Consider the following 72,089-nt stretch of genomic DNA (forward strand, 5'->3'; position numbering starts at 1 on the left):
GCCTCCGAGGGCATCCAATTTTCTGTGGCCTCCTTGGCAGTTGGGATATAGTCCTTGTTGCTCGTATTAATAGTTTGTGGTGAAGGTCTGGGAGTCTTCATGGTTGGGATCCAAGCTTCCTCCTTACCATACTCCTCTCTGGAGTGCCCCCCTAGAAGCAGTGTATCTTGATCTTGAACATTTAGGACCACTCATTGATTTGAGGTTTTTCTGCTAAAAATAACTTCTGTATTAAAAGTGCATATGTACACAAACACATAGGAAGACAAATGCATACTTTCATGAAATTGCATCTTAAGATTCCATTGAATCTATTTATTAGACTTCTACATTATTTAACACTAATAGTATTAGACTCTAATAGTGAGCACAAATTCTTCTTCATCTTTTTACTCAAACCCAAACACTGTGTAAATCCTCCGTGTCACACTGTAAAAACAGGTAATTCCTAATTATGTCCATTCTGGTGCAAGTTTAGGCTAGTTTTTAAAAAATGAAGAAAATGATGCAAAGATGAGGAACTCAGTATGTTTTAAAATTTTCAATTTATTTGAAAAGCAATTAGAGAGAGAGAGAGACAGAGACCTCGTATCCGCTGATTGAGACCCCAAATGCCCACAACAGCCAAGGCTAGGCAGGAACTCAACCCAGGTCTCCCATCTGGCTGACACAAAGTCAAGTATTTGAGCCACCACCTGCTGTCTCAGTGTAAGCATTATCAGGTAGCTTGACTGGAGAACGGAGATCCAAATCAGGCACCGCCATATGAGACAAAGCATTTTAACCACCATGTCACAACATCAACTCCTGAAGTTCTAGAATGCAGAGGTAGACTTCAAACTACTCTATAATATTACCTTAGGTTTATTAAATACTATCTTACACTGTAATTTTGATAAAGGGATAGTTCTTAAAATATTTGTTTATTTAGAAAGGCACATTTCATAGAGAAAAGGAGAGAAATTTTTTCATCCACTGGTTCACTCCCCAAATGGATGCAACTGCCAGAACTGAGCTGATGTGAAACCAGGAACCAGGAGCTTCCTCCAGATCTCCCACAGGGGTGCAGAAATTTAAGAACATGAACCATCCTCTGCTCCTCCCAGGCCATAAGAACAGAGTTGGATCAGAAGTGGAATAGCCAGAGCATGAAGCAGCACCCATATAGGATGTCAATGCCACAGAGCCTATGATCAGCCTGCTGTGTGGCCACTGGTCCCCAAAGAGTACATTTTTATATCTAGTTACCAATAACTATGGAAGGTGAATAGTTCAGTTTGCTGAACCATGTTATCAATATCTAAATACAGTCAGTAGATCAAAACATGGCATATACTGCAAATGTGATTGTGTGTATATGTATTTTAATCAGCCATGATGGCAAAAGAGGACATTATTCAAATGCTGGCAAGGATGTACATGGTTCCCAATTTTATGATAGTGTGAAAATGATACACATTTATTAGAAACCATTCATCTATTTTTTTAATTTGGATCTTTCCTAAAGCTACTAATATAAAATCTTATCCTCTGGTGAGGCTGAGTGGTTCCCAGTCAGCCTCATAACCACGAGGAGCAGCAACCTGTACTCTATAATGTTATGTGTTGCCAAGTTACAGTGTCTAGTAGATTAGGGAGGCCCACTGCATTCTCATCTTACACTGTTTTTAACTTAGCATGAATTTAGCTGGTGTAATACTACAGCAAGTAGAGGTGTGTCTGTATTTGCTACACACATACATGCACACACACATGTATACACACACATATATATATATGCTTACTTCTGGGGTAGCTTATAGAAGAATTTATCACAAAAATAGACAAAATTTATATTCCTTCAACTTCTGTAATAATAAGACACATCTATGGTCTTCATTTAAAAAAGAAACCTCTCCACAATTAATTATCCATATAATAAATAGGAAGCATTAGGGAGAATACAGAAGGATATTAATTATGTTTGCAATAAACACACACAGAGCATCTCTGTAAGGACACAATAGAAAGTGGTAAATGTAGTTACCTTCAAACCAAGATGGACACTTTGAGAAATGTTGGGTGAGCAATTGTCTTTGCATGAAGTGTTATAATTTTTTAGTTCTGATCTAATCATGGGATGATACCATTTATGGAATATGTAAAATGTTTAAAACATATAAAATCTAATACTTACATGTATATTTAAAACCTAAAACATCATCATCTACTGAATGAATGTATTAAGTGCTGTAATTTATTCTATCGTATGTGCGCACCTCAGGACTGTCTGGTCAGATTAGCCATGGGTATTGTGCATGTGCCACCTTGCCTTGTGTTGATTTAATCATTTTTGATAAATGCAGATGCTAATGATGGTAGAACAGTATTAAGTAGCTACCTTTTATAAACAGTTATGAATAGAAACATTTTAACCAAATGGCATTTGCTGAGACTCCTCTGCTTTTCGTAATGTCATCTATGCAATAATTTCATAAAACTATAATTCCTTATGCATCAGAGATAATTAGAGACCCATCAGTCAACTGCACACACAGTTCCTTTGGGGACTTCAAGATGTTTATTCCAGCATTCTGAAACCATAGTGAATACAAGTTAACACTGCCTTTCCTTTGTCTCTAAACTGGTGATAGTTCTATCAATCATATATTAATCCTATATGGAATGTGATGGCTATTATAAAACTCATACATGCCCACTGAAAGGAAAGACTGTCCAGTTCATGGGATAAACAGGAAATCAAACATAATTTTTTAAACTTTGTTTATTTGTTGATTAAAATGTAATGCCATACAATTTTTAACAATCACTTAAAAAAGGATTTATATTTGCATAAAACAGAAGCAAAACAGAAGCATATGAAGTAAAATGCCATCTTGCTTCAAGTTTTCAAATCAGTACTTAGAGTACTAATATACATCTATGTACATTGCAAGTATATTGTATAAATATACTCTGAGTAATCTTGAGACCACAATAAATATCAAGTAAGTTTTTAGGCACACGGCATAAGAAAAATGCAGTCTGCATAATTCTTGAGAGTGCTCTTAAGGTCATTCACTCCTGGGTCACTTTCATACATATATTTTACACAAAATGTACACTCCTCACTCACGGGATCCTCAGACACCTCTGACTGTCCATCCCAGCATGAACGCCGTCTTATTCTTTGCTACTATTGATTGCTCTGTGCAGCTATTACATAAGAAAATATTTTGCAGCTTTCTTCAACTAATTACCTAGGAAGGTGTCATTGCTACCAAAATAAGTACGGCCTATCTACACGATATATTCATGGAAATGTGCTGAGAGGCACCAACTGACAGAATTGCTCATTGTAATACTGGGAGTTATCCTGAAGGTAAACTTAGAGATTTGAAGGTATGCCGTTTTTGAATCGCCAATATTACTAAGTCCAGAAACAATTAGAAACTGAGGTAACACCTATTTTGTTGAAAGATAGAAATACTTGAAAAAACCGCAAAAGTACCTTTTAAAAAATCCAGCCAAATGTGGACCTCAGTCATTGTGAGCTTTGTTGGTAATCCTGTCGGCACACATGTAAACCAAAGAATCCAAAGGAATGCTCTAGCTGAACTGACATACAGTGTTAGGAGTAGAGATCACAGCCATGGAACACCTGAGATCGTCCTCTGATGAGAGGAGCCCGATGCTTCCCCTAGTTGAGCCAGTGGTCATTGTTGTAAATGAACCAGATAGGACCTGCTGATTCTTCTCCCCAGCTACAGATCGGATTCTGGCATATCTGGCATATCTGCCATCAAGTACCCTATTCCGTACCGTCCATTGGGAGCAGTATCCAGAGTTGGTGATCCACTCTGCTTTCTATAAATATTTTTACCAAAATTTGGGGATGACATCTCACTTGGTATCTTGCCATGAATGAGGCTTGTGTCATCTCCCTCTAAGTTTACGGGCTCCTTTAGGACCCTTCCTCGCTTATAGGTCACAGCTGCTAAGTTACCAGAACTATCGTCTATGAGGTTGGAGTGACCGACAATGAAGACCACGGGAACAGGGAGTACTGCAAGGATTATCAGAGAGATACAGACAGCCATTCCCCACATTGGGTAGCTCACGAACTCCTCAGATGCCTGCAAGAGCCAAAAAATAATTATTACTAACACTTTTTGCATAGAGCAGAAATCCACTTCAATATTTTCAATTATTACATATTTTAAATTATGTTTACATGTTCATGCATATATTTATGCTAATAACATTTAACAAAAAATATTTATGGAGGTGGATTTGATTAACATGTTCTCCAAAAACCCAATAGATGCTGGTTTGTAATGTTAACATGAATGAAACTGTTTTAAGTAGGATAGAATCAATCTTAATCATGTGATGAATGAATACTGTATTAAAAACACAGATTTTAGAGCACAAAATCTAAATATCAAGATTGCTGCAGAAAAGCAACATCTGTTAATACACAGAATGCACAGTAAAAATGCTATGTAGAAAACAAAAGGCAAAACACCTTAAGCTAGCATTTTCATACATCTTTTAAAATCTAACATTATACTTTACCTTATCTTCAATCCATGCATTATATCCAGGAGGACTTAAGCCCATATTCACAATGCTGGCTATTAGCAATGACAACAGCACTAGAGGAGAGATATATTTCCACATATAGTAGTAGTATCTGCTTGGAGCGAAACCCAGCATATCTTTTAAATCCTCCATAAACCTAAATAAGAATAAAGAATGTGATTATTCTTGCAGTTGATTTTGCTCCATTTTTAAAGGTGCATTAAATCAGTGCTATAACACCTTACACTGAATAAAAAAACTTGTTAGGAGCTGATATAATTAAGAAAATACATAAAATAATGTGAAACCAGTTAGGTATGATTTTTATTTAGTGAAAGTCCAGCTTATCCAATTATTCCAAAATCTCTTCCTACTGAAAACTCTCTGTCTGATGAGCACACAATCTGAAGTCCTTTAAAATCATTTGTAATTTTCGTAGTAGTGGTTACTTTCGGATATCTGTAATCAGGGTTTATAGCTTCTTAATTAGCTTTGTCTTAGTCTGTTTGAATTGAAGCTAACCGATGCTTCTTTAAAGCCATCATTAACCTCCAAGTTGCCCTGCTATGTTCCTGTCTACCAATGTTTGTTGCATCATCTGATCCTTTGCGCTAGAGTTTCTCAGTGTGAGTTGTTCCGATTGCAACCCCAAGTACATATGAGTTCCCTGTATTTTGCAAATCTGTATTTAGACCTGGAATCATGATTGAACTTTCATTGGGTTTTTCAAAGTCAGGATAGTGAGGTATAATTTACACAAAATAAAATTTACCTTTTATGTTATGCAATCTTAACATTTTCAAAGCATATATCAACACATTCACGTCCTCAGTTCTACCATCTCTTTTTTCAAACATTTCTTTGTTCTATTTAACTTCCTATAGAATTTTAAAGAATTCTGATATGTGCTATATTTACTATTTTGAAGTGTCAATCCATTATTTTGCTGTGTGCATTTTTTTTCTTTTGGGTGTTAATCTGTCTCTATCTTTTTTCTTAAAATAATATCCCATAAGACTTAATCACACTTAAGTAAAAATAAATTATCTTATTCATTTAGGAGAGATAAATGAACACGCCTAAACATTTTTATTTCCAAAACTGACCTCATAGTATACCAACTCTGCTCTCCTCATATTTATCTGCTTTTGATGGTTCATTTCTTTTGAAGCACAGAATAATGTTCCATTGCCTGGATGTAGGAGAGCTTCCCAGAAGTTTATGAGAATTTGTATATTATGAAAATGTGCATGGATTTCAAAAAAAAAATTTGCACTAAAATAAACCTATTTTACATTTCCATGGATATTTTGAAATCTCCTCATACTAGTTTGTTTATCAAAGGACATCTTGGGTGCTTCCAAGTTTGGATAATTATAAATAAAACTGCAAACATGTAGACATGTTTTCAAATCATTTGGGCTAACAAGAAATGTGACTATAGACCATTCAGTAGGCATGTGTTTAATTTGGGTCCAAACTTTCTTCTAAGACGATCATAACCATTTTGTTTCCATCAGCAGTGCGTCAGAGTTCTACATCCACACCCTCACCAGCCCTTTGTGCTGTCCAAGTCCTCAGTGTTGGACATTCTAACATGCATGCGGCTGCATCTCCTTTTTACCTCAATTTCCATTTCCCTAATGATATGGGAAGTCTTTTCACATGCTTATTTGACAAACTCAGAGAATTTTTTGATCTGTTTACTTTTACTTTATGAATTGGCGCTTAAGTAAATGGTCAATTCGGTTTTTTCCTACAATTTTATGTATTTGAACGGTAGACAGAAAGAGACTTATTTCACATCTGTTGAATCATTTCTCAAATACCCTCAGCAGCCAGAGCTGACCCAGCTGGAAGCTAGGAACTGGAAGCTGAAAGCTGGAACTCCACACAGGCCTCTAATATGAGTAGTGGGGACCTAAATACTTGAACCATTACCTGCTTTAAACCTGGTTGAACAAAAGCAGGAAGTGGAAAAGGAATTGAGTCCTGGCACATCAATACAGGATGCAGGTATCTCAACTGGTGTCTAAGACTTAAGACTTATATCCCAGGCACCCATTGATAGTATCGCTAAATACATGATTCCTCAATGATCTAGTGCTTCCTGACCTAAAACTTTTAGAGAACAAAAAAAATATTCACTAAGCATGTTACAAAGCTCATCCTTTGTGCTGCTGAGTTGAACTTTGTCTTCAGTCGTGCTGTGTTTATTTAGACTCTACACAGTGCTACATTACAATTGATGGTGCTATTGCCTTTAACTCCACATATCTGTACACTAAGTAACTACTTTTAAAAGTATTAGCCATCCTTCAAAAGTCTTTGCTTTCTAGAATGCTATGATACTTCCTTTAATATCAAATGGAAAATGCTTATATTTATGAATATAATGAATTCAAGTAAAATCTCCATACAAATTGGGAGTTGGGCTAAATCATACACACACATGCGCTGGCACACACTCATCCTGATTGGGATCCAGGTGTTAGTGTTAAACAGAAATGACTAAACAACTCAGCTGCTTCTATTTAGGCGTGTGATAGGCAAGGCTCTCGGTGTCTCTCTAAGCCGTATTCTCTTCATTTGTGAAATGGAGATAACAATGATAACCAAATGGACCTAAGATTTTTGCAGCATATCCAGTATTACTAGAACCTGGAAGTTACTTTTTGATAATGAATTAAATAAAACCACCAGATTTCTGCACAATACTATAGCCTATGTGATTCGGTATAATCTTTGAATAGGCAAATATATTTTACTAAAATCGTTGAAGAGCAAGGGCCTGAAAGAGATTTGATTTTGCAAGCAATTCTCTTGACTCATTTCCCTCCTCTCCTAAATGAAACAGATATTGACTAGTGACATTTTCAAAAGAGTTTAAAATGAAAGTATAAAAGCAAATATACTTACTTATCAATGCCATAAACAAAGCTTACAGCAATATTCTCCAAAATGACTACAATTAGCAGAGGCAGTGTAGCAGAATAATCATCAAACATTGTAACAAAGTAATTTCCAGAGCGCTGCACAAATATGAGGCCAATGCAAAATGCCAGAAGACAGCAGATAACTGGACAAGAGGAATCAATGAAAAAATTAGCTCCTGTGCAGTCAAGTACTTTGAACTTCATTATGAAGAGAACATGTTTGAAAAATAACTTCTCTTTCTGAGTCGTTTTTGAGATATTAAAAACTGTAGGCAGTACAAAATTATTATAGTTATACACTTATCAAACCTTTAATACTATACCAATTACACAAATAGGCAATACATAGTATAAAAATAATACAGATTGCAACATATGTGGAGTTAAATTACCTGAAGTGGGCCCTAGCTTTAATACAATCACTATAATAATTCATCTTGCTGAATCTGAGGACACATATTTACCAAGCATAATAATAAACTGGCAAAACTGAGGAAAAAATCTGAAAATATAAATTTCCATGCCCAACTCCTAGGATTAGTAGGAAGTTGACTCTTCCAGCAAACCAAGAGTCTCTGTTCCTTCTCTGTCTTGAAATGTTATGCTGTAGTGTTGAAATCTATACATGTCTAAGTTCAATGACATCATGTAGCTTGTAACTTTGTGAAGCCCACATCTGTATCTTCATTTAACCCAAACAAATCTCTTTATCTTACTTAAACAGATAGTCTGGAAACTAATTACAACAGCACTGAGAAATCTAATTACCACACAATAACAAAAAAAATTAATCTAAAAGGAGTTTCTTTAGGAAACAAAATCTATACACTTCTGACAAGCTACCATTAACATCATAATTCAGAGAGGTTTTCAGAATCTGTATTCTCTTCCTATATTTTCACCAAATACTTTCTGCTATTTTGCTCACTAGCATGGAGACCCACAACAGTATTCTTTTTCTCAATCAGTATTTAACAGAAGTGAATAACCTGAAAGAAGTAGGGCAAGTGACAGCAATTCAGGAGAGGAAAAAACCAGGTATCTGTGATTCAGTCACATTTATATCATTGAATAATGCCTGTAAATTTGCATTAAGTAAGCCCATTGCTTTTACCTCGTAAGCAGTGCATTGTAGCCATGAGTTACATCATACAAAAATGATTTTCATCTATAAACATTCAATTTAGGAAGGAATAATAGCTAACTTGGACTCTCTGCATATGAAATGCAACTGTTTTTCACAGTGCACACAATATTTCAATTAATCTCAATTTTTGTAATATCTGAATTTAATGGTATACTTTCATTTTTCTATAACTGATAAGACTGACCCTGAAGAATTTGACTATTGTACTCAAAAGCATAAAGCTAGAACTAGCAGGTTTTGGATATATGACCAAGCCTGTCTGACTCAATAGGCCATGTCACGATCTTTCCTAATTACGTACTAATTGCAGGTAAATACAAAGGAAGTGCATTCTAGGCAATATAAACAGTAAGAACTTGGCTGGATATGTAAAAGATGAGTGATTTACTTATCTATTTTTTTCTGAATAAGCATCTTTTCATTTGCTTTTTTTACGTGCCTTTTCCAATGTCTTCCAGAGGGAGTTAGCAAATGTTACCATGTGGGACTCTCTCTATACACTGCTCCTTTTCCCTCCGTTTTGCACACCGTTTGCCATCGGAGAGGAATGGATTAAATACACGAGGATGGAGGCAATGAAAATTATGCAGAGATCATTTTTGTAGCTGGCATGTAAGGCAGGATATTGACATTGGTATTCCAAAGCAGACACTGCTTTGTTTTTGTTTATCTGAGTTGAAGATCTACACACACACGAATGCTGACATTCCATTTTAAAACACACATATGCCTGAAAGAGTGACACATCTGTAATGTGTGAGAAGTCTTTGCACATACATTATTGCTACATTTATCAACGGGTAAAATTTAAAGCCTTGAGGAAGCTCGTAAACCATTGCCTACGGCTCAAGTCCACCTGTAAATCTTTCTTTCCAATCTTAATTTCCATCACTCAACAGTCTTGTTTCTGTTCTCTGAACTGGCGAAGTATCCTACTGTTCTTTTTATCCTCTGACCTTAGAGAAAGCCCTTCTACTTCCCAATTCAGTCCTCTGACAGTTCCCTCACATACGTAGATATTTCAACCTTTTATGAATTCTTGCCACATGTGAAATCTCCATTATGCTCTCCATCAATCTACTTATATTACATGACACAATTCTTATGTTCTCAACCTGATCTTAATTTTAACACTGCTCTTTTGGAAAAGTGACCTTCTCAAATCTCTTTACGTCTCTCATTGTTTCTATTATTTCCACCAAATGCAAGCATATAGTTGAGCACTGGTATCTGAACACGTACAGACTTGAGAAATTCAAAAACCACACAAACTGATGAGTTTATCTTCTTCAGTCTTTTTTTAAGCTTTAATTTATTTTTATTTGAAAAGCAAATTACGAGGAAAGAAAGAAAGACCAAGAGGCATCTTCTATCTGCTGGTTCACTTCCCAAGTGGCCACAATGGCCACAGTTGAGCCAATCTGAAGCCAGGAGCTGCTCTGGATCACCCACATATGTGCAGTGGACCAAGGACTGCTGCCATCTTCTGCGGTTTTTCCAGGCCACAAGCAGGAAGCTGGATATTAAGTGGATCAGCCAGGATACGAACTGGCAACCATATGGGATGCCAATGATGCAGATAGAGGCCCAGCCTACCACACCACAGTGTCAGACCCTACTTTCTTCCCTTTTTGGAGACATAACTAGTAGTAAACCATAATTGCTGACATATATGTCACAAGATTCTGCATTTTCACTTAGACTACAAATATTTTGGATAATGAGAATTGAATCTAAAATGATCTCCTTTTAAAAAATATTTATTTTTATTGGAAAGTCAGATATACAGAGAGGAGGAAAGACAAAAAGGACGATCTTTCGTCCACTGATTCACTCACTTCCCAAATGACTGAAATGGCCAGAGCTGTTCCAATCCAAAGCTAGGAGCCTGGAGACTCCTCTGGGTCTCCCTTTTAGGTACAGAGTCCCAAGGCTTTGGGCCATCCTCGACTGCCTTCCCAGGCCACAAGCAGGGAGCTGGATGGGAAGTAGGGCTGCCGGGATTAGAACCAGCACCCCAAATGGGATCCTGGCGCATGCAAGGCAAAGACTTTAACCACTAGGCTACTGCATCTGGCCATAAAGTGATCCATTTTTTTAAGATTTATTTATTTGAAAGGCAGAATGATGATAAAAGAGGGAGGAGGGGTGAGCGAGAGAAGGCTTGCATCCACTGGATCATTCCACAAATGAATGCCACAGCCAGGTCTGCACCAGGCTGAAGCCAAGAGCCAGGAATTCCACTCTGGTCTTTCAAAAAGGTTAAGACCCAAGGATTTTGATGATCTTCTGATGCATTTCTGGACACATTAGCATTAAGCCTGACAGGAACAGAGCAGGCAGGGCTCGAACCAGTACTCCAAAATACACGTCCAAGAGCTGCTTCTCTGAACTGTTCCAATGACTTGGCTTCTTATGAGAAATGCTACATGCATATTATATGTACTTCTGGGTTATTGATCCATGATAATAACATTTCTATTTCCAGTACTAGTAACACTATATTTAAGTGATAAATAATAATAAATTGGTAGCTAAAGTAATATCTATTAAATATATCCTGTATATATTATAGTGAGAAACATCGTACACATGAATAAAGTCCAAAACATAATACTTTCCTATTTCCATCTCTAAATTCTGACTAAGAACCGAATAAGCTCTGTCAGTTAATAAAAAGTCAAACACATCATAAACTTACTGGTAAGAATTTCCTTCCTCACTTTGAAAGTGTCCACAATGGGGGTGATGATCCCTTCGATGGTTCCAAACATGCTCCCAAGCCCGAGGTTTACCAGCATGAGAAAAAACATCACGGACCAGAAGGGAGAGGCAGGGAAGTGCGTCATTGCTTCAGTGAAGGCGATAAAAGTGAGGCCGGTCCCCTGCACAGCCTGGAAGGCACACAAGCAGCAGTGTGAGCACACGGCAATAACAGGCAGAGGTGACAATGGGAAGGGGACTCTCAAGTCAGGGCCAGAGGCTACTGGAAATACACATTCTGAAATCAGGCTGTAGCCTGTGATATAACAGGATTTCTTTCTCAGAACCCAGACTTAGATGGATCCAAACAATGAACGTCTTCCTATAAATACAAAATACATTACATGAATAGACAAAGCGTAACATGAAAAAGTCCATGGGGGATGTAATTAAAGGTCAGTGTTACAGCCCTATCATTTTTGGGTGAACATTTATGAATACAAGCAGTTATGTATTATTGTAGCTACGTAACTGCAAATATATATATATACACATTTATATTAGAAAAGTCCATATACATATACAATTATTTCTGATCCATATATTAAGAAAAAATATTTATTTTTATGACTCCTCAAAGTAGATTCATCAATTGGTATAAAAATACACTATGAGGGACCGACGCCATAATTCAGTAGTCATCTCATATGGACGCCAATTCGTGTCCCGGCTGCTGCACTGCCAATCCAGCCCTCTGCTCAGGGCCTGGGAAAGCAGAACATGACGGCTCAAGTACTTAGAACTCTGCACCCAACTGGGAGATCCAGAAGAATCCCCTGACTCCCAATTACACATCAGCTCAGCTCTGGTCATTTTACCCATCTGGGGAGAGAATCAGTGGATGAGAAACCCCCCACCCCCTTTATCTCTTTCTCTCTGTAAATCTGCCTTTCAAATAAAAATAATTAAGTCTTTAAAAAATAGACTGGGTAATTGTTTTTAAAATAAAAACGTGAATGCAAAGCCAAAAAGTATCAATGGAATAACTAGGTTAGAAAAAGGCACTTCTCCAGATCTTTAAGCAAAACTACATCTTCATCACTGCTATTTTTCCTAGTGCCTAAAACTTCAGGTTGACAAGCTGGTATTCACAATGGAAGGGACACAGTGAATTCCGTATCAGCACCAGTAATAAAGATTTTTATATTAGTAATGGCTTCACTCATAATGCTTGGCACATGACTAGTTAACTATTCTATTTTTATTTATCTCCATTTACTTGAGCAAGAGAGACAGAGAGATCAGGCGTTTTGTGTCTCACCTCCCAAATACCTGTAATAGCCAGTGCTGGGCCCAGCTCAATCCCGGAACAGGAAACTCCATGTGGATTTCCCACTGGGCGGCAGAAACATGAGCACCAAAGCCATTACCCGCTGCTGCCACAGTGTGTGTGTTGGCAAGAAGCCAGGCCAGAAGGAGAGGAATGACTTCAACCAAGGCACTCCAGTAAGGATGAAACCATTCCAAATGGCGTCTCTACCCACTGCACCACAAAGTCCTGCCCCGAAATTGCTTTTAAAGTAAGACATATCTGGATTTTTTTTTTTTTTTATTTAGGACGACATGTTCACTGAAATGCAAGGCGGATTTTGAAACAGCATAATCATTGCTAGGCATTTGAAGGACCATTTTCACAAAATTAATCTGCTGTATAATGGGCATCGGAACAGAACAGTAATCATTTGATTGCTCCAATGTGAACTACTAACTTGATTTAACTCATCTTCAACCTGGCAGGAACTGAGACCCAGCGCAGAAAACTCTTCTTCTTTCACTTTTTGAATGATGTCATACACCAAGTGGTAATCCCCTGCAGTAACCGCTGAAAGGTTCACGTGGTGGGGAATTATATCCTGACTGATGTTCCCCAGTTTCAAAAACCTTACGATCATTTCCGAATTTCTGAAAAACAGAAAACCCGTGAATGAGCGCCGAGGGTGCCTCCACATCCATTTCCTATCTAAGGGTGCCATCCAGAAGCTAAAGGAAGTTAGGATGCATACTGTGCAACGCATTTCTCATTGACGACATTGGCTTTGAAGCCCAGCACTGCAAACACCACCAGCGTTGCCAGGACAGAGGTGAAGAAGTTGATGAAAGACACCAGGACGGCATCGAAGTGGCAGTTGTTGTCTCTCTTGTTGTAGCTCGAAAAGGCAATGACGCCACCGAATCCCAGACCCAAGGCGAAGAACACCTGAGCGGCAGCCTCTCTCCAGACCTTGGGCTCCAGCATTATCTCGAGCTGTTTAAAAGTAAACATGAGCGACATCAGAACCAGTGGCTCATGAGGGAGTATTATGTCAGTATATTAAAAGGATATTTTGTTGTTCCCACAGGTTAGTTAAACCTGGGTGACAACCTGTTCTTAAGAAGACATAAGTCATTTTTTAAAGATTTTTTTTTAGAAAAATAAAAAAAAAGAAGAAAATTAAACTGATACTTGAGGATTTTACCTACATGAACACTTTATACAGGATTCTTTTTTTTTTTCTTTTGGTAAAGGCAGACACATACACACAGGGCTATTTTCTATCATGCCTTCTTTTTCTTTCCACAGCAAAGGAAATCAAAATTGTTAATCACTCTGAAATCATTTGTTAGTATTTTCCAATTTTTCTTTTCTTTTTCAATGGTGTGGAAATCTTATGTTTGCAGCGATAGATACTAATTATAAACTGTCGGGCAGAGCTGTGGGTTTCTGCTTACACATGTGTTATTCATTCATTCAGTGTATCCCTGAAAACCTGTGCTCAACAATCATTTGAGATTAGGCTACGGCATTTAAATATGCCCTTTCAGATCTAAAGTTCGAATGTTCTGAATCTTTGCTAAAATTATAGTTCAAGAAACTGCTTCATGACTTTTAAAATTATTACTGTATATTCTCCATAAACTTCTGCTGCAACAATTAACAATAGCCATATCTAAGGTAGACCTCAATAAACAAGTAAGTTAAGCCGCGGTAACAAGTGGTACTCGTGACACTGGGATATTATCTGTTTTTGCCACCGAGTGAAATCATTTTTTTGGAAGCAACATCAGACATTGTTAAGAACATGAGCTCCACAGTTTAAGATCCTGACAGTAAATGAGTTCAAAATAACGCACGGTGTGGTAACTGACTTGATAGCACATGTAAACTAGCGGCCGGCATGCTGAGAAGTACTGTGAACAGCTAATCGTCCTTAATATTCACAAAAATCCATGTAATTGTTGCAGCTATCATCTGAATCATCAAACAACCCAGTAACTAATCTACCTCAGGTTACACGGTATTTTGGGAATAGCCTTGAGCTATGAAACAGATTGCAAAATCTGTGCTCAAATACTGAGAAGTATTGCTTCAATTAATTTTTCATATCAGTGTTAAAATTTATTAATGTTATTGTGAAACACAGTTTATCTTTATAATTTATTATTACTCAACTAAGGTGTGACTATCATTTATTACCTAAGGTTATGTTACCATTTAAAGTGCCTTAACTGTCTTTCTCAACTTTACCCACTAGATGGCAGACTTACCCAACACATGCCTACAACTGAGTCACAAGTAATTGCCAATGGTGGGAGATACAGGGATTTACCAAAGAATTTGGTTGTTTTTAACCCCAGCAATTTTTACTTGTCACTAGAAATATCAATATTTTTGATAACTAGCTGCCTATTTGAAGCATATTTCATTTACAACATGACTGGGATTCATGAATCTTAACTCGTGTTCACTAAGAAGTAGCAGCAACTCTGTGAAATGGGTTCTTTGAACCAGCTGAGCAAAGCAGACCCGCTGTCAGCGCTTCTGCTACTACAGAATGAATGCCAACTCAGAACCAGGCGTGCAAAGAACACAGCTTCTTCTACAACTTATCAAGGCAGCTGCGCTGACTGACAGAGAATTCCAGAGGCACGAACCCCCGCTGTCAAAACTACAGCATTATGCTGGCTGCCACTCATTCTTCTGATGACTTCCAATTTTGGAGCTAAATTTGAAATTGTACCTTTATATGCCAGTCTCTTTATGTCAGCCTATGACAGTATTAGTAGCAAGCTAACACAGAAGTACAAATTCACTATAGTTTCCTGTTAAATCAAAACAAATGGGGTGTGACAGAGATCATCATGGTTGACCAGCTATGACTGACCAGGTTCAGCGTGCCCAGCATCGAGGCTGGCTCTATTGGGGTGAATTCTATGAAGAATAAAGAGAATTCCCTGAGATGTTCATGCATCTATCAAGTGACAAAGCATCCCAAAACTGACCATTAGCATTTTATTCCAAAATCTCAAAACAAACCAGAAAGAAAATGCTAAGTTTTCTCTGAAGTAGTAAAGTTCTGAAGCCGGTTCGGTGGATTTCCGGTAATCTAGCCATCTCACATATTAACACCTTCATTCTTTTTCTGGTAAAAGGATTCCTATTTTCACTGTAGTAAAACGGTCCACAAAAAAGTTTAGAAACACTGGAACAAATGGCAGGGCAAATGAAGACTGGAGTGTTCTAAACTGTGCCAATGTAGTAACTGGAGGTTAATTTTTATAATCAACGGTGGATTCTTGAAGTTTAGATACTGATGGGCTTACTCCAAAACCAAAATGGAACACTTAAACTAGAAGATAAAATGGATGTAATTACAGGTACTGCATTAAACTTCTGGTTTGGATAGGCTGATTAATACAGCAACTACAGGGGCCAGCACCATGGCTCATGTGGCAAATTCTGTCTGCAAGTGTTGGCATCACATATGGGCACCAGTTTGTGTCCCAGCTGCTCCACTTCCTGTCTAGCTCCCTGTTTGTGGTCTGGGAAAACAACAGAGGATGATCCAAAGTCTTGGGACCTTGCACCTGCGAGGGAGACACCAAGGAGACTCCTGGCTCCTGGGTTTGGATCAGCTCATCTCTGGCTGTAGTGACCATCAGGGGAGTAAACTAGTGAATGTTAGCTCATTCTGTATCCTTCTCTCTGTAAATCTGTCCTTCCAATAAAAATAAATAAATCTCTAAAAAATATAGCAGCTGTGGGTTAAAAGCCTAAGCTGCACATTTAAACAGTTAGCACTTGAATGTAATTGTGATAATAGTTTAACAATACCCAAAATGCTCCCATGCTTTTAAAAGTTAAATAGAAATATGGTACATACCTTGGGTGTGAACATATGACGGATGCCATCAATTGAACCACTTAAAAGGAGTGCTCTGATTAGGAAGCATATAAGTACTACATATGGGAACAAAGAACTAAAATACATAATCTGCAAGGAAAAGAAAACAGAAATGGGTGAGCACACTAACAATTCTTTGCTATAGTTAAGACTGTATGTGCTCTGTTCTATACTTGGATGGTCACAGTTTTTAAAAACATTATCATTGTTAATAACCTTATGGATGCTTTGTCTTGACTATTTTGTGTAAGATACTATTTGATATAAAATGAAAATCTTTTAAATTAAGGATTTATTTTTATTTACATGAAAGTGTTACAGGGAGAGAGAGGAGACTCCCCAGAGCCCCTGCCTCTCTGCTCTCTCTGCCACTTGAGGCTCTTGGTATCGTGGGCGCATGCCGAGCTCTGACAGTCTTGCAGGGCAGAGCAGGAATGAGGCCTTCCTGAAGGAGCCTCTTCTTCTGCACACGACTTCCCCCTAGTCATCTTTCACTTCTCATCTTCATCATCTCCTGGAAGTTCTCACTGACCATCCAGCACCAGGGCTGCCCGTTTCCAACCTGCACTCTCCACTCCCCAAACCACTCCACTCCCCAAAACACACGCACGCACACACACACCAGGAACCCTCTATGATGATTTTGATTTTAGTTGTTTTGGCATCACTTAGCACTGTTGAGGTTATTTTGTTCTGGTTATTGGCAGTGTCCTTCACTGCACAGCCTGTATGTTTCCATATCTCTGGCTGACACACAGCAGCTGCAGAGCCAGGGGCGCTGGAGGGAGCAGCAGGAAAAATGGAGGCAAGGGCACCATGACAGGGATGGGTCAGGGCAGGAAGTGCCTGAATCCACCCGTCACCACAAACAATGCAGAATAGGGAGCACTATGATAATTGGCCCTTTTTGCAAAGTTTTATTCATTTAAGAAACATATTTGAATATATGTGAAAACACACAGTTATGGATAAAGTTTTAGTACACTATAATCAATATTCTAATAAGGATAATTAAATTCTAATTCAACTATTTGTTTTTTTAATTCAACTATTTGTAAGGAAAAATAGTGTTTAATTCATCTCTAACTTTTTTATTATATCCCATCACCTACATTTCTTGATTTCCTTTCTGTCAATGTTTTCAGATGGATCACTTTTCATCCAAATTACATATAGAATTTTTATATATATATATCTTATTTTGGGGGCCACATCTGTGACATAGTAGGATAGTCCTCTGCCTGTGGTGCCAGTATCCCGTTTGGGCACCATTTCTAGTCCTGACAGCTCCACCTGTGATCCACGTGCCTGTTTATGGCCTGGGAAAGCAGTGGACGATGGCCAAAGTCCCATTTGGGACACCAGGAAGAGGCTTCTGGCTCCTGACTTCAAATCAGCTCAGCTTTAGCTGTTGCAGCCATCTGGGGAGTGAATCAGTTGATGGAAGATCTCTCTTTCTCTCCCTCTCCTTCCCTCTGTTACTTTGCATTTCAAAATAAACAATAAATCTTTTATATATATATATATATATATATGTATGTATATATATATATATCTTGCATTTTCATTTACTTGAAAGGGAGAGAAATTGAGATAGGAGACATTCAAATAGAAACAGAGAGAGAGAGAAACTTTCCATCTTCTGGTTCCCTCCCTAGCTGCCCACAAAAGCCTGGACTAGCTCAGGTGCAATCAGGAGCCTGCAAGTCCATCTGGGTCTCCTGCATGGCCCGGCGCTGAGCCAGCACGTGCTGCTCCACAGGACTTATCAGCAGGAACTGGAATGAAAGGAAAGTGCCCGGACTCGAGTCAGTACTCCAATAAAGGATGCTGCTGTCCTACGAAAGGTCCAACCGTCTTCCAACCCAAGCCCCACATTTAGCATTCTTTAACCTTGCCGGCTACTTTCATCTCACGTGAACTATAGTGCTCGCACTTAAGGCATCCCTTCACAAATGTTAAACCTGGACTTACTATCTGCACAACACCTTGTCTGCTTGGTTTTTCAGCAGAAATTAAATTTACTGCCTGACGAATGTCCAAAAATATCGGTAATCTGACTTATTTCCAGACTCTGGATTTGAAAGAAGACTTCATATAAGAAGTAACATTTGAACTAGAGTTTGATGGTTGTCTTGAGTCAGCTCTTAATGAAGGCATCCACTTTTCAAATTCTTAATTTATGTGACAGGCAGAGAGATGGACATGCAAAAAAAAGTGCTATCCTCTGATTCATCCCCTAAATGCCTGCCGTAGCCACGTCAGAGCCAGGCACCAGGAATGCAATCCCGCCCTGCCCTGCGGGTTATGACGGTGCCTCACAGTGCTTGCAGTAGCAGGAAGCTGCAGTCAGGAGCTGGGTATGGAACAGGGGCACATGAGCACATGAACTGCTACGTTAAATGTCCACTTCCGTGCTGTTGTTCAACGCAAATTGTTTGCAGTTAATCATATGACCCTCATTTTAGTATATTAGAAGGTACACTTTAAATGTAGCTTAAATCCAACCTGGGAATATGCATCCCTTATATATATATTGTTTGCATACCCTAGTCTTATAGTTTGCTGTCTAAAATTCTTTAATGAATTTGCTTATTGCTTGCCTTTCTCTGCCGGTAGAATGAAAAATTCATGAGGACACACTCAGCATCTACCTCCTTCATTGAACAAAACTGGATCAGTGACTGATACATAATAAATGTTTAATCATCATCTGTTAAATAACTAACTAATGAGTGAATGGCCTTTACATTGTTCAGGAAGTGTACATTTTTAGAATGGGAATAAAATATGAAGCATATTCCCTTGGCTGATTTTAAAGCCCCTGGATCTTTGATAAATAAAACAGCTTTGGAAAACATATTGGGTCTAACATTGTGGCATAGCAAGCAAAGCATCTGCCTGTGACATGGCATCCCATATGAGTGCCATTCATGTTCAGCTGCTCCACTTCGAATCCCTCTCCCTGCTTGCCTGGGAAAACAATGCAGGACTATACCAACTGAGAACCAGGATAAAGACCGTGGACCAGGCCCAGCGATCTGTGGAGTGAATTGGAAAATGGAAGGTCTCTTTGACTCTCTCTCTAATAATATAAGATATAACAACTGAAAAATATTTAAGGAAAAAGTATCAAATGCTACATGTTTCCATTTTGTTGAACTATAAAATAGAAAATATGATAAATCCTTCCATTGCAAGTTTTCCCACATTTTAAAATATAAAAAATGTCTGCAAAAAGACTCATTCTTTCAGAAACTTTATTACCTACATTCTGCTCTGCCATATAACAGTTGTTTCATTCTGGCCTTCCTAAGCTTGCTAGCTTTGCTGGAAAATGAGAATAAAACATGAAAACCATCTGGCCAGTAGAGATGTATTTGATGTACTTAGCACAGCGGTAATAATAATAGCAAAGTAGTACAAGTTGAGCATCCCTTAAATATAATGCCTGGAATGCAAAGTGCTTTGGGTCTCAGATTCTGTTGGATTTAGAATATTGACAGAAATATCACAAAGTATCTTGGGAGGTAAACCCAAGTGTACGTAGAAAATTCATGTGTGTTTCTTAATATACTTGACACCACAGGCTAAATATTTTCTTACACTTCCTAACTTATTTGAACGCCAGAATAACAGAGAGAAAAAGACAAAGAGAGGGAGATCTTCCATCTACTGGTTCACTCACCCAGTGGCCACAACGACCAGAGCTGAGCCTATCCAAAGCCAGGAGTCAGGAGCTCCAGCTGGATCTCCCATGTGGATCACAAAGTCTTAAGTATTTGGACACTTTAGCATGAAACTGGATTGGAGGCAGAGCTGCATGTTGAAATGGGATGTTGTTCCAAGGGTGAGTTCCTGCTTAGCCACATGCTGGCCCACTACAATACTTTTTGGGATGCTTATGTTTTGATTGTAATCTTTCACGAGATCAGCTTTTGAAATTCATACTTGTAAATATCATGTTGGCAAGTATAAATTTAGAGAATTTGAGATTTTAGACATTCAGAGAAGGGTTTTTCAACTTGAACTGATAGAAAACATTATCTTAAAATAACAAAAGTGCATAGAGCTTCTCATTTCCACCCTTTGTCTTTGAAATGAGAATTGCCTTAACAGGTGCTTGTAACGAGGGGACATGCACTCTGCTCAGTCACCTCCAGCGTATCTCTATCAGCAACGTCAGTGTTGCCAGTATGGATCCCACAAAGGTCTTCTTGTCTTTGAGTATTTTCCGCCACCCCGCTAACCTCATAAGCGACAACTTTCACTTATTTATTGTGACTATAAAGAACGTTCCCATTTTTCTTTTGATTTGACTATTTGAAGATTGTGATCACCAGTCTGAAATGTTTCTTCTCCTTAATAAAGAAGAAAATAACAGATTTTAGTATGACTCAGAATTATAGACAAATCAAAAGGCGCAGAAGCTACTTGTCCCCCCATTCGCCCCCTCCCCAAAATGACCTTTTCGTATCTATTTTACTTCATGTAGTTCCCAAATAACACTTTGGATAGAGGGTGTGTTGCACTTAGGTTTTGACAAAACGCATTACAAATTCACTCAATTTTAGCAGGTGCATGCTCTGATTTGTTTTTTGTATCCCAGCCTTTCACCATAGTTCTCTAGACTGTCTTTATGTTTATGTTTATCTGGGAATATTAATTTGCTGTGTGGGCAAACACAGAGTATTATTCCTCATATATTTATCTCATATTCATCCCTAGATGACACTGCAAATGTGACAATTTAGTTGTCCACACTTTCGTTAATGTCACTTACAGCTCTTTTCCTCCGTATCAATATCTAGCCAATTCCTTCTTCAAACTCTGCCCCAAAGTCACTGTCTCGCTGAAATAATCATCACATGCTCTACATAACTTGTGTTACACTTTGCTAGACAAATTGTACTGTATGACACAAGATGACCTCAAAGTGCCAGGAGAAGACAGAGATGAGTGATTCTTTAGATGACAAGTAAAAACAGGTTGAGAAGAAAAAAAGACTTGATAGGAAGAGAATCTGAATAAGGATTTTTAAAACTTTCCCCGACTAAAAAGAGCCTGTTCATCTTTATCAAATGTACTCATGTTAGGAACCATACACAAGCACTATACTTGGCTTAAGAATTGACCTCTTCATTTATTAGCTAACTGTGAGGCGTTTCTAGCACAACAGAAGACATGCTCAGTTAGACCTTTTTAATCACACAAAATGGTGATAAATGTAAAATACTTAAAGATATTCAAATATAATACTATTACATTTACTTCATCAAAGAAGAAAAAAATTCAGAATTTCCACCAGAAAGGTAAACATAGTGGGCTATGATTTACCACTAAAAAAATCAAATATGCTAATAAAACTAGAAAGAAACAGGAATTAAAGAAAACGGAGACATCTTTCATGAAAGCATTCATCAGTGGGTGGCAACACATATAACAGAGACATTATATTACAAATTGATGAGCATGGGCTCCAGACTTAAATAGACCATACTTAACCCCAAGTGTTAGAATTAACTAGCCTTTTTTGTGAAGTTACCTGATTCCTCAAACATGTTTTGTTGTTGCTGTTGTTCAATATGAAAGAGGATCTGAAAGCAATAATGACTTCTTAGTGTTGTTTTAGAGTCTGTTTCAGTTCCAACCCACCCCTCTTCCTGTGCTTGGGAAAGCAGTGGAAGATGGCCCAATAACTTTAGCTGCTGCCATCCTCTACAGAACCTGAGTGGGACTCCAGGCTCTTGGCTTTGGTCCTTGCCACTGCAGCAAATCGGGGAGTGATCCAGTGGATGAAAAGATGCTGTCTCTTGCTTTTTCTCATTCATTTTGTGTGTGTGTGCGTGTGTGCGCATGCGCGTGCATGCGAGCATGTGTCTCCCTCTCCAAACAGAAAGGCCAACAATAACGTGTTATGGTTCAGCTAACATAACAGATGTAATGCAACGGCAGTGAGGATGAAAAAAAAAAAAAAGACAATCTGAAAGAAAAATAATGACTAGCAAGCACTTCCCTAATGTATTCTTCAAACCCAACAAAAAGAAGTCAATGTATGCAGAATTCACCTAATATCCTTTCAGTCACAGCCCTTTTATATCTTCAATTGCCCTAAGCAGTCATGCTCTTAAGTCTTTCATGTTCCTCCACATTCTTGGTCTGGATTATCATTAAATACCTATTGATGTTCAGAGCTTTAAGAAACATTATAACCACCTGAGAGAGTCAGCGTCCCCTCTATCTCTGTTATTGGTATATTGGTACTGACCATAAACAACAAAGACTTAATCCTCACTGTACCTACATTAGGGCCTCACGATACAAAAATTAATCTACAATGAAAAGTTATTCTCCTACAAGGCTGGGAGACACTCTGGAGGAAGCATGATGGACTTGGGAAAATTCACAATGGATACACATTATGAACCCAGAGGGGAGAATAGAGCGGAGGGAAGGGAATTTGGCGGAGGAGAAGGGGAGAGCACACTGCCAACTAAATTGTATCAAAAAACAATTTAAAAAAAGAGAAATATTCAAGTTTATTAATTTTTAAAATTTAAAATATTGGGCCTAGCGTAGTAGCTGAGTGGCTAAAGTTCTTGCCTTGTACATGCCAGGATCCCATATGGGCACCAGTTCTAATCCCAGTGGTCCTGCTTCCCATCCATCTCCCTGATTGTGGCCAGAGAAAGCAGTTAAGAATGGCCCAATGTCCTGGGACCCTACACCCACATGGGAGACCGGGGAGAAGCTCCTGGCTCCTAGCTTTGGGTCGGTTCAGTTCCAGCTATGTGGCCACTTGGGGAATGAATCAGCAGACAGGAGATCTTCCTCTCTGTCTCCCCTCCTCTCTGTACATCTGACTTTCCAATAAAAAAAAATGATTTATTGATTTTTATATGGTAGGTAGATTTTATAGAAAAAGAGAGAGACATGGAGAAGGTCTTCCATCCATGGATTCACTGCTCAAATGGCTGCTCCAGCCAGAACTGAGCTGACCTGGGGCTGGGTGCCAGCAGCCTCCTCAGATCTCCCGTTTAGGTGCAAGGGCCCAAGGATTCAGGTTATCTTCTGCTGCCTTCCTAGTCCATAAGCAGAGAGCTGGATGAGACGTGGAGCAGCTGGGACACAAATCAGTGCCCACATGGCATGCTATTGTCACAGAGCAAAAGATTAGCCCGTAGCACTATTGCGGCAGCCACCTCTACACTACACAATTTAAAAATGTTTAATGTGACTATTCCTTTAAAACATTAATTATGAAAGAAATTAATAGTACAAGATAAATGAATTTTTCATTTTGCTGCTCTCATGAATTTCCATGATAAGAAAGTGGTGATCACAGAATACAAACATTAGGGTCCACTGAATAGAAAAAGAAAGGATGTTAAAGTATTAAGAACAAATTAAAAGATTTATTAAAATAAGGAAAGTAAAATAATTTATAACAAAATAATTTATAAATCACTGGAAAGATTATAAACGATGTTAGCTGTCACTATACTATACTTGAAAGTCCTTAATTAAAATTGTTTTAAAAGCCATCGCTTTCGGGGGAGGTCATTGTGATTTAGTGAACGAAGCTGCCACCTGTAATACTGGCATCCCGTCTATGGGTGCCAGTTTGAGATCAGTCTGCTGTACTTCTGATGCAGTTCCTTGCTAATGTGCCTAGGAGAGCAGCGGAAGATGGCCCAAGTGCTTAGGCTCCTGCACTCAATGTACGGCTTGGAAGAAGCTCCCGGCTCCTGGCTTCTAACTGGCCCAGACCTGACCGTTGCGCCATCTGGGGAGTGAGCTAATGGATGAAAGATCTTTCTCTGTTTCTTCATCTCTAAGTGTAACTTTGACTTTCAAATAAATAAATACATCTTTTTTTTAGTCATTATCTTACTAATCTTTTTTTTAAAAAAAGATGTATTTATTTATTTGTTTATCATAAAATCAGATATACAAAGAGAAGGAGAGACAGGGAGGAAGAGCATCTGCCCAGTGATTCACTCCCCAAGCAGCCACAATAGCTGGAGCTTAGCCGATCTGAAGCCAGGAGCCCGGAGCCTCCTTTGGGTCTCCTATGCTGGCGCAGGGTCCCAAGGCTTTGGGCCATCCTTGACTGCTTTCCCAGGTCAAAAGCAGGGAGCTGGATGGGAATCAGGGCTGCTGGGATTAGAACCAGTGCTCATATGGGATCTCAGCATGTATAAGGTGAAGAACTTAGCCGCCAGGCTACTGTGCTGGGCCCTGTCCTACCAATATCTGATGAACTGTACAGAATAGGGTGTTACATGCCATTTGAACATGGAGATTTGGAAAAGAGTTTGAAGAAGTGTCATTGGCATGGGAATGATGATCAGAATCAGGATCTGATATACTAACTTTTCCAGAAGATTGAATGCCTTTGATCATAGCTAAGCAAACCATGACCCAAGCAGCCAACAGACAGACAGTCATCTTCCAGTTCAAGCCTCCACTTTCGGAAATGGAACCAGAAATGTCCAGTGCTTCTCTGTACCAGTAATAGGTGGTGGCAGAACTTCTTTCACATTCCGGCTGTACAACTGTAGAAAGAAACATGACACAATCATGCCAGACCATGAAGGGTGATGAAACTGCTTTCTCAGAGGACTTGTAAATGAACTTATAAATGTTCTCCACAAAGGGATAGTATTACACAGCAGCACTTAAGTTCACAAAGAAGAAGTAAAGATGCAATTGTTCAAAAATTTTCAAAACCAATAGACATATATATTCTTTGATATATCTTATTATCTGTAAAGAAAGGATGTGTCAGCTTATCAAAGCAATTACAAATCAAAATCATTGCCCTAAAAGTAAAATCGATACTGGGTTGACCAAAAGAAAAATAATGTAAATTATTTAATTTATAATGCTTAATCATAGGTTGAAATTAAAATGTTCGAATATATTAGTTCCAGTATATTTTTTGTATCATTTTACTTTTCTTAAACGTGATTACTAAGGCATTTTAAACTACATAAATCAGTTATATTCTTTGCTTATTGGCCATGGTTAACATGGGGGTGCATTTTTCCTTTACTTTTCAGTACTTAAAAAACGAGGAAAAAAAAATAACAAGAGTTAAAGATATAAAAGCAGTTATTTTATTTTGAGTTCTTTCCTTCTGTCCATTTTCACAAAAATTAATGAAAATGGAAAACATCAACAAGGATGTCTACATTAACAATTGAAGACGTATAAAGCTGGCCCTAATGTCAAATGTAAAATAACTGGGAAAGGGTTGGTGAATTTAGATGATGAAAATTTGCTCGAAACGTGCCAGTCCTAAAACTGAGGGAAATTCTGTTATGATGTTTTTGATAGCTTTCTTCCACATTAAATAATTCTTACTTACGCCTGTGCTGTTAGTAATCTTATAATCCCTAAACACACACACACACACACACACACAAACATTACATAGCACATGTCTTACAGGTGTGAGAAACATTTTTCACCAAAGGACACTGATCCCAAGGAAGAGGCTGCTGGAAAGACTGAGAAAAATAAAACAGACTCCAGCCAATGATGACGTTGTAGTAGAGAGCCACAAAATAACACACCTGCAAAATAAAATACCAGAGTGACATGAATCCTCCATGTCCCTTTCTTTAAAATGCTGAGACAAAATGTGAAAAATCCCATGTAACATTTTGAAAATCCGCCTACTTCATTATTTATGGGAAATATACTGCCTTCTCTGAAAACAACTTTACATGTCTCAACAATACCAAGTTAGAGCAGCATTTACAGTCTTAGTGACCATTGCATTACCATTTTCAAAAACATGACTAAGAAATCGTGTAAAGACACATGCTCAGAGAAAATTTACTTGAATGTCAATTACACAGTTGCAAACCTTGTAAAAGCCGATTTTATATACCACCCTAGGAAACTTACTACACAGCTTGCAAATCCAATCCCACCAAGTTTGGGGCTTATGTAATTCCATACGCCGATGCTTCCTCGTCGTATTCTCTGACCAACAGAAAGTTCCAGGAAAAAAAGGGGAATGCCTATTACCAGGAGTAGTATTAAGTATGGTAAAAGATAGGCACCTGCACAGAGAAAAACACATAAAATGTATTACACATTCAGTTGCCATAGTCAAGAATGCAGTAACTCAAAACATCTCATGAAAGACCCTATTCGAAACTCCATAAAATATAAAGGAACTTGGGCCCGGCGGCGTGGCCTAGCGGCTAAAGTCCTCGCCTTCAACACCCCGGGATCCCATATGGGCGCCGGTTCTAATCCCGGCAGCTCCACTTCCCATCCTGCTCCCTGCTTGTGGCCTGGGAAAGCAGTCGAGGACGGCCCAAAGCTTTGGGACCCTGCACCCACGTGGGAGACCTGGAAGAGGTCGCTGGTTCCCAACTTCGGATCAGCACACACCGGCCTGTTGTGGCTCACTTGGGGAGTGAATCATCAGACGGAAGATCTTCCTCTCTGTCTCTCCTCCTCTCTGTATATCTGACTGTAATAAAATAAATAAATCTTAAAAAAAAATATAAAGGAACTTGCATAAAAATGCCATTTAACTACTTTACACATATAAGATTTTAAAACTTGAATCTACTGATTTTTAGATAATTATTTTCATAAAAGCAATGATGTCAATAAAGGTTAGTTTTATTTTATTGAAAAGACAGCTATGTTTTCTGTGAAGTTAATTATTTAAAAAAATTAGTGTTCTGGATTAGGTTTCACAAACTCTTACAAATCTCATTCATATTTGGCTTATGAAGACCTTTATTATACTGTACAACCCACTTAAATAATTCATTCCATGTTTGATAAATGAGAATGAGTGAAATGTTGACATTAAAACTGGCCTTTTTTTCTGAAACTGAAATAACAGAATATACCTAAACTGACAAAAAAAAAGTGTAAAACATCTACCAAAACAAAACATGTTTTTCTCATATTTATTACCAAAGTACACCTCAGGAGGGAAATTTTTGTTACATTTTTCAAAATTCTAGGAAGGAGCAGCGAGAGTGATGGAGAAGCCACAAAAACTAGTGTCTAATGTTAAAATGTTTATGTTATTAGCTATGTAGTGAAGTTTCTACAGCTAAAATCCTAACTCCCTTTCATCTAAATCACACAAAAAGGCATGAGAGAAGTGACTAGTAAATGATCATGTATTTTTTCAAATTATTTCTCTCACTTACCCATATTCCTGTGCAAAAATAATTATAATTATCAAAGCATTTCCTTTAAAATAGTTGTTTCTGTGTAACATTGATTGTGTTATAAAGGATGAGACGTTGATCCCATACAGCACCATGCATTTAGAACATGAACATATGAGCTTACAAAACAAAATTATGAAGATTCTACCTCCAAAATGATTGGTAGTAGTCAGAGATCGCTGACATGAAAGTGCTCCCAAGGGAATGAGAGAAAGAAATGTTAACACTTCATCAGATTTTAGATATTGAGAGTTCCATATGCATGTGAGTGACCAGGAATAACATAATGGATGGGGAAAGAGAAAGAGAACGAGTTAAAACTGGGTTTATTGGGATTCTTTCCAAGGTTATTCATGGATGACATACTATTAGAAACAGCTTTTTTTCCCCTAACTTCAATTAATTCTAGGATTGGTCCTCATATTTTAAAAACCTAGACAAAGTACAATATGTACAGTGGTAGTATTTAATCTTTATCAGACATGTTTTCTAAATGCATTGTACGTCTTTGTTGACTTACACATTATTAAAAATCCATCAAGGCAAACACAATCAGTAACCCCATTTCTCAGGGGTGGGAATGAAGCCTGAAGAAGTACGTCACTTAGTAGAAAGCTAGACAAGTCAGTATATTTATATGTTATGCAAAAAGTGTTTCAAATGATAAGATTTTGGTAGCCTAACACAGTTCTGCTGAACAGCTGGAAAATAATTCTCAAATACATAGGAAATAAGTGCTAAATTTCAAGTCCAGGAGCAAAAATCCTTGCTTTTTTTAAGTGATCATTTTCTCAAATGATAAAAGCCACTGATATTTTAAAACATATGCAAAGAATGCTGTATTGCCAAACAGAAGACAGGGACCAATAATACAAAGAGTAAGTTGATCTCTATATGTGGAAATATGGTGAAAGAGCCTTTTTTCTAGTAAAGTGGTAGTAAATAAAGAATTATTCCAGAGCTTTCTACCAAAACAGATAGGGTGGCAGAAAGCAACCTTTTCAGCCCAAACAGCCTTCTTCCTTAACTGTCTGGCTAGGAATATTTGCAAAGGGGGAAATGTCAAAATCAGAATTCCTTTTGAGTTACTCTTGGCAAATGACATGATTTCTCAGAAACAGTTGCTAGCAGATCTGTTAAATAATTTATATGTCATGATGCAGATTAGATGAGAAGTTTACAATTTCAATCCAGAGGGAAACACCAAGTTCATGTGCTGATTCTTACTTCTCAGGCATTACTATTAATATGTCTCTTGGTGTGTACCAGTTTGGATTAAATTTAAAAAAAGCATATTTTTGTCTTGTCACCATAACACCTTGGTTCTATTTTATTATTTTTTTTAATCTCTTAGTAGATAAAAAGAATTTTCAGGGTAGTGTGGTGCTGCACTTGGGACACATGAATCCCATATCAAAGTGTTTCTTCAAGTCCTGGCTCTAATGCTTCTAACACAGCCTTCAGGGGAGGCAGCATGTGATGGTCCAAGTACTTGGGTTTCTGCCATCATGCACCAGATATAGATGGAATCTCTGGTTGCAAGACTCGGCCTGGCCCTACCCTGATTGTTGTGGATATTTTTGAAGTGAAACAATGGATGGAAAATATCCCTCTTTCTCCTTCCTATCACGTTATCCTGTCTTTCAAATAAGTTAAATAAGTAAGCAAATACACACTTTAATAATTTTCATAATAATGACTGTAGTTGATTAGACACAAGGCTCATAGTTTATGATTCCATTAAAAAGAAAATCAATTGGTCCAGTCAATAAAACTGCCATGATCTAAATTCAAATATCAAAGCCCCCTTTCTAGCCTTTGTGTGCTGAAACGCATGAATTATGGAAATATCGAATATTTATCCACTTTTATTTTAATAGTTTTCATGGTCATAGATAGTAAAATCGCAACCCAAAATTAGTTAATTGAACATTTTGTTTAATTTTAATGTACTATGAGGCAGAATCATGTGTGAACACTTTCTTCCTTTTTAAAGAATTTTCCTAGACTATACGGACAATTATTTTTTTGCTAAATAACCCCTTATAATTATATGCACAAATACAAAAGTAAGAATATCAAAGATGGTATAGATATATTTGCTCAAAAGTAAGAATCCTTTTAAGGGTTTCTTTGAAACTGAACATTATCCCCCAGTACCATACAACTAGAAGTTGAATATGTGAGGTAAGGATGAAGAATGACTGGCATTGTGTTAATTACCTGAGTACATTCCTTCTACTGGGATCTAACAGTTCTGGTCAGCATTTGAAGGTAATCATTCTAAATTACATGCCATTTTTGCTTAAATGAAGGCTGAGGCAACGTAAAACTCAGACTTAACAAGTCATGGAGAGAAAATTCTGTCTTCCTTCACCAGTTTGTCTTATATGAGAGCTTTAGGTCATTCTCCAAAGGGAATAACTGACAAGCACAAAGGATGCAACATTTGTTAGAGAAGTTCAAATCAATAAATCAAAGATGTTCATAGCATCCACAGAAAGAATGTGAAAATGTGTTACCCTTAAGCAATCACTGAGTATTTGTAGCAAGCCAATCTGCTCCTATGGAAACCTGATCTGAAAACAGAGCTGGACACACTTCCCACAAAGGAGTTTTCTCTAGCTTCTCAATGGAATTCATAGTCTCAAAATTAATGAGCATGCAGTAGCTACCAGAGCGTCTTAAAGCAAGCAACTGCAATTCACTACAACCACCAATCACACAGACACACAGACACATGGAAAAAACAAGCGACTTACCACCTCCATTCTTCTGACATAAATACGGGAATCGCCACACATTCCCTAAGCCTACAGAAAACCCAACTTGTGCCAAGATGTACTGTAGTTTACTGTTCCAGGCTGGTCTTTCATCTTCGATTTCAGAAGCTTCTTCAATATCTATGTCTTTCTCTTCCTGGACATCAACAATCAGTTCACTCTTCTTAAAAGCATCATCAGCTGAGTCTTCATTGGAAAGAAGGTCTTTGACAGACTCAATAACCTCATCATCAAATTCTCTTTTTACCACCTTGCTATTCTTAGGCATTGGAAAGTATAGGAAGTATTATTAATACAAACTCCTTGCAGAAAATGTGTTAATTTTTCCTTTCACAAAATGTTACTTGATATGAAGTACAGAATGGGGAGGATTTCAAATAAATCCTTGATTCAAGGTGATAAAGTCTTATGAATCCTTGGCCTCTATGTCCAATAGTGTGTTGGAACCTGGAAAATTATAAGTTGAAATGTGACAGTACTTAATGACAAAAATATTAAAAACATTAACACCTTTTATTGTTGTTTTTACAACAGCAACTATTTATACAGATTATAAAGCATGACTGTCCTTAGCCATTTTGAATGTATTTCAAGAATTGCAGAAAATCATCAAACACATTAGTGTCAAATATATTTTCTTTTGGCTAATTTCATCTTTTTTATAAAATTTTATTTTGCACTCAGATATATGCTAGTGCATAACACATACTCTGTTCGCTTATTAAAATTTAGTGACTTTCTTAATTCTCTTCCTTCATAGACCTTTCTTATATATCTCTTATTTTAATATTACATACATAAAGGCATGTCAACCTTATAAATTTGTCATATGTGTATGTGTGATTTCCATTAATCTATTCATCCATTCACACATTTTAGATTAATTGTGATTAGACTTTATGAGAAAAATCATCAGTGAATGATATCAGCTCCATTTTTAAGGAGCTTATATCGCATAAAGAGAAAGGTACATCCCAAAGCACTACAATACACTGCAAAATGAAATGATCTGACATCATTACAATAGGAAAGATCAGGAATGTTATGTATTCTTCAGTGACATATTGATCATTCAATAGCATGTTATTTAACTTCATGTTGCTGTAAATGTTTTTTTATTACTGTTCCTGTTGTTAATTTGGGTTCATGGCTTTTCATTTAATGGGAAGTATAGTAACTGTGTTAGAAACTATCATGACAAGTTGTAAAGATACAATGCCATCATCTCTACTTCCAAACCAAAGATGAACTCATGAAGAAACTGTTGAATACCTCTTGACAATAGGACACTGGACTCTGTGCCATCGTCCATACCTACAATGTAAGGTTACACCTAAATAACAGAATGATGGACATGTGACTGTTTATGAAGGACTATACTGCTGTAAATATGGTGGAAATCAGTGCGGGGAGGGGATTTGGAGAAAATGGAGAGAAACTCCAGAGCTCATGGAACCACATTGTAAAATGATGATAATAGCAATAATAATAAACTGGAGCTAAAGTTGGGCAGAAATGAAGTCACACCTAAGATAAAGAATGGTACAAACAGAAGTATGAAGTGGCAAAATTTCATAATGAAAAATAAGTAAATATTCTCTAAACCAGTGCAAGAAAAACAGCCATTACTTTTTCTCTCATATTTTTAGGACACATCTCATATCCTTATCTATATTCAGATACAGATCAAGTAAGCATACAAGGCTTACCTACAGTACAGTTCAACAGAATTGTCCAGTTTTAAAACCTGACTAAAGAAATGAGGGCTTCTCTATAAAGTTATTGGGGAGCTTCAGAAGTAACAGTCTAATAATTCTGCTATTCACTGCTAGAAAAATGGATATCCTTGATAGAATTGCTAATTATACTGACATTAAACGTTATTTTAAAAATCATATGAAAGAGCAGCATAGAATGTCAGGTACCTCAATGAAAGCAAATTCTTCAACTTTGCTATTTAGATTTTGCTCATCCTTTCTTGCTTCCAAAGTTAAGACACACACTGATATCAAATAACTCATTTACACCTTGATGAAGGCTAAGAGGAAACGATGAAGAAAATTCTGGAAAGAAAAAAGCATTCCCAAAATATTTTGAGCGATAGACCTATTTTCTAGAATGGCTTACCACAGTGACTATTTTTAAAAGGCAATTGCGGTTTGAACACAGAAACAGGTAATGAAGTTTGGGATTGTCAACCATTCAATGTGAATTATTTTCCCTATAAATCAAAAAATCTGAGTTGAATAATAAAGATTGAACAAGTGAAATTTTAAATTTTTTGCTGAAAGGATGCAAGCACATGAAATAATTATTCATGAGATATAAATAATGCAGATTAAATGCCTACATTTTTTTTTAAAGATTTATTCATTTTATTACAGCCAGATATACAGAGAGGAGGAAAGACAGAGAGGAAGATTTTCCGTCTGATGATTAACTCCCCAAGTGAGCCGCAACGGGCCGGTACGCGCCGATCCGAAGCCGGGAACCTGGAACCTCCTCTGGGTCTCCCACGCGGGTGCAGGGTCCCAATGCATTGGGCCGTCCTCAACTGCTTTCCCAGGCCACAAGCAGGGAGCTGGATGGGAAGTGGAGCTGCCGGGATTAGAACCGGCGCCCATATGGGATCCCAGGGCGTTCAAGGAGAGGACTTTAGCCACTAGGCCATGCCGCCGGGCCCGAATGCCTACATTTCTATCGTCTTCAGATAAAAGGTGTTGGCATAGTAACAACAGACGCACAAATATTGATTTGGTCTGATAAATGTAGAGTTGTGTTATAATGCTACTGATCATTATTTGTCCAACTTCTGGTACGTGTCTACCAACCTCGGCTTTTTCAGTAAATGCTGGGTCTCAATTTGTTTATTTTCATACACACAAAAAAGATAGGGATGTTTCCAAGCTTACAGACATGAATATAGCAGAAACACCCATCATTTTAAAAAGAAAATTTTTGGAAGATCACGTCACAAACTAGTTATCATAGAAATTGTTATATTTATTCTATTTATTTCTTATCTTTGAATGGCAAATGTATTAAAAAATAAGAATAAAAATATACTTTTGGATACTCTTACATCTTTATCAAGTGAATAGTTATCATCAACAGTTTCTATTTGGTCAAAGTTTTTGATGGTCATATTTTCTATTTTAAAAATAAGATTCAATGTAAACAAATTTTAAATGCAAAAGTATACAATATAAAAACTAACAAAACATTAATATGTATACTTATATAATACAACTTTATACTAACTATTAAAGCTGAAGTGGACATATCAAAGTGATCATAAACATATATTTACATCCCTTTAAAGCTTTTTTCCTATTGTAAACAAAAAATGGTAGAATAATGATATTACGGGTAGAATAACTTAGGATCCCTTGTTAACTCTATTTCTTGCTCCGTCTCCTACCTCCTGCTCTTTGGGTTGGTTGTAAAAACAAATGGAAAGAAATCTCAATTAACAATGAAAATGTTACAATTACATGTAAGCCTGGGACAGGTTTGGGGGTGTGCTTTTTTAGAGTATGGCTTTGTTTATCTCACATTCATATCTTCATTTAAGCTTGTCTGCCAGATGTTGCTGTACGTGCTAGTGTTATTGCTAAAGGACCCTACACCCACTTACAAGAGACAATTGCTCTGTGCACAGGCCTCCTATTGACATATGTAAAGCTATGACTCGAGAGTTTCTGAACAGATTTGTAAAAATGAAATCTAGGGATAACAATTTAGAAGAGAAACACAACTTTTTTGAAAGATAAAAAGCCTTATGAATTCCAAAAGCCTGCCTGCAATACTAAATCCAAAAAGGTGGGCCATTAAGTGTAGACTAAAAAGAGATTGGTTATTGTCAGGAATGTAGTACAATTTTTATATTTGGAAGTATCACCAAAAATTAATCAGAAATGGCCATGTTCAGGAAGTGGAAGATGATAAAAGTTTGGTATCAAGAGTTCACTTGCACAGTAGTAGAATAAATATCAAGTATCCGCATAGCCTCTGCCAAATTAGCGCAATCCACTCTTGTGACAGAAAGGCAACTGGAGGACAGCCATCATCCTTTTTTTTTTTTTTTTTTTTTTAAGATTTATTTTATTTTTATTACAAAGTCAGATATACTGAGAGGAGGAGAGATAGAGAGGAAGTGGAGCCGCAGGGATTAGAACCAGCGGCCATATGGGATCAAGGCGAGGGCCTTAGCCACTAGGCCACGCTGCCGAGCCCATGCCATCATCCTTAAGGTGTAACTTCACTTGCACCTTAGACTTGCAGTAGTTGTTCTCCCCATTATTCAAGAGCCTCCTGTGTATGAGTGTAATAGAGAAAAGGTCAAAATACAGCCCAACATCTGTATATTGTAAAGGAAATTTACTGTGTCATGTTTATGTCTCTGGCTGGTTTTCTTCTATTGTACTATTACCTAGTAAAACCTAAATTATATACTGATTCCTTACCAAAGATATTGACAATCTTTTCTCCAGAGAATAAATCCAAACTGTCAGTGTGGAATCCCCTAGTACATTCTATACGTGCTTCATTTAAGTGACATTACTTATCAAAAAGAAAAATGGCAAGATAGAACTCTCCTCACTGAAACACATGATTAGTTGCTAAGAATGAAAAAGTTGAAAAAGTTTTGTGCAGAAACCAGAGTCGAGTTGCACTGGCTGAGAGAGGAATAAACCTAAGTGACAGACAAGGAGGAATATAAGCACACATCAAGGAATGGAAGTATCCCAGGAGTCAGAGATCATTTAAATAATAATCAGTGTGGAGAAAGGGTGGCAGGAACGCAAGCTAGTACACTCATAGAAAACAATATGGGAATTTGTGGGGGAAAAAAAAGCTCAAAATTGTCCAGCTTTCCTACTTAGGAAAAATATATCCAAAGGAAGTAAAATTCACTCACATGTTTATATAATCAAAATCCACAATAACAAAGATATGGACTCAACCAAAATGTGCATCAGTTCATGACTGGATAAATAATGTAATATATTTACAAAAGAGAATATCACTGCACCATCAAAAGGATATAATCCTGGACACATAGCAAAAAATAGAACTGGAGAGCACTATATTAAGTGAACTAAGTTAGGCATGGAAAGATAAGTATCATCTGTTTCCTCTTATGTATGGAAGCAAATAGTATTGAAAGCATGAAATTGTATGGATGCCACATTTTTTGGCATAAATTTCAGATACATTATCTGATCGATTTGTACCATATACAGAACAATTTACTTTCTACCCTTCTCTATTGACTTTATGACCATTATCATGAATCCCAAATTTTGTGAAATTATAGCTGTTTTCAAGAAAAAAATAGCAGATACATATATGGATATAATATCCACATATGAATATGGAAAATGTTAAAATATATTGTTATAAATTTTAAAAATTGTATCATTTTAAATCTAAAAAAGGAAAAATTATTAACAAGATAAAAAATATTAATTCAATGGGTGGATTTGGGACTGACGTTGTGATGTGCGGGTTAAGCCACTGCCTGCAATGCCAACACCGATATGGGAGCTGGAGCTGGTTTGGGTTCCCATTCCACCAAAGTGCTAAGGCTCTGTGTCCATGACTCACATAAAGCTCCTGGCTCTTGGCTTTGGCCTGGCTCAACCCTGGTCACTGTGAACATTTGGGGAGTAAACCAGTGGATGAACCTCTCTCTCTGTCACACACACACACACACACACACACACACACACACGAAAATAATATTTCATGTAATTTAGGGAGAAATACATACTGGGGCCTCATCATATAATATTTACCAACAAATTTATAATTCCAGACAGGACAGAATTAATAAAATGTAAAACATTAAAAGATCAAATGACAAAGGTTTTGCCTAGAAATTTAAATTTTTTTAAATTTAAAACATCAATACCATTAAAACAAAAAAGGAGGAAAAGAATGCCTAGGAATTCAAAGCGGTAGGAAGAAGAAAAAAATGGTATTAGTCCCTTTCTAACAACAACAACAAAAAGTGGGTTTTCTAATTAACTTGTATACCAGTTCCAGTTGAGCCTTATGAGGCTGGAGGTTAGGGACTGAGACATGGGAAGTGAGAGCCTATATGATCATGACATTTAGCAAACCAAGAGAGAAAATCAAATGATGAACAAAATAACAGAAGCCATGGTAAAGAAGTGAGCACCAACTTAAACAATGAATAGCAACTATGTTTATGGGACAAAGGTATAAGTTAAAAGTAAAAACTAACAAAACATGGAATTTGATATAGGAGGAAATGAAAATGATAGAAATAAAATGTAATTGTTCTTATCTTCTACCTAGGAAGTAATAGATACTGAATTAAAATGAAACCTGAATTCTAAAAGAGACTAATGTCTGCAACCTTTGTGTTTTCATCTGCCCTTTCTTAATTAACAATCAAGACATTTCACAGGAATCAATAGCCTCGCGTGAAAAAGCACACAATGGTGCCAGACATGCTACAGTGTCAGAAATGGACTGGATGTTAATTGTACTTCCAGTTCTATGACCTTGGCTAAGTTAATTTTCTCAATTTCCTCATTAACAAAAGAAGGGCAATAATAGGTTTATCTAATAATAAAGGGGATGGATGAATGCCAGACTCTGAGAGCACCACTGGTATGGTTGTACTGCATTCCAATGGCTTGGTTGTGCGTTACTCCATTAAGATGTAATGTACACAACCGATACTGTGTTACTCTCTTTAACCACCTTTTGAGAAAAATCAGTAATTTTTTGCTACACAACATATCCCTTCAAAACTCAGTACTGAACAAACCATGTCATAATTCATGTGAATCGGAATATGAGCGAGGCTTAGATGACTGGTTGTTCTGATTTTTACTTGAAGCACTTCAGCTATCAGTCAGCTCAAGCCTAAGACTGTCTAACTTACCTGCCCCACACCCTAATTTTCCAACATGCAGTCTCTCCAATATGCAAGCCCTGATTTGTTTACAGTAACAACTCATATTTCCAATGACAGCTTTAAGTTCAACTTAATCTCAAGGGTTACTAGAAGCTTCTGTTTGTGTCACATTGCAGCAGTCTCACTAGCCAAAGAAAGCCTCACATCTATGTCCATCTACAGTCAGGAAGCAAGAGATACAACCCAGTTGTTGATGAAACAAAGTTGAAACGCAAAAGGCATGAGCACTGAGGACAGAAAACTAGCAAGACCATGTTTGGAAAAAAACCTTCTACATTTGGCCAGTCTGATATCCCTTCCAGGTAGCTAGAATCCTGAGAGCAGAAACAGAGATCAAAAAATCTCATTCCATTCCATTCCATGAAAGGCATTATGCCCCGTCTATAATTACTAACTGTAATCATGGACCCGGTTTCTAGTTTTCACAACACTTTTCATTCTTTCCCTTTTCCATCTCATTGCCAAGCACTGCATTGTTTCTTTGAGGCCCTGTGACCCTGCCAGAGCTTGGTAACCCTGTCTCTTGGCCAACGTAAGTTTCTACAGCTTGCATAGATCCTAAATAACATACATTACAAATGCAACACTATAGTTATCTTTCTAGTAATATATCTGGATCTGAGCACTGATTTTACATCACTTAACTTCGGCATTACATTTACATTTTCCTCATTCTCTAATTATTATATTGCTTTAATTACCTCCATGTATATTTTTCAGAACAAATCTACCTTCAAGGACTTAAAACTAGACACAACACATCTTAATATCAACATAATAAATTTCAGATTCAGTTTCTCTCAAATCATTTGTTTTTAAGATTATTTTGTCTCTACATATAATGTTCAGAATATTTTGTGCATTTATATTAATAAAAAAAATTAGTAAAATCAGCCATCTCAGATTTTAGATCAAAGTACATTAAGTAAATGAATTCAATTTGGAAATACTTACATCTTAAAAAAATCCAATCTAGAAACATGATATCTCTTTATTTTTCTCTAATTTCCTTCAGTTGCTTCAAAGATGCCAATGGTCCAATTTTGCAGACTTTATTACATTTATCCTGAATTAGTATATGGTGTTTTATATCACAGTATTGTTTTTTTTAATTTCAAGTTGCAATTATTTTTGTTAGTATTATTGTTAATAAAATTTCTTTTATAAATGCAAGTTTTCCATCTTGCAATACTGCTAAATTAGTTTTTATCTTTTTAAAAGATTTCTTAAGATTTCCATTTACACAGTCATGTCACCAACAAGTACTTCTCTAATCATTTATCTTTAATTTCTTTGTCTTGGCTTATTTTTCTAGCTATCACATTTACTTACAAAAAAATGCTGACAAGAAATGCCAAGAGCAAATGTTCTCTCCTAATTCCAAATGCTACTGATAAAGTACTTCATATTTCACCTTTTGGGGGGGGGGATTTCCATTATACATTTTTTTCACAGATATTCCTGTTCATTTTGAAGAGGTTAGTTGTTGGTTATTTTCATGCTTTGTTTAGTACAGATTTTTAAAAATTATGAATAAATATTAAAGTTGGAATATGTTTTTCATTTATTAAAATAATCATAATCAGTTAATATAATGGTGCTTCCAAAATATGGAAAATAAAATTAAAGGATCTCTGTTGTGATGCAAAAATGTTAAAGCCATGCGTTACACACATTTCCAACAGCTTTTTGAAGATGCCTCTTAGTTTATTACACTTGGTACTTTCACATCTTCAACATCATCCTTCATTCATACAATGACACTCACTTGTTCAGGAGTTACCTTTTCTCATATTTCAATGCAATAAGTCTTCTAAAACATTGTTTGAATTTTCTTCAAATGTATTAATAGAAATGTGAGTACATTTTGTTTCATATTTTGCTTCTCTGGTTTTGTTGGACTTACAAAGTGAGCTTTGAACTAATTTCTCTTTTATTTTTTGAGAGAATACTTGTAGGATTAGTTTCATTATGTCCTTCGGTGTTTGGCAGTACTCACCAAAACAGCCATCTGTGCCTTTGGTTTTCTTTCTGAAAATATTTTAAATTAAAATTCCTATTCCTTTCATTGATTTATACCCACATAGATTTTCATTTTCATACTAATACTCATGATAAACTATCTTTCTTGAAAAATTCATACATCCCATCTAAGATGTCAAATGATTTTCATAATATTTCAAAGTATTTCACAAAGTATTTGTAGTAAGATATCATTTTATTTATTCCTGCTAGTAGTACCTTTTTCTCTGCTTTTGCCTTGAATAGTCTTACTAGTATTATTTGTTAGAAAATTAAGTCAGCGCTCTCTGAAATTCTCAGTCCATTTCGTAAGACATTTTCGCTCTCAAGCTTGGAAAACACTTTCATTAAATTTTAATATTTCCAATAAAATATGCAAAAATTTGAACTTGAGGATGACTGCTTGCATATCAGAATGAGGTACAACTCAAGCAGAACTCCCTATGTTGACAAATATTTGGACATTGGTCACAAGTTGAAATTTATAATGCACTGAAACATCATAATATATCCCTGAAAAGTTAAAATTGTGTTAAACCTTTTTGCATATGAAGAAATATGAAACTCATGAGTTCAAATAAAATACATTTCAAATTTTAATATATAAAAATAAAATTTTAGAAAGTAAAAATTATCTGAATAAAATCAAAATATTGACTCATTGTAACTATGACTAGCACAGTTTGTTGATTAGTGTATTGCTATGAACAAACCACAAAAGGAAAAAGACAAGAGATGAAATACAGCAAATATTTTGAAAAATAATCAAAATTATTTAACAGAAAATTCAACTAACTTTTTTTTAAAAATTTTTAACTTCTTTTCCATAAAAATTTTGTATTGAGAAAAAAAAATAACATCACAAACCCAATAAAAAGGGAGGGAAAATTTAAAATGAGAATATATTGTCGCAGTTGCATATTTTATTAAATATTTGTTTTGCCCAGAAAGGAAGCATTATAATACACTGATCGAAATAGCCAACTTGTTTGTAAAAAGTAACCCCACACATGAGGGAAAATGTGAAGAAACTAGGCCAGTCATACTTTACTGGTGGGAATGCAAACCGAAACTATGTTAATGTAAAAATAATAGGAAAAAACATAGGGTAACAAATGGAGGATTGAAGGAGGGATGGAGAGTGAGGGAACCTGTGGTCTTACAACTGTATCTATTAAATACATGAAAAAAATTTCACAATGGTTTTTAACACTAATAATGGGCTTCTCAGTGACCATCAACTGCATTCAGGAACATAGCTCACAGAAATAAAAAAACTTGCGAAATTTACACACAAATGTTCTTTGTAACTTCATCCATAATAATGAAAAAATTAAAACTTACCCAAACGTGATTCACTGAGTGAATGACTGAACAAATTTCACTACATCCATGTCATAAAATATAATTCAGCATTAGAAGGGAAATAACTATGGACAAAACTGTAGATGAACTTCAAAGATGTTGAATGAAAAACATTAAAAAGTAACTGAAAGTCAAAAACACATAAATTTTGGTGGAACATTTTGAATGTCTCGCTTATGGAACAGCAATACCATATTTAAAAAAATGAAGAAAAATGTCACCTTTAGGGCAGGGTTGTGACACAAAAGGCCTGCATCTCATGAATGAGCTGAGTTTGAATTCTAAAATCTCAGCTTCTTATCAAGCGTCCTGCTAATGAACCTAGAAGGCTGTGGAGGACGGCCCATGGACTAGTGCCCCTGTCATCTCTGTGGGAAGCCAGATGCAGTTCCTTACTCCTGACTTTGGCTGGGTCTAGCCTCTGCTGTTGAACCACCCAGGGAGTAAACTAGAAGATGGAGGAGACTCTGATGTTTTTGCCTATCTGCCTGCCTGTCTGTCTTTCAACCTACTAACTAAATCTTTTGAAAAATAAAGTGCATGTGTCTGCTGGAAAGCATGCAGAAAATGATAGGAAGAGAGGGAGAAAGAAAATCAAACGGATGTTCCAGTTCCTTGGGCTGAAGCCCCAGGGCTGAGGACAAAGGCCTTGATAGCCTAGCCAGTTAACACCAAATGGAATGGAGGAACCACACAACTGAACCCAGTTACTCCAACACATGATGAGAAATAAGTCATGGTTTTAGGATGGGGTATAGTGTGTCATAAAGAGTTGAAACATTTGACCCTGGGGGAAGGTAAATTAAATATTATTGGAGTTAATTGAAAGCATAAATATTTTTGCAAAAATGTAAACTACTGAACATTCAAAATAGGCAATAGACTTAAAATTTTAAATCCATACAGTAATTTTCTTTATATCCTCAAAGTTAGTATCAATGTTCAAAGCCACATTTGGTTTTATGTAAAATGTCATGTAGACAATCTCAGGAATGAAACAAGGATTATGATTAGGAAGTAAACATTTACAGAAATACTCATAAAGGATTATTAGCACAAAACCTACATATATAAAACTGGTAATTTACAGCTAATATACCACTTTCTTAAACACATCATACCCAATATTAAATAGTCCATTTACTAGCTCTCTAAGTATTCATGAATTGGAAAAATCAATTTAGTAAATCTGCCAATTGTCTCTAAAGTAATACATGGTTTAATACTATTATGAAAATATCAGAAATAAATATAGACAAGGTTATTCTAAGATTTATAAAAAATGCAGACACTGGACAGCTATAAATACTTTCAGAATTTCACAAAAATGAAAACAAAACAATAACCCTGATTGCAAAATTTACATTTGTACATTTATGGAAATTATGTAGAAGAGACACACAAACAGGGCCACCACAGCAGTTCAACAGGGTAATCCTCCACCTGCAAGCACTGGCATGCCATATGAGTGCCAGTTTGTGTCCCAGCTGCTCCCCTTCCTATCCAGCTCCCAGCTTGTGTCCTGAGAAAGTAGGGCAGGATGGCCAAATCCTTGGGAACCCTGAACCACATGGAAGACCTAGAAGAAATCTTGGCTTTGTATTGGCTCAGCTCTGGCCATTGTGGCCATTTGGGGGAGTGAAAAGTAGATGAAAGATATTTGTCAGTAAATATACCTTTCCTATAACAGCAAACAAGTCTTTGCCAAAAAAGACACACACACAAACATACACACACACACACACACACACACACAATGGAACAGAAGACAGTGCACAGAATGGTATAAAACACTGATATGCCCACTGATTCTTGGTAGACACACAAAAGTAATGACAATGGAGGAAGGATTATCTCTTGTCACAACTGAAGAAACAAATCTCCCTGGAAAAATATAAGCCTCCAAAATTTTAGACATGAATGTGAAGCAGAAGACTTCAAAATCTTGCAAGTAAAACTTATGAAGCAAAATCAGATGATAGAGTTAGGCAAAGAGTTATTTGATAGGATCCAATAAAGCAGCAATTGCTGAACTAGGTCTCAAAACTCTTACTCGGTAAAAGATCCTATTAAGAGGATTAAAACACAAGCTAAAAACGAGGAAATTTTTGAAAACCACATATTAAACAAAACATTAGTATTACAAAAAAGAACTTTTAAAAGCTAATCACTAAAAATTAATTTGGTAAAGTACAAAAAAAATTTCACTAAATACATCATGGATGGAAATGAGATCCAGGATTATTAGCCATTGGGTAAATGAAAATTAAAACCACGTGAAGAGTCACTATTCAGATGATCCCAAACTTTACAATGGTCTAATTTAAGATATTTTAGGCTGTACAAATGGTGGGAATGTGATCTGCCACCAGTAGAAAATTCCCTTGGATACTGAATTTTGACCTTTATATATATATATATGCGATGTATATGCAATGGATAGTGGCAATGCAGGGCAGCTCTTAATCAGGCACAAGATCACTAGAGTAAATGACTGTTCACTGCAGCATACTGTTTCTAAGCTATGGTTAGTACATCAGATTAATTACATGCATTTTCTGACATGAGAACATTTCAAAATACAGTGAATTTACTGGAATATAACCTCACTATCAATCAAGCAGCATCTATGTGCCTGACACAATGGTTGTCACAATGTCTAAAATTCAGTGACAAGCCTACTCTGGAAAAGTTATGGATAAAATATTATTATTCGATTATTGCTAATAAGATTGCAAAATGGTTCAACCACGCTGGGAAAAAAAGTTTCCTCAAAAACTAAGCATGAGACAACAATGTAACACAGCAATTACAGTTCTGCACTTTTATCCCAGATAAATGAAAAATTTAGGTTCCAAAGAACCCTTTATTAGAGGGGCCTCAGTATTCTCATTCACAATCATACAGAGAACAGAGGGCTCTTTCATCCATTGGTTCACTCCCTAAATGACCTCAAGAACCAGAACTGGGTCAGTCCAAAGCCAGGAGCTACGAACTTCATCCAGGTTCCCCAGGTGAGTGCAGCAGCTCAACATTTGGGTCATCCTCTGTTGTTCTCTCAAGTCATTAGTAGGGAGCTGGATTGGAAGAGGAGCAGCCAGGACTCAAGCAGGTGCCCATATGGAATGCTGCACCACATGTAGAGGCTTAATATGCTATGCCAGAGCACCAGTCCTCAAATTACTCCTTTTTACACAATTACTATATGCTTAATTCTGTATTTAAATTTCTTACTTTAAAATGTCTTCAAAAACTTTATTATTATTTCATGATAGTTCCTTGGCTCTGGGACTTCCCTTGTCCATCCGACAACCCCCCCACCTCACTGATTTCCCCTATATCATTACAATAGTATAGCTCTTCATTAACAGTCATAAGTTCATCATTCTGCTATTTAAGTATATCCTGACAATGGCAGGTAGTGCAGCATCCTACTGTCAAGATATATTTAAGTTTCATTGGGAGTTCATCTCTGTTCTGGAAGTAGAGATGCATACTGCATTGCATCCTCACATCCGGATATGATCATCTTCAATACACAGCTACCACACATCCCTGTACATGAAAAGCCACAAAACAAAATCAACAACAGGAAGAAAAAATAGAAATTTACAATTCTATGAAGCTAAACAACATACTACTGAATGACTAATATGTTGCTGGGAAAATGAAAATCAAGAACCTTTTCAAAATTTTTTTACAATTTTTTTTATTATTATTGTTATATTATAATCATTTTATAATACAGTTCCATAGGCCCTGAGATGTCTCCTATCCACTCCCCTAACCCCCTCCCACCAATGATTTCTCCCATTTAATTACAACAGCATAGTTCCTCATAAACAGTAATAAGTCCATCATTGTGGGCATGGACAATGGCAGACTGTCCAGCATCCCATTGTCAAGACATATCCAACAGTTTGATTGGAAGTCCATCCTCGATCTGGAAGTATAAATGCACACTATACTGTAATCTCACATCTGGACATGTCAGTCTCCACTACACAGCCACTATAAAGTGCCCCCCACCCCACTGAAAAGTGACAAAACAAAACCAACCACAGGAAGAAAAACAGAAATTTACAATGCCATGATATTAAACAAGATGCTACTGGATATGATAGTCACCATTACACAGCTACTATACATCCCCTTAAATGAAAAGCCACAAAATAAAATCAACAACAGGAAGAAAAGATAGAAACTTGTAATTCCATGAAGTTAAATATTATGCTACTGAATGACTAATGTGTCACAGAAGATATGAAAAAGGAAATCAAGAAACTTCTTGAAAATTATGCTACTGTATGATCTATGAGAATCTATAAGAACTTTCTTGAAGAAAATGATGCTGCTGTATGAGCTATGAGTCAGTGAAGAATTTAATATAAAAACTGTTTTTGAAGAACTGAAAATAAAACAAAAACACCAAAATCCATGAGATATATTTTCTGCTCATCTTTGTTGGTGAAATGTGACTTCTGTAGGCAATGAATAGCCCACTAATCCACAACATTTGATTAATGAGTTTAAGCCATTTACATTCAGAATTAATATGGATAGGTGGTAATTTGATCCTGTCATTTTAGCAATGGGTGGTTCATTTTTTAAATTTAGTCTTCTGTTGTTAATTTACTGGGACATTCTCCACATTTGCCTGTGGTTTTGGTGGGTGCTATTCATTTTCTCTGTCAAGAGAACATCTTTAACCATCATTTGTAGGACAGATCTGGAAGAGGCATATTCTTTGAGCTTTCCTTTACTATAGAAGTATTTGATTTCATTTTTCAAAGACAATGGCAAGATCAGCACCACCAACAACCCAGTTATTTAGGATTCCTGGTGTCTACCTAATCCTGGGAACTACTCGAGCCAGAAGTGAGAAAAAGGTTGCATGGGCAATGGGGCACCTACAGCACAGGATCACAAGATGTGGAGACTGGTGAGCCAGGATCTGGGGCTATGGCAGAGACCCTGGAAGAAGTCTAACATAAGAGCTCAGCCCTAAACTCCCTGGAGGGAATGGCACAGGTCTGTAGATCTGTGGGTGACATGGCGTAGAAACTTGTCCTAAGGAAAAGAATCTGCTGTGCAATGATCAAGAGCAAAAGAAGAGACAGTGGCACAATGAATATTTCTGAAGACTCCCCTGCATAGAAGCAAAAGCCTTTGCCAATCCCAGAGTTACCTGAAGAATACATCGAAAAAATAGGGGCTAAAGAATTCAAAACTGACATATAGAGGAACCCCAACTAGACTCACAACTGACCTGTAGGAAACTACTGTAGGTCAGCTGACCTACTCACAGTGAACTCTACAGGCCTGAAGAGAATGCAGTGACATATTGCAGATTTTAAAGGGGAAAATTATCAGCCCAGAATAATGTAACCAAAAACTTTTCATCTCAATATAATAATTTCATTTTCCCAATTAATCTAGACACGTTATTCTCAAATCTCCAATTGATGTGTTATAGACCAAACTTAAAAACCTAGAACTACAAAAGCTCTATTTCTGTGCTTCTCCTTATAAAGGAGAATTATTGCTTTTAAAAAAAATAACTAAGTGAAAGCCCTTGGTATGACTGTATCATATATTTAGATGGAATCTGATAATTTGCTCCTAAGTGTTCTAACATGTAACTACGTATCTATCTTACATTTCCATCTCATCAGAATAAATCCCTAAAGTGAAACTGCTTGATCAAAGCTATATGATGTTTTAGTTTTGATAAATATTATCAATTGATCATTTATAAAATGTCTCAATATACATGAGCCCACGCAATATCATACAGTGCCTATATCCGTCTGCACTTTCCAATACAATGAGTTGACTTTTTTGTTTGTTTGCTTGTATCTTTAACAACTTAATAGGTGTAAAGGCTTCCAGGGCAAGCATTCTATTCAAAGTTAACAATCAAATTAACCCTGTGTGAAAAGGATATGATAGTGTACTAACCACAAGCAGTGACCCTTTCAGGCTAAGATCACCTGTGTCCTTGATCAGGCAGGTATGCACACTGACAGCCACTCTGCACGCCAGTCTATCCTTAGGAAGTGTCACAGAGAGAAGAGATGGTAAATATGCCTGAGGCAATATTTTACCAAATACATTTGTCAAAACTTTGTCAGTCATGGCATAAGAGTAGTTCTATAAGCAAAGTCTAAATAAAACTAAAACAACAAACAAATTGGCAATAAAGGAAGAGTCCAATCATGGAACTTTCAGTGTTTCTCATGCATCAGGCAATGTCTTTGATTTTTGTTAGTAATGCCTTCCGCTCAGAAATGACTTCAAAATCTGTTCTGAATGTGAATATACCAATATATATATAAGTATGCATATATGTTTAGTAATCAAGAGTTAACGTACTCTACAAAGGAGAAACAGAAGCAATAGAAAAGTTTTGTTAAACTCTGTTAATCACCCAAGCCCTTGTTAGGTCCATAATTCTAACTCAATGTTTTTTTTTTTTTAATTGCATGGATCTAACTGAAGAGTTTAAAGGAATGCAAGTTTCTTCTGTATTAATACACAATTTCATTCTAGGGTAGAAGAAGCATATTTTCTAATATATTCTAATATTGAACCATGATAATTGAGTAAATTAATGATTATAAGTATAGATTTTCAGGTTTCAGTAATTATTTTGACTAAGTATTTCAATAACAAAAAAGACCTTTCTTATGATTTCTGGTATTTCAAATACCTGAAGTATTCAATTTTAGAACCCCTTATTACTTTTTATTAATTAGTTGACAGTATTAATCTCTTAGAAAGTGTACAGGTATTTCTCTTAGTTCCACTAAAATACATTTTGAGTTCAGTGTGTTATTAATTCTCAAGTCATTGTACAATTAGAAAAGCTATGCACAATCGTTTGAGAGATTATCTTCCTTAAAAATTCTATTAGACTGCATACTGAGAACACATTGACAATTTCAATTGTAGCAAAACTGATTAGTAAATTCAACCTGAAGTTTAGTGAAATAAAATATTGCAACAAATATGCTAGGATCTTGTAAACAGAATAGCAGTACCAAACAAAAACAAAATTGCCCGATCGTCAAATCTCTTGAATTTCAATGAAAGCAATGTGCATAATCTCTAAACAAAATTCAACCCAGTACTATGTATTAAGCAGTTACAACCAATCAAGCGCTGTCGCTCAGCATCCATCTTCCAGAAATGGAAAGGGATGGAGTGAAAATAAAACAATCCCTCTAAAACACTTTGTTTCCTGGGTACCCTAGAAGAGCAACCCGGCACTGAAAACAGCTCGGACAAGGATGGGTGATGGGCAGAACCAACACGGCACAGAGAGCAAACCTTTTATTCTTCCCCAAACGCTGGGCTAGCGAAGCGTCCAAACGAATCCAACTGGCCTCCCTTTAAAACGCCGCAGAACCCAAGGCAACGGTCGCAGCCTCATTTGCATAAGCACCCAAACACTGCTGACGTCACTGCGCCGAGTCCGGTCCCGCCCCGTCCTACTCGGGCCGCTCCGGGCTGGGCGCGCGGAGGACCAGACGCAGGGGAGGACCTGGCGCACGGAGGACCGGGCTTACGGGGGGCCAGACGCCGGGGAGGGCCGGGCGCACGGAGGACCGAGCGCACGGAGGGCCAGACCCGGGAGGGCGCGCTGCAGCCTCGGCGCTCCGCTCCGCAGAAAGAATTCCCCGCAGGGTGGGTCACGCCCGCCTCCGGGATGTCTGGGCGTCGTGACGCATTCACATTGATAAAGCCAGTGCGCAAGTTAAGACCGGAAAAAAAAAAAAAGGCTTTCCCTGGGGCGTCCTACTGTAAGTCGGAACTGCGCGCACCAGACAAGAGAATGAAAGGCAGAACAGCGATCTGGGTTCCAATTCCTTCCCGTCCTCTTAAAAACAAACAAAAAATCGCGGTAGCACCACCCTCACTGCCCCAGGCTGTGCGTTCCCCCACGTGCCTGGTGCGCGGCTGGAGGCCCACGTTCGGACCTCGTCTCGCAGGAAGGCTCTGGGAGACAGGAGCCAAAGTCACGTGCAAAACCCTCAGCCTTAGGTGGTCGCCTTCCGCAGTTGCAAAAGCAACCAGAAGCGAATGGGAAATGAAGCCGGCTTGCTCTCCCCGCCCCGCCGCCCCACCCGCGCGAGCATCTGCTTCCAATTCACCTCCGGCGCGTCTCTCTCGCCCCGACCCTCCCAACTTTTCTCCAGGACTTCCCGGAGTCGGACCCCACCCTTCCATCTCGACTTCTCTCGGAAACCTGGGGGTCTCCGGAGACGCCGAGGGTAATTTTCACAACGGGAGCGAAGCAAGGATGGCGGCACGTTTTGACCCATGTGCTTTCCCATGTACAAGTGCCACCCGCCGTCGCTCTCCTCCCCATTGTGTACAGGTGCTGGACATGTGGCCCAGGGGGTCGCCCTCCCAGCCCAGCCTCGTCCTCCCAAGGCACTGAAGCCGTCTCTCTCCACCCCTCCAGGACCCAGCCTGAGGTCCTTCCCGGGATGCTGCTGATCAATTCTGCTCCCGGGCCTGGTCCCCTGGTCCCTGGGCGGCTAACGGCGAGCCCCACCCTAAGCCTAACCGAGCCCTTCGCATAGGACAGTTGTCCTTACCGTGAGGGTGCCGTGACCCAGCGCCTCTCGCTGTTTCTACGTCCCCGCGGCAACCGCAGCAGCGGCGACGGCTAAAGGGGTCGTGTCCAGGTATTCCCCCAGGAGACCGCAAAGAAGCTGCCTGGAGAGAAGTGGCCGCTGGGCGAGGGCGCGCGGCAGGAGAAGCTGGGATTAGGGGGTGGCTGCCTTGCGAGCTGCGGAGGAGAGACTCGTGAGTCGCGGTGCGTCTGCCAGGGAATCAGCGCGGGAGGCAGGCGCGGAGCCGTGCGCGCTCCAGTGTGTGTGAGTGAGGGTGTGACGGAGGCGCCCACGTGCCCGGCCCGCCCGTGCTGCGGGCGGCTGCAGGGGGCACAGGCACAGCAGAGCGCCCGCTGCGCGCCGCACCTACCAGCCGCCTCTTGACGCAGAAGGCACTGCGGCTGTGCCCTCTGCGTCCTTTCTGCGCCTGGGGCTGGGCAGGCTGGCTGCGGGGCAGACCTGGAGAAACACTATGCAAAGCAAAACAAAGTCGCCCTGCCTGGCTGCCTTTCTGCAGTGCTCACCAGCGAAAGGATAGGCACCAGCTGCCTGTCCCCAGCTTTTGTCTCGGGGAGGCTAACAATAGAAAGGATCAGCCTCACGTCCTCACTGAGTGAGTGGCGGGGCTGGAAGAAGGGGGTTACCCAAAAGAGTCTCACTGGCTCTTTCCCTAGTACAACTCTTGCGGAAGAGGTGGCCTGGTGGCTCGCATTGATTCGGGCCAGCCTAGGAGAGGCTGTTTACAGAGCTACTGCCCACCCCTGGCTTGGTGCCTTTGGAAGAAGACTAAAGGCAAGACTGTTCACAATTAAGCCACCTGGAGAACTCCTGAAATGTACCTCTGTGGACCCAAAGCTTAGCGTCTGCAAATGGCTGAACTGCCCCTAAGAAGGGTTATGTGTTGTGGGGATTGAAGCGTTTGAAACTTTCAAAATTTGAAAAAATAAAATAAAATAAAATGCCATGGACCTGGAACATAGAGCAAGAAAACTCAGTGACTTTTCAACTCCAGATAATCGACATAACCATTAAGAACTACCAATTCCTTAGATTTTGACAGTCTGTATCCAATTAAATTTGAATTAAATAATAAGACTTTTGCAGACAGGTTTTTCATGCAATGAGAAATCTCTTTCCTGGAAAGAAATCACAAGACCTGAGTTTCAGGTCAGAACATTGCTACTAATCCTTAGTTTTGAAAGCAGCCAAGAAAGCTTTTACTCGGCCTCTTTTCCAGTTCCACCTTTGAAAAGTTAAGAATAAGAGTTTATCCCGTACTTGGTTAGTGGGTTGGCCAACCCCTGCCTGAAAGCCATAGGAAATGTTGTTAACATGAACATAAACAGGAAAAGTTTAAAATAATAATAATAAAGGTTGTAATAAACCTCTTACAGAACATCTTACATAATTTGCTTTTTACTTCACAGATTTGGGACAGGCAAATATTATGTCCATGGATACACACGATTTAATGTGTCTTCAGAACAAAATACAGCACAAAATACCAACCGAGAGGGGTTTAGGGAAATAACAACCGAGAGGGGTTTAGGGAAATAGGTAAAGGTATGATCTCCAACACCAAATTTAGGCATATCTGTAAGCAGTAAAGTTGTGCATACTTGCTAAAATCATTTCATACACTTCTAAGGAGAAATATGTCAAAAGTATCCCACCCCCTAATGTTTTCCACTGACGTTTAACCTGTTTCAAATGCGTATGGAAAGCAAGTCCCTATCTGTGGAGGGGAGTTCATGATACTAATGTACGTCCTGATGCCAATGCAAAGAGGAAGGAAAAACCGCAGATTGTATCGAGCTTTCCACTAAGTAGCTGAGACTTTATGTTATCTTATTTAATCTTCTCAACTGGATAAGGACGTGATTTCTCCTAATTTAGAGATTAGGGAGAGGCGATGCTCAGGAAACAATTTACAAAATGTGATACACAAGATCTACTGGCTTCAGAGTTTATGTCTCTACATGATACCTTGTAAGCCTTTAACACATATGTAGATTTTTCTAAACAAAAAAACAATGTAAAGAATAGACAAAAGAGCTGTCTGAAAATGCAAAGTGGAGTAGGCATAGACCTTAAAAAAAAGAATATGGAAACTTCAGTGTTGCATAAACTATATCCATTTTTAAATTGCAATAAAATAGACTCTTCAATAGTTTAAAATTTATTACCAGTGTCTTTTACATTAGTGATTATTGAATGCTTTCCATGTCAGACTGTGGAAAAATGACCACAAGTGGTTGGTTTGGGAGAAGGAGACAGTGAGCAGAAGAAGAATAGCAAAACTTGGAAGAATATATTAACCTGCAAGAATGGCTTGTCTTTCTGGTCGTACCGCATTTGATAATACCAAGAAGCAATGATGCCATATTAATTATGCCCATTTAAGATATAAAGAACAATCATTATGTATTATTTTTCTTACACTAACAACAATCTTATCATGTTAACATAGACATTAAACACTGCAAACAAAAACACTGAGAATGGGGTTGTCTAAAGCCACCAATTTAAAAGGAGTATGTTAGATACTTGAAATAAATACCTGCCCATACACATATGAATTTGAGTCTTACTTTCATGCGATTTGTATTACATACCTCATTTTTAAAACTTTCATTAAATATCAAAATGAAGGAGAAAAGCAAGCATTTCTATTCTATTGCAAAAGTGAAAGATTGATGTGCCAAGGCATTCTATTCATTGTTAGACCAAATCTCATAGAATAACAATATTATGTTGTAAAATTTTTGAAGATATAACAGTAAAATTTGGAAAAGTAAAAAGAAATATGCCAAAAACCTGATATGATGTTTTATACGTTTTAATATCACAATATTAAAGCAAAACATTGATATCAATGCACATTTTAAAATGATACTAGTGCTATTTCCCATATTACAAAATACACCATGAATTGTAGAGATTATCTTTCATTCTAATACAATGTTTATTATAATGTGTTCTCTATGCTCATTTCAGAATTTCTGTGCAACAAAAATATTCACAGTCTCCAAATATCTACAAATATTCTGTTCTTCCTCTTTCCTAATGGGTTAAGGACTGATAGAAACAAGAAAAGCAACTGAAGTAATGGTAATGAGATGATCTTTCTATGGGCAGAGGATGTATTAAGGAAATTGAAACAGTCAAGTCAAATTTTTTAAAGAAGAGGTTGAATTTGGAAAGCATTAAAGATAATGCAGCAAATGGCAGATTTTTCCCAATGTTTCTGCACTTTGTCTTTGACAAGTATAAATACCAACACTGGGTGTCATTTTGATGACACAAACAAGACCCCTCATCTCTGTATTGTTTATCATGATTACTAAACTTTCAAGTTACTCTATAATTATACACTTCTTTAAATACTAGTCAAATGCATTTCTAAAACATTTAATGTGTGTAAGGCACTTTGCTCAGAATTGAGCTGTGTAACTCCTTGGGTATCCAAGACCAAAAGCCCTCCTGGTGTTTTATCTCACAGTGCGTGGACTGAGCTTGCCTCCTTCATCATATTCCATCACTGATAGGTTCACGTTCTATAGGCTTTTTGAATTTCAATTAAAAAAACTTATTCTTTCAATTTGTGATACTTGAGCATTGTATAAATTTGAAACTATGGACTTGTACATGATGAAAAGCTATGTGTTCACGTTCCTTGTAGGCAGTTCCCTTGCCTTTGGGGCAACATCAGTAGAAGGAAAAAGGAATTGAATTCTACATAGTTCTCAAGGTGTGTCTCACTAAGGCTTTACTGAAAAAAAGGACTTGAATTATTGCAGGAGTTAGCTTTGCAGTTAATAAAGGATAGTAGTGAACTCCAGGTAGGAGTCAATGAGAAGACCCTAAGACAACAGTTCACCTGGTATGACTGAGGAAGAGAGAGGAAGCTCAAATACGTGTGAAAATAAGCTACGGGTTTGAAAATCTAACTTGCTCTACCAGATTTATGTTCACAGATATTCTCTTACTTGAATCCTGCCTGCATTTCTGAAATAAATCCCAATTACCTGCCAGACAACATTTTCCTTCTTTCTATGAAACTTTTCAAATTTTATTGATTAATTTAAGAGGAAGACAGAGTTCCCATCCACTCTCTCACCGCTTATATATTCCATCTGATAATCCGAAGTTCAATCCAGACCACATATAAGAGAGCCACTGACCAAGCACTCCACTGTAACTGCTGCTTCCCAGGGAGTGCCTTGGCAGGAAGCTGGAGTGAAGACTGAGCTGGGAATTTAACCTAGGTACTACAATGTGGGATACAACTGTCTTAACTGTTAAGTCAAACAGCCATCTCTAGTCCTTATCTCACCTGACAGATCAAAGTTTTCATACTATACTTACAGAGATTTTCTTTTTTCAAAAAATGTATTTATTTTTATTGGAAAGTCATATAATACAGAGAGGAGGAGACACAGAAAAGAAGATCTTCTGTCCATTGATTCACTCCCCAAGTGGCCACAATGGCTGGAGCTGAGCTGATCCAAAGCCAGGAGCCAGGAGCTTCTTCCGGGTCTTCCACGGGTGCAGGGTCCCAAGGCTTTGGGCCGTCCTGGACTACTTTCCCAGGCCACAAACAGTGAGCTGGATGGGAAGCAGGTGCCAGGAAATGAATCAGCACCCATATGGGATCCTGGAGCTTGCAAAATGAGGACTTTAGCCACTAGGTGACCACACCAGGCCCCCAGAGATTTTCATATATATATATATGTGTGTATATATGTAATACATATATATGTAAATGAAATCAACACAGCTTTAATGTTTTCCTTACACAGTATGTTTGCTTATCAAGTGTATTCTAGCATCATAAAATGAGATCCATAGTTTGCACTCCTACTGTAGTTTCTCAGATAGCTTTTACCATGATAGAAGTTGTTTACTTCTCACCAAGGAAATCTAGGAAAGAAGGAACCTGGTTTAAGACAAATTTGATAGCAGTTTTTTTCTCCTATTGGTCTACTTAGAATAAGCATTCTTCTCAAATGAGTAAATTTTGCCAATTTATTACTTTTTTTACAGTAAATTTTAAAGTAATCAACTGATTGAAACTATAGCAGTGTAACATTCTTAACCGCTCTTTTGGCAAAGACATAAAACAAAATTTAATAAAACTGAGTTAGCAGTGACACTAATGTGTTTTGCTACTTCCTGTTTTGAATTTTTTTCTTTTAACCTTAGTTCCTATATATGAAAGAGAATATGTGATATTTGTCTTTCTGAGTCAGGCTATTCCACTCAACACAATGTCCTCCTGTTGCATCCAGTTGGATGAAAATGATATACTTCATTTTGTATACATGATTAATATTCCATGGTGAATACATACCAGTGCTGCTTTTAATTTATTCACTTCCTAGCATTTTTTTAAAGTTATTTGTCTGAGAGGGAGAAAGACACAGAGGGGGCTCCTATCTATTTGTTCAAACCTCAAATACCTACAAATGCCAAGGATGGGCAGAGATAGAAACCTGGGCCAAGAAACTTGGAACACAGAATTTGCTTAGAAGCCAGCGTCAGGAATTGGAAGTAGGTGTGGAACATAGGCACTCTAAGATGAGTCTTGAACAATGCCTGTTTCAGTTGGGACCAGTGTTGTGATTCAGCGGGCTAGGTTACCAATTACAATGGGTACATCTCATGTCTGAATTCCAAGAGCTTGAGCACCAGCCACCCACTTTGAAGATACACCTGGGTTTCCTACTTTTTACTTTGTGGACATCTGCACTTGTACATAAATTATTTCTTACAACCTTCCCTACATCTTTTTAAAACAGATACATTTTAGACATTTGCCTCTTTTTCAATAAAGAAATTTTATTATTATTGGTGACATTTCGCAGTTTTATTTATTTCTTTTTTCATATGAGGCTTTTGCAATTGCTGATAAGTTCTTTTTGTCCTAGTACTCATGCAGTTTTCACTAAAGATTTATTTATCTGTATTTGAAACTGCATTTTTTGTTTTGTTTTACAGAGAGAGTAGCAGAGACAGAGAGACAAATCTTGCATCCACTGGCTCACTCCCCAAATGGCTGCAATGGCCAGAGTTAAGCTGCTCCAAAGCTGAGTGGCAGGAGTTCCTCCAGGTCTCCCACGTGGATGCAGGACCCCAAGGCATTAAGCCATCCCTTGCTGCTTTTCTAGGTCATAAGAAGAAATCTGGATAAGAAATGGAACAGTGTGGACACAAACCAATTCCCAGATGGGATACTGACTCTAGCAGAGGAAGGACTAGCCCATATGCCACTGTGGTGGTCCCACTTACATGTCTTTTTAGCCTAAAAGATGCTGAGAAGCCATTGAGGTGTATCCATATTTGCTTCTTCCCAGAATCCTGAATGCAGTCATGCGATTTTCCTCTTTCAACCCCAAAACTTCTTCACTGTAAAGCACACTCAAAAGTAACATTTAGACAATTTAAAACCCTGAGAGACTCTCAATTTTTCCCAACAAAATTAGTGAAAAGATAAATTATTTTTACTTTTCCACATAGAATTTTCTAATCACAGAACACTAAAATCAACAGAGCCCAAGTTATTCTAAGGAAAAGAGAGATAAAAGGAGAGAAATTTGTTGTAGTGAGAAAGTGCAATGTCATTCATGTGCCTCTACAAGAGGCTAAAAAAAAACCAGAAATCTGGACTAATACTATACGCTTCAAATTTAGATATTTCAAATCTGTAGCCCCATTGCCTGAGACCAGTCTCCTAACTCATATTTCAGCTACATTTCTTAGACTCTGTTTTGCTACTTATACGTTTCCTTCAAAAAATTGAAGAGACTCTGATCATCTGACTTACCACGGGGAAAAATAAGTACATAAAAATTCAGAGTTTAGAGTCTTTAATTTCCTTCCTTGGGTTCTGTTCCCCTTGAACCATTCTTGGTTAAACATTTTGCTTTGTTTTTACTTTTATTTATTTGAGAGGCAGAGACAGAAGATACAGAAAAATCATCTGTCTTCTGATTCACACCACAGACCCATGCAATGGCCAGGATTGGGCAAGAGCAGCCCAAAATCAGGAGCCAGGAACTCAATTCCAATCTTACTGTAGTTGACAGGGACGAAACTGCTGAAGCATCAGCTACTGTGTCCCCGCATACATTAGCAGAGTTAGAAAGACATGGGTTATCCAAATCAGACACCCAGCATCAGATGTGAGTATATACATCAGCTTGATTTGATCCTTAAAGGAGAGCAGCTGTAAATGTTACAGGTTTAAGATATTCAATGCAAGAAATTTTACTTTATAAATGTGGGAAAATTAGGATGGAGAGCAAAGGTCTAAAAGTAGACAACCAGATAATCAGATACTGACAAATTCAACTTTCAGCAGTGCCACAGATCCGGATTCACATGCTTCCACATAAAAGTGCAAGGAGCCAATGCACCCGGCTCTTTATTCCCTCTGTGTTCTCCATTTCTGTCTCGCAAATCATATGCTTACTTCTACCAGGGACAAGTCGTAAGAACCTCCAGAGAAAGAATTGCTTCGATATGTAGTGCCCAGTGCACTAGAAAGAACAGGGGGAGTGTCAAATCAGCAGAAAGTGTCTCTATTCATCACTGAAAATGTTTCCATGAGTTTTTCCATATTTTGGAGCTTTAAAAAAATGATTTATTTGCTTATTTATTTGAAAGGCATAGCTAGAAGAAAGGTAGAGGGAACAGGGAAGTTTTGGGAGGGGAGAAATGAAAGAAGTAGAAGGATACTCTGCTGTTCACTCCCTGACATGGCCAGAACTGCCAGGCCTGGGGCAAGTGGAAACCAGGAGTTAGACAGTGACCCAAACAGCTCTGTAAGATAGAAATGTGACATCAGATGTGGTGGCCTAACCCTGTGCTATCACCTCTCATTAGAGTGGCTTTTTAATGTTGATTTTACAAAATACATTATGAATATTTCATGTTTCACTAAATTGTTGAATAGCATGTGTGCCTATTCTTGGAAGTGTTCTTCTTGAAAGATTGAAATAAATCAGTTTGTAAAACCATCTGGGTCTAGTTGTCTTTAGGAGTTAATTCTTGCACATTTTCCCCCAAGACTTTTGTTTTTAGAAATATCTGCCTATTTCAGTTTTGTTCTTTATTTTTAGTCATTTTGCAACTTATTTCCAGTAACTACTTTGAGAAAATTTTAACATAGACTTCTGTATATTACCATTTTGTATATTAAAGTCAGTTTCCCCACTTTCCCAACTACACGTCTGTTTTTCTTAAGTCCAGGCAAGTAAAGAAGGCAGAACAATTCTAATAATAAATATTTATTTTGTTCTATGCTGATGGAGGCAACCCAAGTTTAGTTGCAAGCAGATCCAGTTTCTGGTGAAGACTTGCTTCCTGAGTTGCAGAAAGCCAAATTCTTGCTCTGTCTTCATATGGCCAAGAGTAGAACAGAGAGAAACAACATCTGCAGTCTGTTGTTTCAAGGAAACTGAATGCATCCACAAGTGGCTCCTGCCTTGTGATATACTTACTATTCATCAATCAGTCCCATAGTAGTGTGTGCTAGTAAGCTTTTTACCCAAGAATTACAACCCGACATTTATTTCTGTTTACATTATGTTTGCCTCAAAATGTTCACTAAAGTTGTTCCAAACTTTTCTTTGACTATTTTTTCCTTTTAACCTATGAAAAAAAAAGACTTACCTCTAAAGCGTGCAGCACTAGAGATGTCTGATACGGTTTTCTTTTTCATCTCCTCTGGAAAATTAACTAATCCTTCCTTGAACTTAACCTGAATATTCTTTACCACATGAAGCTAATAACAGAAAACTCATATTAATTACATTCTTTTCTCCAGAGACTCAAGTACACTGGATTTATTGTCTGTTTTTCAAATTATTGCAGGTTGCAGGTTTATCAAATATTTCACCATTGTATTATGCTGTTTTCCATTTTTCCAATTACTGATGACTAGTTATTATCTCGAACCAATGCCATATGAGGGCATTTTTGCTTGCTTAATTTGTGTTACGTCAGTACCAACCTGTTGTGTTAATTTCTCTATTAGCTTTGTGTCATAACAAACACACATTGTGTACGTTCTTGTTCTAGAACCTAGGCTAAGGATGCTATTTTAATGTGCACATTTATTAAGGCAAGAACATAAGTCAAACAAATTTTACTTTTTGAACCATTATGCTTATTTTTATGTCATCAATTTTTCATTTTCAACTGTGCTAAATTTGGCTTTAATTCTGCCATATATTTCTTTTACCTTTGTTGATTTGTTCTTTTCCTTTCATTGTTTCCTTACATTGATGCTCAATTAATTTTCTTTGTATTTATTTTGTTTCAGTAAGCAATGCAAACTCTCTCACCAGTTACAAAGGGATGCCATATCCAGGCTTTTTATTAGAGTTTCTATTGCAATGTCGGGGACTTTGTCCAAATACTTTTAGTCTTCTGAAAGTTGATTCTATTTTCTGTTTCCTTAAAGCTTTCACTTTAGTTGTTTTCATTTTTTTTCTGATTTATGATCTTAAGTAGTATATATTTAAGTGATACATATTTGCCAACATAGTTCAGTCAGGGTTTTACCTCTTATTCTACAAATCCAAGTACTTTAACAATTTTTGTTAATGTAAAGAGAACAGATTGCATGTATTCTATAGGTACAATTTTCTTCTAGATGCTGGTTCACTCCTGAAATGGCAACCATGCCGTGGCTGGATCTTCTGCTGCTCTTCCAGGCTACATGAGAAGCGGTAGCATTATGAACCTGCTGCATCACAGCTAGATACAGCATATTCCCCAGTGTCTTCCTTCACTGTATCCATTTCAGATTCTTCATGGAAATCTTTTTCAGTTGTTAGCTCATATTCGCAAACTTCTTATTCCAAACTCTTTTTTAATTAAAGAAGAAGTAAATTGTCTGTGATATCATCATCCTAACCAGAATTCCTTCCTTCCTTGAATTATGCATATAAGAACATTATATAACTACACTGACATTGGGAAGTATTATTTCTATCAGTGAGGAAGCTTTTAAAAACATGCAAAGACAGAAGTTAAGGAATTCAAAAATGAAAAATAAACTCTAACATTAGAGTGAAAATTCAGAATAAACACGTTATGGTTTAATACATGTGTTTGGTAGAATTTAATTTTAAACATGAAATTCTGCTTAAAAAAGACTTAAAAATACACGTAACAATGGGCATACTAGTAGTTGAGTCTTGATTGCTAAATACCATCTTCCACTCAAAACAATCAATGTTTCTGAAAGGAAAGGCTACGAGCAGGTTTGGCACCAAAAAAAGTACAAGATGAGCTTGGAAAAATGTGCCAGAAGTAATTAAAAAGAGAGGGACATATCAAGAGGAAATAGGAAATTGCTTGAAAAGCTTCCAGTTTATGAAATATGGGAATCTTTGAATTTGGAAATTAATAACAGTGATATGCAATACAAGCTTTAATCTCAGACTAAGTCAACTAATAATTTTAGAAGAAAATAATTATTTCTTATAGTAACATGTCGAATAATAAAGAATAGAAAGTGACACTCAGAAAAATTACCACTTTGCAATTAGAACAGAAATAATTTGAGCAAGAAACATCTTTGATTTCTAAAACTAGTGTTTGAACTTTTTTTTTTTTTTGCAAAATTCGTTATGAAAATGTCTAACATACAGAATAAGTTGAGGAATTGGATTCTTATTCTAGATTTATTTTTTTTAAATGAGCGATAGAGGAAGACAGAAGTAGAGGGTAAAGAAGAAAGAGATGACCCCGCACTCATGCCTAGGTTAACGAAGGTTGGGCCAAGTTAAAGCCAGGAACCAGGAACTTCATCCACACAGATAACAGGACTTAAATTCTTCAACCTGGATCAGAAGCAGAGCAGCCTAGACCAACATGGTCCTCTGATAATAGGGTACAACCATTGCATGTGTCAGTTCACTAAGCCACAGCCCCAAACCCTACCACTTAGATTCTGCCGTTAACATTTAACTGCATGTGCTGCCTCACACACTGTAACATAAGAACTGTATGTTTGTACTCTACTCCAAGTTTCTGACTCAGAGCTCCTAAGTCCCTTGTAATTTCCTGGATTATTGGATCATCTTTTGTTCTAATGGTTTTGCTGTGTTCTCCTACTCAGTTTAATATGGGAGCTGATCAGAAGTGTGGTTAGAAAATTGACCACTTAGGTCCACTCTCCATTCTTTATGGAAGAAAGAAAGTCTGAACACTAAATTAAATAAATCATGCCAATCTGCTAAAACTTTATGGAAATCATTAACTGCAGTTCAAGTAGATTGAAGTTGAGAATGTACCCAGGAAGCCAGAGGATGGCAGATCCTAACGTCATGAGAACAGAAGAACTTGTGCTTAGAACTCTTCTGCGCTATGCCCAGTGCACCTCCTCCTCAGTCTGTTCACATGGATCCTTGCAATTGTATAATAAATGGATACAATGAAATAAAATGCATTCTGAAGTTCTGTGAACCATTTAAACTAAATTATCAAACAAGAGGAGAGGGTTGTAGGAACTTTCAGTTGCTATCAAGTTTATTAGAAATACCCATATTTGGGTATTTGGGTGTGAGCACTTGCATTTGAACTGGCAGGAAAATGACCTCTTTACCTGTGGGGTATGCATGAACTTTGAATAGTTCATGCCAGAAATAAAGTAAATTGTACTCAGAAAATCATCTGGTGTCTACAGAAAATTAGAGAAGTGTTTGATCGAGAAAACTCATGCACCAAAAGTTTTGTGAGCCAAGAAAATATTTCCTTACACACGAGTGCTCTTCAAAAAGGTCATGTAAATACCAATCATGAAAAAACTATACATGAATTTCAAAATGGCTTGCACCAAAGTCAGCCTATCTTTTAATTGCGCGTTCCATAATGTCCATGAGATACCTTAACAAAAGTAACCAAGTGGACTTTGCATTGGTTTAATAAGAGATGCTAAATGTCTGTGAAATGTTAGGAAGGGAAAAAACATCTCTGAGAAACACTGCAAAACTGAAATTCTAAGAAAAAATTATTTCATTAATTGATTCAGTTTTCTGAAAGATAAAATGGCTTATTACCAGCCAAAATGTGAACAATTGGGAAGTTGATACTAACCTTAAACAGAACAGAGAACTTAAAAGATAATCAAGCTAATGCTAGGAAGCTGGAGACAGAGGCTGGGTGAAGTCACCCCTTGTAGGAAACAGTATTTCTTATATAACACCAAGCACCCTATAAGAAAGTCTGAATGTCACAGTTTAGATGTTTCAGGTTTTATAGACAAACTTATTTAGGGGATGCATAGTTGGTACAGTAGGTTGAGCTAATCTTTGCATGTCCACATCCCATATTACAGGGCTAGTTCCAGTACCAGCTATTTCACACTCCAGATACTGTTTCTTGTTATTGGTCCTGCAAGGCAGAAGATCATGGCCTAAATACTTGGTTTTCTGCCACAAATATGGAAGACAGAGGAAGTTCTTGGCTCTTGGCATTAGTCTGACCCTGAGCGATCTGTTGTGAGCATGTGGGGAGTGAATCAGTGGATGGAAGATCTACTTCTCCGACACTTTGCATTTCAAGTAAATAAAAAAAACCTTTTAAAAATGTTTAAACTACTCTGTAATAAAACAAGGAATATTTACATCTCCATTGGTATTCCATAGTTCAATTACAGGCAGAAGAATCTATCAAATAATTTCTTAGAAAAGCTTTGCTGTAGGGTATTTTGCCAAGAATAATATATTTCCTTTGAAAATAATAATACTTAGTGATTTTAAGATGGATGTTAGGGATTTTTAATTTAGTCATGCATAAACATTCATGCTTTTTTGGACCTAAAACAAACTAATTTACAATACTGAGAGATAGAGGGACATAAACAACATGTCTTTCAAGGAAAAACAGTGTGCAATCATATTTCATAATGTTACTTTACAGTTCTGCCTATAAAGGATTTTTAAGATAAATACAAAACATGAACATCAGAGACAGGGGGGAATCTACAGTCTTGTAAAAATTCTATAACAATTTTATTCTTCTGTTGTTTCCAAAAAACCCTTATCCTGATTCTAATCATCATCTTGTTTAATTTCACATTCTTTTCTTGAGAGTTTTACTTCAGCATATTTGAAATACAACTAAGAGAGCCTGGCATGATGGCTCAATTGGCTAATTCTCCGCCTCCAAGTGCTGGGATCCAATGTGCTTCATTTCCCATCCATGGGAGACCTGGAGAAGGCACCAGGCTCCTGGCTTTAGATTGGCTCAGCTCTGGCCCGGCCTTTATGGCCACTTGAGGAGTGAATCAATGGACGGAGATTTTCCTCTTTGTCTCTCCTCCTGTGTGTGCATCTGACTTTCCAATAAAAATAAATAAATGTTAAAAAAAAAAAAGCCTATGAGCTTGTTGGACAGCTATTGTTTTCTTTTTACTTTTTTTTATAAAGGCCATTTATTTTTATTTGAAAGTCAATTTCCAGAAAGAAGAAGGGGCAGAGAGATAGATCTTTTATCACTGGTTGGTTCACTTCCCCACAATGACCAGAGCTGAGCAGATCTGAAGCCAGGTGCCTCGAACCTCTTTCGGGGTCTCCCTCATAAATGCAGGGGCCCAAAGACTTGAGCAGTCCTCCATTGCTCTCCCAGTTTTTGAACAGGGAACCTTAACAAAATTTACACGGCTATATACTCTCAGTAACAACCTCTGTCAATGGGCCTTCCACATAGAACTCTATGCTCTGTTTGGGACTGCTGGTCCCTCTCTAAATATGTGTCTTTCAAAATGTTGTCCTACAGAATATTGAGAAGTAAAATAGCAATTAAAATCAAAGAGTCAGGGTCAGCACCATGGTGCACAGCCAACTAAGCCTCCACCTGTGACACCAGCATCCCATATGTGGTGTCCCAGCTGTTCCACTTTTGATCCAGGTCCCTGCTTATGGCCTAGGAAGGCAACAGAGGGTGGCTCAAGTCTTTGGGACCCCGAAGCTACTTGAATTAATTTCAGGTTTGCTTAACTTGTTTGTGCTTCAGGCACATGCTTTGTAAAATAAGGATAGCACCTGCCTCATAAGAGAGTTGTAACTGGGATAAGTGCAAACTACAGTTTGATTGCAGGTGGGTCAACTTCTGATCCATCTCCCTCATGATGCACATGGGAAACTGCTGGTAGATGACCCATGACCCTGGGCTCCTGTAGTCACACGGGAGACCCACAAGATGCTCCTGGCTCCTCCTGGCTTCCAACTGGCCCAGACCTGATTATTGCAACAATTTGGGGTGAAGTAGAGGACAGAAAACGTTACTTCTCTATAATTATGCCTTCCAAGCAAATTTTTAAAAGTTGTCTGATGTGTATTTTATGAACTTGTTTCAGTTGCTAAAATTCTAATGCCTGTTTGGAAATACCTGAAGAATACTTAATGGAAGGCTGCAAACACAAGGAGTTACCTGACATCGAAAAATCAAATGTAATGTCCAACACAAATGAATGAGTGTGAGAAAATATCTACTATGCACCTTGTTTTCTCTTACATTAGAATAAGTTACGTACTATACTTACTTTCCTTTGGCAGCTGGTGAAATGTTGTTTGTTCTTTAGAACCTAGGTTAACTGTTTTACCCAAGTGAAATAATCGAACAACAAACGCCATTTTTCAAGGAAGAATTGTATTGAAGAAAGGCATTTAGGCATGGATCACAGAACTAAAAGTTCAAAGCAAGCTTAGAAATAATTCAGAAGCCATTCTGCATTATGTTAGATGAGAATTCTGCATGCAAGGGAGGTAATATAGCTTATTTATGGTCATAATGTTAGATAAAAGTGTAATTACAGAAAAAGAGAAACATTAAATACACTTTCATGTGTATAACATTATCTTCCAATAAATAATATATGGGAACTCAAAATTGGGCCATTTGAGTCTGTGGAATCACTAAAACAAAGGTTGCAAAATATGATGTCTGCATCCTCAAGGAAGTATAAAGGGTTAGAAATCCAAATATAAAAGTTTGATAAATGTTTTTTATTTCTTTTTTCTTTTTTTTTTATTCATTGATTACATTGTATTATGTGATACAGTTTCGTTGGAACTGGGAATCACCCCACCCCTCCCCCCGCCCTCCCCCCATGTGAAATATTCCACCTTGTTGCATATCCACTGATCAAGTACAGTTGAGATTCCCTCTTTGCAAGCATAAACTAAACATAGAGTCCAACATCTTATAGTCCAATCTAGTTCCTCAGCTTCCTGGGGAGATCCTGACCGGTTCGAGGGCAGAACCATCAGATTATCAACCCGATCAATTAAAGGCTCCAACATACCCTCAGCAACAACTAACTTTGCTGTGTAACTAATAGTTATAGTATTGAGTAACCAATATGTTAAAAACAATTGCAATTTCTTAACCATCTTCTGTGATCACCTCATTGTCAATTCAGTTTTAGTTTATACACAACATATAACATAATATACATAAAATAACATGTTTTACATAACATCATATCCTCTTAAATTAATGCAAACATGTGGTATCTGACCTTTTGGGATTGGCTCATTTCCCTTAGCATTATGGTTTCCAGTTTGGCCCATTTGGCCGCAAAGAACTGCATTTCGTTTTTTTTAATAGCTGAGTAGTAGTCCATGGAGTAGATGAACCATAGCTTTCTTATCCAGTCTTCTGCTGATGGGCATTTCGGTTGCTTCCATGTTTTTGCAATTACTGATTGTGCTGCTATGAGCATAGGGGTGTATGTTGGCTTCTCAGAGCAGGAATTGTGGTGTGTTGAGTTTAGCCTCAGCTTGGCATGAGTCTCGAATCAGTGCTTGGGATCTTGTTCCGCCTCAGCTTGGCATGACTGAGTCTCGAATCAGTGCTTGGGATCTTGTTCCAAGTGTGCTTTCTTTCCTTCATTCTGCTAATGTTTGGGAGGCAACAGATAATGGTCCAAGTTACTGGCCCCACCTCTCATGTGGGAGACCCTAATGAAATTCATGGTTCCTGGCTTTGACATTTAAGGGTCAAATCAGAGGGTAAGGGAGAGAGGCAGAGAAACGGAGTGAGATCTTTCATCTACTGGTTCATTTCGCAAATGCCCACAAAAGCAAGGATTGGATTTGGGATGAAAACCAAGGGCCCAGTGGCATGGCCTATCAGCTAAAGTCCTCACCTTGAACATGCTGGCATCCCATATGGGTGCTGGTTCTAATCCTGGCAGCTCCACTTCCCACCCAGCTCCCTGCTGATGGCCTGGGAAAGCAGTTGAGGACAGCCCAATGCTTTGGGATCCTGCACCCGCGTGGGAGACCTGGAGGAAGTTCCTGGCTCCTGGCTCTGGATCAGCGCAGCACTGGCTGTTGCGCTCACTTGGGGAGTGAATCAATGGACGGAAGATCTTCCTCTCTGTCTCTCCTCCTGTCTGTATAACTGACTTTGTAATAAAAATAAATAAATCTTTAAAAAAAAAAAGAGTGGTCTGGGAAAGCAGTTGAGGGATGAAAACCAAGAACCTGGAATTCCATCAAGATTTCTATTTGGGTGGCATGGGGCCAGGTACTTGAGTCATCATCTGCTGCCTTCCAGGGTATCCCTTAATCAAAAGCTAGATCAGAAGCAAACTAGGCAGGACTAGAACCGGGCACTTTGGTATGTAGTTTTGGCAGTCTAAGCAGTGTTGAAATACTGCGAAAAATCCCTGCCTCGGTAATTTATCTAGAAGAACTCATTATTAGTACAATAACAAGGAAAGAAACCATTCTCACTTATTTAGTACATATGCATGGAGGATCCAGCTTTTGCCAGAAAATGTATACTTGCAGAATTTCAGAAGGCTGAGAAAGCAGGATTTGGACAAGAAATGAACTTTGAATTTAAGAACAAAGGGGAAAATAAATGATAGTGCCAATAATAAAAGAATTTGGCCTTCAATCATCTGTTTTGCAGCAATATGTATTACTACCACATTCAAGTCTACAAATTCAAAAGGCCTTTAAAAACATTACCCATCAAAAATATCAGCTAAGTCCACGAGCTTTTTTTTTTTTTATTAATGTTATGCATTATGTGACAGTTTCATAGGCTCTGGGAATCCCCCCACCCCTCCCCATGCCCCTCCCCCCTGGTGGATTCCTCCACCTTGATGCAGTATTACAGTTCAAGTTCAATCAAGATTCTTTCCTTGCAAACATATACCAAGCATGGAGTCCAGCTACTTATTGTCCAGATGGGTTGAACAGTTTTTTGGGGAGACCATTTCTGGTCCGAAGTCAGAGCTGGTATAATATCATCACAGTCAATTAAGAGTTCCAATATAGCATCAACAGCAATTTGCAATATTATGGAATTGACATGGTTTTGAGTAACCAGTATGTTAAAAAACAAACAAACAAACAAACAAAAAACAAAAAAACCACAACCAATGATTAGCTCATTGACATCTCAATTTTAGTTTATATACAGGACCGGACCGGCTGCTATATACCTTAAAATGGCTATAGGATACCATTCAGTTGTCTTGTGTCTATTTCATTTTCGTATTTAGCCATTTGTTGTGTTGAAGTATAATTTTGTTGATCTTGGCAGATTTTGGGATAATCTAGACTGGCTTGTAACTCTAACAAGATATTTGTCGACATTTAAGGTGCAGAACATTTTTTTGGGGGGGGAGGGGTGTGCAGGAAAATCCTCAACACCATGGTGAGGAGTGACTAATCTTTGTGTCCCACCCAGCAAGGCATGAGCCAATCCACGCCAGCTCTTTCCTGTCAGATTTCAAGCTCTACTTTCTGTTGTTTGTCTATTTATTTTAGGGTTTTTTTTTAGTTTGTATGATTGTTTGCTGTGAGGGGTTTTTGAAGCGATCCCGATGGTCACTGCGAAGGAGGGTGGGGGTCCAGAGGTGGAGCCAGGCTCGGACCAGAGAAAGCTCTCTTCCCTGGCCCTGAAGGACATTTATTGTTCTTCTGTTTCTGCGGACCGCTCAGGGCTTCTGGTTGTCTTTCCGATGACGTTGGTTTTTGCGCAGTAGTGTTTGGACTTCTTCCATCCCCTGGGGAAGCTCCGGTTGGGGGTGGATGACCTCGGAGTACTCGGCCTCTGAGGGCATCCAATTCCCTAGTCCACGAGCTTTTTAAAAAACCTCACCTTTTAGTGTTAAGGATGCATTTAGTTGTTCAAATTGATGAGAATAAAATGTCTCTGCATATTTTAATTTAGAAGTATTGGTGTTTTAAGATAGCACTCAGTAAATATTTGAAAGGCCCATGTTATTGACTTTTAAGGAGATTTTACTTAATTTTTAAATAGTTAAATTCAAAAATGACCCTTTGGGCCAGGTGCCATGGCCTAGTGACTGAAGTCCTCTCCTTGAATGTGCCGGGATCCCATCTGGGCACCGGTTCTAATCCCAGCAGCCCCGCTCCCCATCCAGTTTCCTGCTTGTGGCCTGGGAAAGCAGTCCAGGATGGCCCTGCTTCCTCATGGGAGACACCGAAGAAGCTCCTAGCTCCTGACTTCAGATCATCTCAGCTCTGGCCATCTGGCCATTGCAGTCACTTGGGGAGTGAAGATCTTGCTCTCTGTCTCTCTTCCTCTCTGCATATATGACTTGCGATAAAAATAAATAAATCTTTTTTAAAATGACCCTTTTTGTTATGAAATTAACTAAATCAAAAGACAGCCTCATTCGTGTTCTTGAAAAAATCATACCATTAACATAAAAATAATAAATTTTATTCAGTTTTGTGAGAAATATTGAATACATTTTTCTGTTCATCCTGAGTGTTAATATAATCAACATTATGTAAGATTATGAAATTGGAGAAATGAATCTACATGCATATAAATGCAATTATAGCAGAAAACTCATTAGTAATATGTATTACAATGCATTCACAAAAAATAATTTATTGAATTATAATAACTTTCAATTTTAAACAGCTGGATATACTTAATAGTTGATTGTTTTATGTTTTGAAAACAGTTTTCCCACATAACTGTAAAATAATTAACTTCAATGTCAAAAGTATTTTGTAATAGTTTGTGTTTCTGTAGACATTATTAATGTCAATATATTGCATCTAGAATGGTAGCAAAAAAATACTAACTTCATTATGTTTGAATTAGTAAATTTGTATCGTTCCATTAGATTCATATTAAAAAGGAAAAAATAACTTTTCACTTAAAAATTAACCACACCTTTATAAATTGTAATCATAGCAAAACATTTTATTCTGCCCCACAGAAATAGGTCTTTAAAAAAAAAAGAAATAGTTCTTAAAATGAGGCACTTCATTTTATAAAAAAAAAAAAAAAATTATGGAAACTGGGATTCAAGTATAAGTTACTTTGGTACAAGGATTTTTGAAATCTATATATGTGATAATTATTTTGTTACAGCTCATGATAATGCATATTATAAAAAGATTCATGAATTTAAAAATATTTGCATGAAATAGACTTACCGTTTTACCCATTTTTCCACAAAATTTTTAAAGTATTCTTATATAATGGGAATCAAGCCAAGTAAGCAGATTTAATAAAATGTTTATCTTTTTGAAGAGCATAATTGACTCAAAAATTTTTAAGAGTTAAATTTTGTAGTTAAAGATTTATTGGGAAGATCATGCATTTACATAAACACTGGCTGATTTTCATAGCAGTTGCCGAAAAATTTGTGAAACAAGTTTCAGGTTGGCAAGAAGAGCTGCAGGCTGTCTTTGATATAAAAATATCTGCAAGCATGAAAGATGTCTATGCAATTAGAAAAATGCAAACCCAAGTTTTGCATTTCTGATGGCTTCTTTTGTGGATCGTTTTTATTCTTGGTGATCATGGAGAGTTGCAAGGGAAAGTAATCTGACAATGGTAATGTCCCACAAATAAATCAACCTGTTGCGTGCTGTAGGTTACTTTATTGATACCCTTGGAATATCATGGAAGTTTAATGAGTAGGCTACTGCCAGACGTACCTAAAACTTTTCCTAATAAACTAGAAATAATAGATGTTTCAGATTTAATTGCAATCTTTCCATTCTTTATTTCTGAGAGAATTAAGAACTTTAAAAATATCATATGATTTCCCTTGTGTTATTTTTCTCCAAAATATATATCTCAGGGTTTTTTTTTCCTACAAATTATTTACAGGCAAATGAACAAACAAAATCTCAAAAAGTTCCCCATTGCTGCCTCTGAAGTAATTTTGGGATTTAATTTGACTGGTATTGTTATCTGTTGTATGTAATTTATTGAAATTATAAGGAAAATAAAATTATTCAATCACCTCCAATTTTGGACAGAGCACATTTTCCAAAGATATTCTTAAAATGTATTCTTCATACTACATGAATTCCTATATAAACATACTAATCATTTTGATCAATTTCCAAATATCTCCAATCTATCATTTATAGTAACTACAATGTTATGATTATTTTTTGGCTAGTAAAGCTCGAGTTCTCATCTCATTGGATTTAAATGTCAATTTAAAGAAACAGATGAGCAAAGCACATATATTCTTTGTTTTTCTCTTAGTTGGATGTACTTATTAATTTCTTGGATTAGTTTTGCACATCTTATGGGCTTTATATAAAATTCGAAAAAATAAAAAATAATCTAAGATAAATAAATACATTTTCATTTTATAGATTCAAATCATAATGTGTATCCAATTTTTTTTTACTCTAGGAATTATATATTCTTTCAAACCAAGACTAAAAATGCATATTGGTGTCTATTCGGGATAAATTCAGTCAACATGCTTGCAAATGAATTTAGATTTTGGAGCTAGATTACTGACATGTGCAAAGTATACATAGTTATGGAGATTTATTGACATTTCTGGTCAATCTGTGTTAAAATTGACTGATATTGAAAAATTTTAAGTCCAATGGTAGTTCTATTTGTTAAATTCATTTTATGTCCTTATGAGAGTAACTATATGTAAGCATACTGTGTCAGTTGTTTTCAAGAAATATTCCGTTGCCATACATTCGCATCTCACTTTTAGGGATGATTTCAATATAAACTGGTCTTTCACTTTCTTCCCTCTCCCCTTTTTTTCTTTTTGCCTGTACCATCTCTTTCTTGTTTGAATGTTTTTGTCAAGAATACAACTATTATTAAATGTTCTCAAGTTGATAGTATAATTTTAGGAAAATTAACTTTTCATCATATGTTTTATAGAAATAGTTATGGATATCTAATATCTTAAACACTTTCCTGGGTATCACATAATGTTTTATATCACAGAAGCTTCAGTAACCAACACACTAAACACAAAAGCCAGAGAATTGGCTCCTAAAACTGCTCAGTATGAGATGGTTGCATAGCAGGAGGAAATTTAATCCTTAGGGCAATAATGCCAGCCACAAACATGGTCAATCTAAGATTATCATCTGTAGCTAAGTTACTGTCAGAACAAATTGAGCAATTTATATCCAATTAATATACAGATAAACTTTCAAAATTCACCCAAAAACTGACTACTTCTCACACCTCTTGCCACTACCTTTGCTGAAACACATGTATCTTTCACCTTTTTCACCTTTTTCAGGCCAGTTGACTCTTAATTGCCATAACTCATCACTCACCCTGTTATGCTTCATTTATTAAGGCAGCCCAAAGAATACCTTAAACTGGGAGTCTTGTCACTCCTATGTTTAAAATCTACAATGGCTCCCTCTTTTAGTCAAATTTAAATTTCATAAAATAAACTGCAAGGAATTCCATGACCCTCACCCCTCTTTAACACAACACACAGCCTTTATCCAGTTGTGCCTTTCTTGTCTCCTTTGCTCAATGGCTCCTGCCACTTTGGCTTTCTCACTGCTCTTCAACATCCTAGAACCAACTGACTCTTACAGCTTTTGCACAACAGCCTTTTCTTGCCTGAAATACTTCAGCCATCAACCTTGATCAATATCCTGGAACATCCCACTTAAAATCACATTCCTCTCTCTGTAACACTGGAACTTTCACTTCTCCTTCACTGATTTTTCATTGCATGCACTGCATTGGAATGAACTATAATTACTTAATTGTTTATGTTTATTATTTTAATTCTCACTTAATATCATCAGGAAAGTGAGTTAATATTGCATACTGATATTCAAGTCAGCTATGTGGCATGACTTAGAGAGGGCATATACAAAGAATATATGGAGTAAAGGCACAAACAACTTTATGAACAAATAGGACATAGTAGAGATCTTTTTCCCTAAAAAAATCCGTTTCTATTAACATGGAAATTATCCACATTGTATTTCGATAGTTATTTTCATTATTCTTTCATTTCCCATCAGTAGGCTTTGCTATTAACCAAAATGATGACATCAATGTACATAGATGAAACAATAAATAATAATAGAAAAATAATCATTGAACTTATCATCCTTATTTCTCATTACATATATAAGTCTAGTTATTTTTCACTTGCTATTTAACAGGGAATATCTCCTGGGAAGCTACATTAGGTAAATTATTAGTCTGCTCTTCCAACAGGCAGATCAAAGCCTGGGCTTCGGGCCACTTTCAGGGAGGGTATCCATATGTAGGTC

At 37.4% G+C, this 72,089-nt stretch overlaps 1 protein-coding gene across 3 annotated transcripts; it reads right to left on the bottom strand.

The window, feature by feature from the left end:
- Positions 1–2,750: 2,750 nt before the first annotated feature.
- On the bottom strand, positions 2,751–49,598 carry SLC6A15 (solute carrier family 6 member 15). 3 transcript variants are annotated; one of them, XM_004583070.2, is made up of 12 exons: positions 48,245–48,339; positions 30,550–31,017; positions 26,490–26,647; positions 26,026–26,152; positions 24,948–25,129; positions 16,551–16,661; positions 13,413–13,654; positions 13,119–13,311; positions 11,348–11,540; positions 7,483–7,642; positions 4,558–4,720; positions 2,751–4,115 (listed from the first exon to the last, which is right to left on the bottom strand). In XM_004583070.2, the coding sequence occupies exons 2-12, from the start codon at positions 30,836–30,838 to the stop codon at positions 3,744–3,746; spliced, it is 2,190 nt and encodes a 729-aa protein (XP_004583127.2). In that variant the 5' UTR covers positions 30,839–31,017; positions 48,245–48,339; the 3' UTR covers positions 2,751–3,743. The 3 variants fall into 3 exon arrangements, with proteins under 3 accessions (XP_004583127.2, XP_058529333.1, XP_058529334.1); XM_058673350.1 differs by lacking the exon at positions 48,245–48,339 and adding an exon at positions 49,519–49,598 and having other exon boundaries at positions 2,770–4,115; XM_058673351.1 differs by lacking the exon at positions 48,245–48,339 and adding an exon at positions 30,011–30,211 and having other exon boundaries at positions 2,772–4,115; positions 30,550–30,667.
- Between the last annotated feature and the right edge of the window lie 22,491 nt (positions 49,599–72,089).

The sequence above is a fragment of the Ochotona princeps genome, chromosome 15 (assembly GCF_030435755.1).
Source record: "Ochotona princeps isolate mOchPri1 chromosome 15, mOchPri1.hap1, whole genome shotgun sequence".
NCBI classification, from domain to species: domain Eukaryota; kingdom Metazoa; phylum Chordata; class Mammalia; order Lagomorpha; family Ochotonidae; genus Ochotona; species Ochotona princeps.

Coding starts and splice junctions, on each gene's coding strand:
- SLC6A15 (XM_004583070.2), bottom strand. CDS start 30,838: ATGCCTAAGAATAGCAAGGTGGTAAAAAGAGAATTTGATGATGAGGTT. Junction 25,130..26,025: donor GAAAAATGTTTCTCACACCT/GTAAGACATGTG, acceptor TTCTTTCTACAG/TTGTACAGCCGGAATGTGAA. Junction 4,721..7,482: donor TTTGTTTATGGCATTGATAA/GTAAGTATATTT, acceptor ATTCTTATTTAG/GTTTATGGAGGATTTAAAAG.